Consider the following 71404-nt stretch of genomic DNA (forward strand, 5'->3'; position numbering starts at 1 on the left):
GGAAGGTTGCAATTTTGTAATAAGGGTCTTGCAATGAGTTTAATTCTTTTAATAAGAGATTCTGCTAAACCATTTTGTGTATGGACATATGGGACAGAGTGCTGAACTTGAATTCCTAAAGCCATACAATAATCGTTGAAAGCCTTTGAGGAAAATTCAGCGGCATTGTCCATTCGAATTGATTGTATTTGATGTTCAGGATTTTGTGCTCTAAGTCTAATAACTTGAGTAATGATCTTTGCAAAAGCATGGTTACGTGTGGATAAAAGACACACATGAGACCATCTAGTAGATGCATCTATTAGAACCATGAAGTACCTGAAAGGTCCAGAAGTAGGTTGTATGGGGCCACATATGTCGCCTTGAATACGTTCAAGGAATTTGAGTGGCTCATTTTGAATTTTAACGTATGAAGGACGTAAAATTAATTTCCCTGTAGCACATGAAGTGCACATAAAATCTGATGATTTGGGAAATTTAGCAGTATTTAACTCATGACCATTTGAATTGCTGATAATTTTTCTCATCATCCCTACATCGGGATGACCAAGGCGGTCATGCCAAGTTTTGAATGTGTCAACATTCTGAAAAATTACCTTGTATGCAACATGTGGTACGGGTTTAATGTATGTGTAGTACAATCCGGACGGAAAAGAAGGAATTTGTTCAACAATTTGTTTGCCATATCCGTTATCTTTAGTAATGAGGAGGAATTCCTCATTATTGTCATCACTGGTTTCAATATGAAAACCATTTTGACGGATATCTCTATAACTTAGTAGCGTACGCTTTGAATCGGGATACAAAAGTGCATCCTCAATTGTAATATGGGTACCCATAGGGAGTACGATAGTGGCACGACCAGTGCCAACTATCGTTGCATCGCGTCCAGCGATTGTCAAAACGTTTCCTTGTTTCTTTGTAAGAGTTTGGAAATATTTTGTTTCCCTAAGTATAGAGTTTGTGGTTCCACTATCCACAAGGCATAATTCCTCGTCCATTGGATTGACTCCCGTAGCAAATCTATATATAAATGAAGAATTTAATATGAAATCCTTTGATGATATATAGAATACACACCTGAATTGAATAATAAATGTATACAATACATTTATTTTATATCCAATCCTATGAAAGTGATGACTTTATTTATTTACAACACTTTAAGATATAAATTGTGCTAAATATTACTATTACTAGTAAATAGGACATCAAGGCTTTGGAATCTTTTGGAGATTGGGAGCCTATTCGAGGTCTCCAAATATGTCGTTGGAAGCGTATTCCACGATCATATTCTCTGTAGCAAGATCCTCGCCTCCTGGTATGGGGTTGCTGCTTGGTTCCTCTGGAACTTTTTGCGAACAACTAGCTTCTTCCCTGGTGGTGTCAGGTCGATAGTTGAAGTGGGCTTCATACTTCTGTCCTTGAGTAGCACGTCCACGACCCACGGACTTTAAGTAAAGATCAACAAGATGACTCGGGGTACGACATTTCTTTGTAATATGGCTGTAACAGCCGCACTTTTGGCATACAGGTTTGTCATTCCTGTGTTTGGAAATGTTCTTACCCTTGTTGGAAACACGATTCTGGAATTTCTTGTTGCTTCTGTGGTTTTTCTTACCTTTCTTGGAATTTTCTTGATGATGGTTCTTAGAAGATCCATTGTTAGATTTGGGTTTATTCTTAGAATAAGCATGTACTTCAGGCAATGGAGCTGACCCAATAGGGCGTTGCTGATTATTCCAAACCATAAGTTCGGAATGTTTTTCGGCCTCAAGTAATGTATGTATAAGATCAGAATAAATCTGAAAATTCCTTTCACGGTATTGTTGTTGAAGAATCCTTTCAGAGGGAAGCATAGTAGATAGAGTTTTTTCTATCTTATCCGCATCTGAAGGTGCTTTCTCACAGAATTGCAACTTTGAGCAAATCCGATGAACAGCATGATTATAATCACTTACAGTTTTAAAGTCCTGTAAGCGAAGTTGGGTCCACTCATAATTTGCCGCAGGCAATAAGAGTGCCTTTTGTTGTTCATAGCGTTGCTTAAGAGAATTCCACAGATTTCGTGGGTTTTCTTCCAATAAATATTCAGCCTTAAGATCAGGATGAATATGGCTCCTAATGATATATAGGGCCGAGTATACATGTTGATCATCAAGTGGTGCAACACCCTCTTGGAGTGGTAACACTGCTTGATAAAGTCCTCGGGACGCAAGACTAACTTTTATATCCAAAGCCCATGTTGGATAGTTGTGACCGTCTAGATTTAGTAATTCAAACTCTTTGACAGTCATTGATCCTACACGAGTTAAACCATCAAAACATTTTAAGTTATTAAAATGTTGTGGTGTGTTGTAAGTTTGGGATGCATAATAAAAACAAGATGTTTATGGTGTAAAATCTCACATGCATAATAAGAAAATGTAGTCACCATAAAGGCGTAGACCTCAAAATGGACATAGTCTGTTGTTTAACAGTAAATGCCAAATTATTTATGCGAATTGTATAAACACGTCTAAGGTAGTCATCATAAAGTGATGTAGACCTTAGCTAATTTGCAAACGAATTGGGTACGCACTTTGAGGATAATCACTAAGTGTTTACTTAGTGTAGATCCCACAGTAGCAATTATAGTGCTACCTTGTGTATGGCCAATAGGAATGCAAATTAATGGTAGTCATTTTTTTTTGAGAAAAATGTAGACCAAATGTTCTAAGTGTTAATGTTGGGTACGCACTTTGAGGATTGGTACTAAGTATTTACTTAGTGTAAATCCTGCAGTAGCAATTGTGGTGCTACCTTGTGGAGTGGCCAACAAAACGATTATAGAACATGCGTGTTATACAATTGATTAATGAGAAAAATACACATAACTTGTTGCATCCATTATTTAAGCGCGTAGTGCTTTGAAATTGGAAAAGCGTAAAATTAAGGGTCTTAATTAAAATGATCGATTGCAAAATAAATAAATTAATAAATAAATATGCAAGATCATGGTCGCTAGGGATATTATCTATTGGATTTGTCATACATACCGGGACAAATACTTTGAATAATATCACAAATGGATATTTTACAATGATAAAATATCATAGGTACAAATATATTTAAAGTCAGCGACTAAGCATAAGAGTAATATTTTACAGTACATAATTACTAGAGACTAACAGAGTCTTATGCGAATTATTGCTGAAATTAAATCAACTAAATAATAAAGATAATAGGCCAGCCAGCCATGGGTTGGAAATGAATCCACGTTCATTAGCTTGGCCCATCAAGCGTGCACGGTACGAACAGCAGGAAGGGAGGTCCGAGCGTGGGCCATTTGGGCCATCTTCGCGGCCTATTAGAGGCATCGCTGGCAGGTAGCAGGGTTGTAACCCTACTCCACGCCGCTGGACACCAGAAATAGCCGCCGCCACTTGACCATCCCGCCGCCGCTCATCGCTGCGCTGCCGCTGCGCTCGCCTGATTTAGTTGGAGGAGGACTCCCCCTCATCGGGAGAGTAGAAGCCGTTGCTGTAGGCTCCCATGTTCAGCACCTCCGTGGTTGGGAGGTTGAGAGCCGCCGGGTTCCAGGATCCCCTGCGGATGCCGGGGCGCCGGTCCACCGCTGCTACTCTGCGGCCAAGGAGGCGCCGGAGTGTCGGAGGGGTGGTCGCGGTGCCTTCCTCTGGGAGGGCCTGCGCCTCCATTCGAGCAGCAGCCGCCGCGCGTGTACCAGGTGGAGGCGCCAAGGGGCCGATGCCCGGGGCGGTCACCATCTCGGCGTCCTCAGGCTTCACCGGTTGAGGAAAGGGCAGCGTCGCCGCCGGCGGATGAGCCGAGGGTCCGGCCCTGTCGAGGAAGAAGTACGGGGAGATACCCGTCCTTGCCGCAGTGTTGAATGGGTCGCGGATGCCAAGGCCAGGTACCACATCATCCATTTCTTCTTCCTTCACGGCGTAAAGTGCGGGAGCGGCCTGGGTGGCAAGGAGCCACGGATCGAGCGTGTGCGGGATCTGCGTGAACTCCTTGCAGAAGTCACACCAGAAGCGCGGTGGTGGTGGAGGCAGTGCCGGCGACATTTGCTCCATGGGGACGGCAACCACTTCATCAACGGGCGGCGCCGGTGCTTCGACAATTGGGGGCGCCGGGGCTTCGACCGCTCGGGGCCCAACATTGCTTGGGCCAGCACCGTCCATGCCTCGGCGAGGAGACGGGGGCTGGCTCTGCAGACGTGGTGCGAGCAGAGAAGCCTGGCGGCCGCGACGGATTGGGCTCCAGCGGCGTCCTCGACGAGCATCCTGTCGGAGATTGCGAACAGCAGAAGCAAAGATGCGGCCACATCCACTTTCATTTGCGGCGCTGCGGCGAACATGAGGCCCAAGGCGCTCGAAGACGCTGCAGCGCTATCCATGGTGACGGATGGGGCGATGGCGCATTCCTCTGACGCGGCGAAGTGCGAAGAATAGTGGACGAACAACATGCGAAGGGAGGTTGATGTTGATTCGCTTCATGGTTCTTACCGTGGGGTTCAGAGGGCGTTGTTCTTGTCTCTTGTTCAGAAGAGCAAAGTGCTGATAACGTGTTAAAAGTGAATGCAAATGAACAAAGATTTGGGAACAACTCATTTCATTGATCTTTGTAAGTATTTATACAGGGAGAACCGGAGAGTTGCGTCCGTACGTCGGAGGGGCGCATCCGTACACCAACGGACACACCCGTTGGGTTTAAAAGATTAACTGCTAATCAGTTATTGATCTAATCTAATGGCTAGGATTAGCCCTAACCTATGGATGAGATTATCTCTAATCTTCTGATTTCTAACAAAAAGATAGCCATTGCATTTAGCATTCTCACGACTGAACCAGGCGAGACCATAAGGGTCACCAAAAAACACCGAGTTTGCAGTGACTGCCACACCACCATCAAGCTCGTATCAAAGATAACCAAACGTGAAATTATGTTAGAATGATAAATCAACGCTAAGAACATCTCTCAAGTTAAGCAAGCTTACAACGCAATATAGTTGCTTTTCCATGTTACAAGCTAAGCACAGCAGCCTCATAGGATTTTACGATTGTTCACAAGAGCGCCGTTTTATCCCCCGTTGGATATTAGGACCTTCACGTTTGGTCCGTTGCTGGCCTGCTTTGTAGGTTGAGCTATCAGTCACAAGGGCACCCATTTTACCACCTTAAAATTTTTAAAGCAAATTTAAAACAAGTTCATGCTGCAGCGTTGATGGATCATAAGAGCTAATTACATGAAAAAGAAACTTACCCCTATTCCTGTTGTGGGCTGCTTGGAAGAGACGGGTGACTGGACGATGAGGTAGAGGTGGCTTCAAGGGAGCCGTGATGGGCAGGCATCGACATGTCGACGTGCTAGCATGGGCTGCAGTAGGTGCTGCTTGAGAGAAGAGAGATAAGAGTACAGTGTGATGGCAATACTGCTGTTTAAATATACATACTACCTTACAATCTTAGCAAAAGAAATAATTCTCAAAGTGCTGAATTATGGAAACTGAAAGTTTGGAAACTAATCAAAGGAATCTAAGTCCTAGTCACCAGCGCTGATCCTTTGCAGCTTCCTATCCTTTGTTTTTGCTAGTGTTGCATACCTATGTGAGTAGTAGACATTACCGAAGGCCTGCAACAACCCCCAACTCCAAAAACAAATTGAATAGAATCCTTAGCGGTGCTAACACCTCGCCGCATTACACCCAGTAAGCAAGCCCATGCTGATTGCCAATAAATGCAACACGTTCAGCCAGTGCGTGCGCAGACGAACGGCGACTTAGCCTGTTCACGCGCAGCCATCACCACACAGCGCTTTAGGCCCTGTTCTCTTCAGCTTTCCTTTTTTGCTTTTCTTTTCTTTTCACTTCCTATATGCACCATTGCACTTCCTATAGCTTAGCCCTAAACAACATCGTACACCACGACCATCCCCAAATGCAGTTTTGGGATGCTAGAAAAAAGTTTAGGAAGGGTGGGAGGAAGGTGAAGTGACTCCATTATTGAGCTCTAATGCACCGCACCCTTTACCGGATCTATGCAGCATCAAGTCCAAAACCATGACGTAAAAAAAAACAGCTTTGTCGTAAATTTTCTGGTTGTGGAGTTCAAGATAATCTATACCTTTATGGGTAATCTATATCACATTCCATGCTAACAACACAGCTATAATGTAATCATGCATGCTTATTGTTGAGTAATACTACATGCTTATTATTTATTGATTTCAGCGCTTAATCTAAGTGCACATAAATGCACATATCCATACTCTCTAATGAGCTAACTCTATACGATGGCACATATATAATTAACCCATAACAAAAGCATATTAGATAAAAACTCGGTAGGCACTCGGCACAGCAGCAAGTACCTGTTTTCTGCGCGTTTTCAGCCACTCTCATGCCACTCTCAGCCTACAATGAACAAACACGAGTCAGATGTGAAGCAGTATTTTGGCATGTATTTTGGCAATAGCCTCAACTATTGGATACATTGTCAATATTCTCTTTCTTATAGGGTACACCCCACATGCATGTGCACGCCAAACCCAAGAAACTGTTGACAAACAAACAAAGTTGCTACAGAGGCTAGGATACACAAGATGCACGTGAATCAGCTGGTGTTGAAGATGCATATAGAGAAAAGTACAACCAAACATTTTTTTTAGAAATTTCCAAAGAGAAGGCCTAAAAAAAAGAACATCTAGTAGTATACTACAGTTTTGAAATGATAGAACATTGTAGTATACTGCTGTTATACCACATCATAGAACATGGTAACATTAATATAAAAATAATAATACTGTAATGATTTAAACACAATAGAATGATGTTAGAACTCGTTGATCAACAAAATAGTGAGATGCACATAAGTAAGTAGGTAACAATAGTGATTTCATATAGTGTTGAAATGGGCCAGCATGTGGATCCGGTAAGTAGTAAGCATCAGCGATAGCAATTTGATTGGCCCATGACTAATGCCAGATTAGTGCTGAGCTTATTGAATAATACTATATATGGGTTTCTCATGCTGAGCATACGCCCCATTGTGCCCCATCGGTGGCCCGCCACCGGTGGCACATCATCAAACTGTAGTCCACATACCACTTTAGATCTAATCACATAAAAAACACACCAGTCAGGACCTAGTCATAACAGGATGCCAACTTCATGTGCATGTACCCAAGATGAATTGCATAAGAATAGTTTAATCACAAATAAACTTACATGGTTGTCATCCAATGAGTCATCATCATTCCCAACCTCGTCACCACGAACAATGTGCTTGTCCATTTTACCAACCTCATAAGGAGCCTTTTGCTTGTTTTTTCCTTAAAACAAAAACATGTACATATAGTTCAGCTGGCAGCAAGATTCAAGGGCCAGTAGCATAGATGCTCTAAAGAGTAAACATGCAACAAATAATTGGGGAAATTACATACCCTGGATACAACTGCTGCACGTTGAAAGTCTCTCAGTTTCCTCTTCATCTGAAATGAGGATAAAGTCTGATATTCTCAGATCTGTGAGTTGGCCTCCACTTTGCAAGCTGGGGAATAAGGATACAATGCAAAAGAGCACAGACGCCCCCAAATTGCCCGGCACATTTAATACTAAAAAAAATGAAACAAGATGCATGATGGAGCTAGCATGGGTTGTAACACCATTACACTCTTTCTGCTTCTTTCACCTATGTGGCTGATTGGTTTATCTTTAATTATCAAAGTGATGAAAACTGACATCTTATGGCAGTAGTCAAGGATTGTTAAACCGGTTATCTGTTCATCTAGGGATCAAAAGGAATATACAAGTGATTTTTTATTTATTTATTTAATGGCAATTGTTGTTCCACACGACCTCACATCTCTTTCTTATTCTTGCTAATTGTTTTGATCTCGAATAAACTCATAGCTCGCAGCTACTGCTACTTTATGGCTATTGGCGCCCTATGAAAGCATCCAAAACACTGACAATCTGCTATTCTATTTGAAAGAGGATGGAACGTTGGACATAAGAGTGCCCTTCGAGGGCTGGAGGAACCTGTGAATACTTTTAGAAGCATTCTTGGTGTTCATATAATCCTTTGGATAATTTCATATGTTTCCTGAAGGACAAGGACAAAGTAATCCCAGTGTTCATACAATCACACTAAAAGCTGTTGATGCAGAGAAAATTAGGTTCAGTTTATGTTGCTGGTGTTCTTGCCGTACATATAATTTTGATCCCTGCAGTTTGCTTCTTAGTACGGCTACCCCTTGGACTTGGTAGCCATACTAAGAAGCTATCTTGAAGATGTACATGTTTCTTTGCCAATTATTATATATATGTCAAATATTTACTCATTTTCCTTATCAATATATCAGCAGTCCATGTCTCACTTATTATTTATTTCATTTGAACTAAACTAAATATACTTGATTTGGGTTCATTTGAAACTTTTATGCTTTGCTAAAAAAATTAGATTTCAAAACATATTATAAACTTTTTGTTAAATGTAAGATCAACAAAGTGATTTATGGGGCTTTGATGGCATAGTAACATTCCCAAACGATGTTTATCATTGCTGCATTGTTTCAGCAACATTCTGGTGATTTTACTCTGTGTTCTATAAGTTAGTGGCAGAGAATGAGCTGTATTTCTAGTAGAAAACAATCAACGAGAAAACAAGAACCAACTGAAAATGCCCACCGAACAGCCACGCAATGACCTAGCGCTAGCGCTAGAAAGGTGGTGTGATGCCAACACAACCATCCAAACATCTGCCCCAAGAGGGCGCGTTCAAACAACCATGTGGATGCAGGAAGAGGGGAGCAGAGGTGGGAGGCATGCATGTATTACCACACAAGTTTTTCCGAGCACTTGAGCCTGGCGCAATCTTTTGCAATTTATGCTTGGATGGGCACTCCCGCAGCTGGTGCCAAGCCAAGGCGGAGAATGGAATGTATTCTTGGCAAGCCACGCATTTCACCATGATACCTTGGACGAGGTGGTCGAGCTCACTGCAGCGAACATAGTTGACGATATCCCCACGGTAGCAGGGGCTACAAATGAGAACGTCACCAGAGATATGCTGCAACAAGGGTAGGATAGCATGAAGCCAAAATCAAATCAAACCAAACTGCATCCAAATTAATTCGGTCAGGTCAGAGCTGAGGTCACCCTGAAAATAGGAGGTCGGAGAGGAAGCTCGCATTCAGAGCAGACAAGTAGACTTGTCTTGATGCGGCCGCGCCCGTAAAACGCGAACTCCATTTGCCGTTCCGGAAGCTTGGGATCGACGACGTCGGTGTTGCACCTGTGTTCAAAAAACTTGCCGTAGGGGACGTATTCGCCCCCGGAGTCGCAGAGGATGCATTTGAACTCCATCTGAGCGATGGTGCGGTCCAGCAAATGGCACCTGGAGATACATGCCTTTTCGTGTCGGCGGGTGCAGGCACCACAATAGATGTGGCTGCCAGCGCACTGCAAGGCCCAGAAGTGAAGTTGAGCTAAGGAAAAAAAACGAAAACTTTGCGGGCTTTTCATCTCACCCACCGTGTACGCTTGGGCCCTGATCTGGTCAGGCCGGAGGGGTTGTTGGCAGTATGCGCAATCCAGTACTAGCTGGTTGATCTTGAGTTCAAACACACCCATCTCCTGCGATTGAATCTATCAAATTAAGCGTCGTGGAGAAGCAATAGAGAGAAGAAGTAGGAAGAAGGAGAAGCATCTAATGTAGCATCCTAGAACATGGTAACATTAATATAAAAATAATAATACTGTACTGATTTAAACACAATAGAATGATGTTAGAACTCGTTGATCAACAAAATAGTGAGATGCACATAAGTAAGTAGGTAACAATAGTGATTTCATATAGTGTTGAAATGGGCCAGCATGTAGATCCGGTAAGTAGTAAGCATCAGCGATAGCAATTTGATTGGCCCATGACTAATGCCAGATTAGTGCTGAGCTTATTGAATAATACTATATATGGGTTTCTCATGCTGAGCATACGCCCCATTGTGCCCCATCGGTGGCCCGCCACCGGTGGCACATCATCAAACTGTAGTCCACATACCACTTTAGATCTAATCACATAAAAAACACACCAGTCAGGACCTAGTCATAACAGGATGCCAACTTCATGTGCATGTACCCAAGATGAATTGCATAAGAATAGTTTAATCACAAATAAACTTACATGGTTGTCATCCAATGAGTCATCATCATTCCCAACCTCGTCACCACGAACAATGTGCTTGTCCATTTTACCAACCTCATAAGGAGCCTTTTGCTTGTTTTTTCCTTAAAACAAAAACATGTACATATAGTTCAGCTGGCAGCAAGATTCAAGGGCCAGTAGCATAGATGCTCTAAAGAGTAAACATGCAACAAATAATTGGGGAAATTACATACCCTGGATACAACTGCTGCACGTTGAAAGTCTCTCAGTTTCCTCTTCATCTGAAATGAGGATAAAGTCTGATATTCTCAGATCTGTGAGTTGGCCTCCACTTTGCAAGCTGGGGAATAAGGATACAATGCAAAAGAGCACAGACGCCCCCAAATTGCCCGGCACATTTAATACTAAAAAAAATGAAACAAGATGCATGATGGAGCTAGCATGGGTTGTAACACCATTACACTCTTTCTGCTTCTTTCACCTATGTGGCTGATTGGTTTATCTTTAATTATCAAAGTGATGAAAACTGACATCTTATGGCAGTAGTCAAGGATTGTTAAACCGGTTATCTGTTCATCTAGGGATCAAAAGGAATATACAAGTGATTTTTTATTTATTTATTTAATGGCAATTGTTGTTCCACACGACCTCACATCTCTTTCTTATTCTTGCTAATTGTTTTGATCTCGAATAAACTCATAGCTCGCAGCTACTGCTACTTTATGGCTATTGGCGCCCTATGAAAGCATCCAAAACACTGACAATCTGCTATTCTATTTGAAAGAGGATGGAACGTTGGACATAAGAGTGCCCTTCGAGGGCTGGAGGAACCTGTGAATACTTTTAGAAGCATTCTTGGTGTTCATATAATCCTTTGGATAATTTCATATGTTTCCTGAAGGACAAGGACAAAGTAATCCCAGTGTTCATACAATCACACTAAAAGCTGTTGATGCAGAGAAAATTAGGTTCAGTTTATGTTGCTGGTGTTCTTGCCGTACATATAATTTTGATCCCTGCAGTTTGCTTCTTAGTACGGCTACCCCTTGGACTTGGTAGCCATACTAAGAAGCTATCTTGAAGATGTACATGTTTCTTTGCCAATTATTATATATATGTCAAATATTTACTCATTTTCCTTATCAATATATCAGCAGTCCATGTCTCACTTATTATTTATTTCATTTGAACTAAACTAAATATACTTGATTTGGGTTCATTTGAAACTTTTATGCTTTGCTAAAAAAATTAGATTTCAAAACATATTATAAACTTTTTGTTAAATGTAAGATCAACAAAGTGATTTATGGGGCTTTGATGGCATAGTAACATTCCCAAACGATGTTTATCATTGCTGCATTGTTTCAGCAACATTCTGGTGATTTTACTCTGTGTTCTATAAGTTAGTGGCAGAGAATGAGCTGTATTTCTAGTAGAAAACAATCAACGAGAAAACAAGAACCAACTGAAAATGCCCACCGAACAGCCACGCAATGACCTAGCGCTAGCGCTAGAAAGGTGGTGTGATGCCAACACAACCATCCAAACATCTGCCCCAAGAGGGCGCGTTCAAACAACCATGTGGATGCAGGAAGAGGGGAGCAGAGGTGGGAGGCATGCATGTATTACCACACAAGTTTTTCCGAGCACTTGAGCCTGGCGCAATCTTTTGCAATTTATGCTTGGATGGGCACTCCCGCAGCTGGTGCCAAGCCAAGGCGGAGAATGGAATGTATTCTTGGCAAGCCACGCATTTCACCATGATACCTTGGACGAGGTGGTCGAGCTCACTGCAGCGAACATAGTTGACGATATCCCCACGGTAGCAGGGGCTACAAATGAGAACGTCACCAGAGATATGCTGCAACAAGGGTAGGATAGCATGAAGCCAAAATCAAATCAAACCAAACTGCATCCAAATTAATTCGGTCAGGTCAGAGCTGAGGTCACCCTGAAAATAGGAGGTCGGAGAGGAAGCTCGCATTCAGAGCAGACAAGTAGACTTGTCTTGATGCGGCCGCGCCCGTAAAACGCGAACTCCATTTGCCGTTCCGGAAGCTTGGGATCGACGACGTCGGTGTTGCACCTGTGTTCAAAAAACTTGCCGTAGGGGACGTATTCGCCCCCGGAGTCGCAGAGGATGCATTTGAACTCCATCTGAGCGATGGTGCGGTCCAGCAAATGGCACTTGGAGATACATGCCTTTTCGTGTCGGCGGGTGCAGGCACCACAATAGATGTGGCCGCCAGCGCACTGCAAGGCCCAGAAGTGAAGTTGAGCTAAGGAAAAAAAACGAAAACTTTGCGGGCTTTTCATCTCACCCACCGTGTACGCTTGGGGCCTGATCTGGTCAGGCCGGAGGGGTTGTTGGCAGTATGCGCAATCCAGTACTAGCTGGTTGATCTTGAGTTCAAACACACCCATCTCCTGCGATTGAATCTATTAAATTAAGCGTCGTGGAGAAGCAATAGAGAGAAGAAGTAGGAAGAAGGAGAAGCATCTAATGTAGCATCCTCCATGGTGGCTTACCCGGTTCCTTGGGGGCAGGACCGAGGCTTCCTTGGATCGGTCCTCCTCGGCCTTGTCCTCCTGGGGGCGGAGTCGCTCCTGCGCGGCAACGAACTCCTTCTCCATGAGGAGGTAGTCCTTGACCCGCTCGAGCTTGAGGAGGCGTAGGCGGCACTTGGAGAGCGACGCGACGTTGGGGATCTGGCCGCCGCGAGACTGGTGGTTGTGACGGCCGGGCGGAGGCCCGCGACGGATGGCTGGATCAACGGGTGGGGCGGTGGCCCAGCAGGGAAGGACGAGACCGGCGGTCGGGGGATCCGCGGCGCTGCTGGGCCGCTCGACGGCGAGAGGTTCGGCAGGCGGTGGGAGAGCGGCACGCGCCGCGGGAGGGAGGCGCGGCGAGGGGAGAGGAGAAGAGAGAGTTAAGTGCTGTTCGGATCCATATAGCAAAAGAGCAAAAGGATAAAATTTTTGCTATTTACCAAAAGCGGCAAAAATTTTGCTTTTAGAGATGTTCGGATCCTCCAACAAAAAATTTGCCCTTTTGATGTTTTGCTATATGCATCCCCCGAATCCCCCAATCTCGCAAACCCCAATCTCGCCACCGCCGCCACTGCCGCCGCCGCCGCGATGTCTCGCCGCTATAACAGCCGCACGACGATCTTCTCGCCGGAGGGGCGTCTCTACCAGGTGGAGTACGCGATGGAGGCGATCGCCCTTGGGATCCTGGCGGCCGACGGCGTGGTCCTCGTCGGCGAGAAGAAGGTGACCTCCAAGCTCCTCCAGACCTCCCGATCCGCCGAGAAGATGTACAAGATCGACTCCCACCTCGCCTGCGCCATCGCGGGGATCATGTCGGACGCCAACATCCTCATCAACACCGCCTGCCTCCACGCCCAGCGTGTGACAGTTTGTGTATTTGTAATGCTAGATATATTTTGTTAGTGTGAAATATGTGTTTGTTTGTATAAAGTTTATGTGTGTTTATGTGAAATTTTTGAAAGTTTAAAGTGCAAGTAAAAAGGGTATTTTTGTAATTACAGAAAAACTTAGGGTTGTTTTTGCAAAATGTACCAGGATAAGGGTAATTTCAAAATAGGTGAAATATATTTTTCTTACTTTATGTCTTGTAAAAAAATATATATATTTATTTATCCAAAAGTTTCATTGGAAACGTGTATATTGAAGTGTGTAAAAATTTTGGGTAAAGTGGTGAAAATAAGGGTATTTATGTAATTTTATAAAACTACAAGTCCTTTTATGCAAATATTTGAATTACAAAAGTAACTTTCAAAAATTACTCAGGACTAAAGTATAAAAAGTGCAAGTCATCATGACATGTCTATCCAACCATTATGACGAGTTTATTCCGTCATCATGACGTGTCATAAATGCTTGCATTTAAGTCCTGAATTTTATAAAGTTACGTTCTTCAGGACAAAAGCAATTCAAATCCAATTTTTGTTCAAAAATTCACGTGTAAAAATATAAGTTTTGAGTTTTTGAACTTGAGCCCTAAAGCAATGTTGTAGAGTTTGAAAAACTCTCCAACTTTTGTTTTAGGCATTTCTTCTTTTGGGTTTTTAATCGACGGGAAATTTTGTTTTACAAACAGGTCCCTGCAGTTTTCTATATTTACGCATAGGTCCTTGGGGAAAACTGTTCATCCTTCTCCTCCTCTGTTTCCTTACCCTGGCGTCTGCCTTATCCTGTCCCAACCGGCAGCTCTGTCCAATTCGTTTTTCCCCTCCCTCTCTCCATCGATGTCACATCCCTGAGCACCTCCTCCCCTGCCTTCCTTCCTTTCCTCCACCGGGTGCTCGGCCAGCGTGGGGCGGCGCCCAGGGGCGCTTCTGCCCGGGCGGCGCACAGGCACGAAGACGGCTCGGCGCTGTGGGGCGCTAGCGCGGCGGGCGCCAAGCCGGGCGAGCAGCGGACCGAGGTGCGGGCCGATGCGCGCAGGCAGCGCGGTGGTGTGGCGCGCGGAAGCCAAGCGGCGCGCGCGGCCGGCGGGCCCGGCCCGAGCGGCGGCCGCAGGAGCTGAGCGCGCGAGGGCGGCTCGGCTGGGCCCAGGCGCGGGGCTGAGCGCGTGCGGCAGTGTGCGGGCCGGCGCAACGGCAGGCGAGCCCGAGGCGGCAGCGGCGCACGGTGCGGGGCGCAGGCGAGCCAGTGAGCGGAGCGCGGCGTGGAGTAGGCGCCGGGCTCAGGCGGGCGGCTCCAAGCAGCGGGCGGGAGCCGGTGCGAGCAGGAGAGACGGCCGCGGTTGGAGCTGAGCCAGGCGACGGCGGGCTCGGGCGGTTCGGTTGGGGAGCAGGGCGCTGGCGAGGAAGCAGGCTCTGGTGGCGCAAGCAAGCGCGTGTGCGCGGGCGAGTGGAGGTGCTTTGGCGCGCAGCAAGGAGAAGCGGCTCACAGGAGCAGGTGCGGCACGGGCTCAGGCGCGGGTGAGCCCGAAGAAGAGCGACGCCAGTGCGAGACAGGCGGGGGGAAACCGGCGATGCAGGGCGGCTTGACTGGAGTGCAAACACAGGGAGCCGGCGAGGGTGCGGCAGTGACGCGAACGAGCGCGTGCAGGTGGAGTGGAGGCCGAGCAGGCAAGCGCGCGAGTGGCTCGCGGCGCGGACGTGCAAGCCCATGAGGCGCTGGCTCAGATGGCAGCAGCGAACAAGCGCGGGAGCTGGGCGCAGCGCAGCGGAGGCAGTGTGACGGTTGGAGTGGCAGCAGTAGCGTACAAACGCTGGACGGCCGGAGTAGAAGCGTGGGCGCGCGAGCTTGGCGCGCGTGGTAGGCACTGGAGTGAGTGGCGCAAGCGCGTGGAGGCGTGGCAACACGCGGCGTTGGTAGCGCGGAGATGCGCGGATGGAGCTGAAGCGTGGCGGCTCGGGACAAACCCGCACAGAGGGCGACGAGGTCGCGCACGGCAGTACCTTGGCAAGGACGGCCGCGGAGGGACCTGCGACGCGGCAAGGCCGAGGCGAGTACGGGCTCGACAACAGGAGGAAGAAGAATAACCATGCAGAACGAGCTCGGGCCGCGACCGAGTTGATGTGCAATGCATTGATCGGAGGCCGTCGAGGAGAGGGCAACGGAAGGCACAGCCCTAATACAGGTAGACCACAGTCCTCGCGAAGGCGAAGGTGTGAGTATGGCGTGGCGAATCAGAAAGAGAAGCCGCGGAGCGAAGGCAGTGGTCGGGCGTGACGAACTCAGAAGAGATGCAGTGCAACCAGGCACGACGAGCTCCCTTCATCTATACGGAAGTCGAGGCGAAGGCAACGCAACGCGGGTTTGATGTGCAACGCATGACCGGCGGCGGTGATAGGTCAAACCGGATGGCGTCGCAACAGGTGGAGAGGACGGCGAAGTTACAGGATCCAGAGGTCTGAGCGGGATTGAATCGGAGCGTTCGCAAGTGCGAGCGGAAGTATTATGTTAGTGGCCGGCTCGGCTCGTTTTAGCAGGCGCGTGTGTGAACAAAACAACAGGCCATCTTCCACCCACGTCAACCCCTCCTGGCAAACTTCTTCGTCATCCACGGAGTCTCGTCATCGTCGAGTTTTTCTCTTCACCAATCCTATTCACCACGGGAATTCATTTTCCGTTTGTTCTTCTCCACAACCAAGGTTTGCCCTGATTCTCTGAATCTTCTTAATGCCAGCGATTCCTTTGCCGGGATATCGTTGTTAACTTCCTGTTATCTATTTTCCCGACTAGGGACTTAATTGTTTTGTTTTAGAAAGTTCTAGGATGTTATTTGTAAAATTTCCAAAGCTTTCTTTATTTCAAATCAGTGAACGTTTACAAATTTTATGTTATGCTCTTGAATTGAAGTCTTTGATGTGTAGTCTAGGTCATATAATAGGGAATGAATGTTTAATGGTGCTTTATATCGTATGCTTGTATTATAGCTGAAAAGTAAGCCATTGAATGTATGTCTTAAATAGAAATGTGTGATATCTAGTTAATCCTATCACCCTAACACTCATATCCCTACAATCTAGACATTGTCCTCGTCTTGATTGCTGTTTCTTTAAGTTCCTTGTCGTATAAAGATCCTTGTTAGTTCAGGTGTATTTGCTGCTTAGCTAATACATCTCTGTAGCTAAGCTTTAGCATCAGCTATCAACTCAGTCGCTAAGTATCCATTTCCTTTGAGTTTAGGATGCTTCTGTGTAACAGTTATCAGCCGATGCATTTCTTTTGGTATGCTTCTACCATCGACTAGTTAACTGAAACGGTTGTTATCTTCCTAGTATCGGCTACTGCCGATACAGTTCTTTTGTTCCGTCCTACATCGGCTGCACATAGTCGATGTATCAAAGGTGTACACACAATCTTAGGATTCTTGTTATCAGCCGATCCAAGCCGATTTTGGTTGCTTTTCCATATCGGTCGAACACGGCCGATCGATCCTTAGTTTCCGCTTCCTTATCCACATACTTCTATCAGTTGATTTATCGACTGAAAGATCGGCTTTCTATATCTATCGGTCATATACCCTTAACCACACTCCATTCGACTATACGTCACTCAATTGTTGTGCTGACGTAATCAAGTCGATATAACCACACCTAGTTACCTAGAATAACACTTAAGCACATCTCAGTTAAGACACAACTGCTTTAGGAATCATCCCTCTGCTGAAGTGATCGATGCTTTCATTGATCGTCTAGGAACCCGATGCACTCGTCAATCTGCTAAACCCTCATTGTTTCCAATCGACTCTGTTGTAACCCTCAACGAGTAGCCGATTCTAATTAGCTATCCACCTAAAGCTGTATCTAAGTTTAGTTTAGATCTTTTTGGTTGTCATGTAAATATTATGTTAAATGAGTGTTGAATTGCAACTTTGTTGTGAAGTAAAATAGTTTTGTGTGCACACTTGAATGTAATGTTGCATTACATGTAGATACGATTACTTCAACAACGGTACCTACGAGATCTCCCCGGAGTCTACGGAGGATGTTTCTGAAGACCAAGTGAACGTCACCAAGGAATTAACTGAAGCCCCGAACCAAAGTTCGGAAGATATTGATATTTCTGACTTCAGTCCCACCAGTAAAGGCAAGCCCCGGACATAACCTACTACTTTATTACACTGCAATCTATAACTACTTACATATTCTATGCATTAAGTTCTTAGGAATTGCTTGAAACCCTAGTTGCATTCTCCTAGGAACCAATGTGATGGATACTAGCACTTGAGTCCGACTAGCTGCTATGCTAATAGGGCCGGTAGAAGTCGGGTGATTTCCTGTCACTCGCGCGATATAGGAGTTGTAATGTTTACATTCCTGTTATCACTATAAGGATGATGGACGGGAGTTTTGTGAGGTATCATGATTGAGGTGATACCCCGTCTGTGTTGTTGAATCTGTTAAGGTCGCAGCATGTGGAAGTGCGGGTTAAGTGTTTGAAAGTACTAACCACATGCCGCGAAATATGGTAAGCGGTAAGCCTAGTAACCAATCGGCCCGAGGAGTGGACATATCTCCCACCACTCGTCTTGCTTCTTCTGGTTACTTATGTTCGACGTGTGGGAATACGTGTTGCAAGGGCAACCAGGAGTACGGGTTTTGTAGTCGCGCTACAGACGTACGTCCTGCACTTTGGAAGTGCATATGGTCCTGCAGTCGCTTGTGGTGGATCTGATCCACGAGTCGGAATGAAAGGTAAACGGTTGCTTCGGAACGACCCTGTGGTGTTCCAAGCGTGTGAGTTAGGTTTACCTTGCAAGGTTGAATTTCGATTCAGGAATCGTCCGCCTCTCATGATGCATGAGACTGCTTACCCCCTTTTCCACATTGAGTAATAAGAGAAATCATATGATTATCAAAGGTGATGTTTGACCAAAGATTCTACCTTGATTGAATAGCTATAGGTGCTCATCTAGATTGAATAATCACATAGAATTTGAAAGCTAAAAGTTGACATTAAGGATCTACCTTTATCGCTTTTCAGCCGAAACTAAATCCAGAACCATTTCAAGCTTCCATAAGTCTAGTTATGGGCTAAAGTATACCCAATCCCGGGTAAGCCTTGCTGAGTATTAGTATACTCAGCCTTGCTAGTTTTATATTTTTCAGGTAAACCCTTTGAAGACCCTACTCTTCCCTTGCCTTGGCCCTGTGCTGTCACGACCCAAAATTTAAAAGCACGAGATTAAAAAAAATTAAGCAACATCATCATGAGCATCATCCAAGCATTATGGGGCATCATATGCACTTAATTACATAATGCTCATCCATTTTCTTGTGTGAATTTTGTGCAAGTTGTGAAGTAAGTTTAAATTTTGCTATGTGGCTGTGCCCCCCAAATATTTTAATCAAATACTAGATTTCAAATGATGATTTGTAGATATTTTTGTGCAATTTTTGGATGCCTAACCCGAGCCATAAAATTCTTGGAAAATCTGAAAACTGCAATGTTGTTTGATTTGTTGTGAGCAATCCATATTAGATTTTTATGATCTTGTTGTTGCATTGTGTTCTTGATGATTTAATCTAGCTTCAGTAAAAATTTGGTGATTTTTGGAGCCCGAGAAGTGCACGTTTTTGAATTTGCAAGTTGAACCGTTGCCTTTTCCTTTTTTCCCCTCCTTCCGGCCCCACCTGTCGGCCTCCTCTCTCTCCCGCGCGCCCGGGCCCGCGCGTCAGCCTCCCCCTCCGCGTTCCCCGGCCCTCCGCGCCCGTCCGTTGGACGCCCGCGCGGCGGCGCACGCCGGCGGCCGTTGGCCCGTCCAGCGTGGCGCCGCCCCCTCGTCTCCCGTGCCGCCCGCTCGTCTCCCCGCTCCCCTCTTCAAAGCGCGCTCGTTTCCCTTCCCCGGCCAAAACCGCGCGCCCCTGCCTCTTCCTCTCCCTCCGGTCCGAGCCGCCGCCGCCGCAATCCGCCGCCGCCGCTTCGTCTCCGCCCGATTCCGCGCGGCCACACCACCCCCTCACCCTCCTCGCTCGGTTCCGGCTGCCCGCCGTCTTCCCCGTCGCCCGCAGCACCCTCCCCCGCGACCGCCTCCTCCCGCCGCCGCCGTGCTCCGCCGCACCGCCGCCCGCCGCTCCGTTCCGCTCGGCCGTGCCGCGGGTGAGCCTCGCCGCCTTGCCACGCGGCTGGCGCGCGCGTCGCCCCGCCCCCGTGCGCCCCCTGCCGCTCCTTCGCTTGCCGGCCGCCGCTGCGTCGCGCCGCGCGCGCGCGTTCGCGTGCGGGCTGCGCCGTGGGCGCGCCCCGGCCGCGCCGTGGCGAGTCAAGGCCGCCCCCCTGGCCTTGACTCCGCCTGGGCCGCGCGCTGGCCGCCTGGGCCCACCTGTCGGCGCCGGTTGGGTGCCGGCTCGGGTGGATCTAGCGCTGGCCGCCTCGTTCTCCCTTTTATCATTTCATGTTGATCTTGTTAATTGCGTAGAAATTGTTGTGGATCTCCAAAAATGGTGAAATTTGTTTTGTTTGAATCCTCTGTAACAGATCTGCTTAGATAAATTAAGTTTATGCATGTTAGAGTCCTGTATTTTAAGTTGTAATTTATTCTTGTTAAACCAAGTTAATTGTTAATCTTATTTTATGGAGCTCTAAAAATGTCAAACTAAAGTTTGTTATATTCCCTGTAAAGTGCTTTTCCTCATAGTGCTAGTTGTGTAATCGTTCCAGTACTGTTTGATAGGTTTTTAATGTGTTTTTAGTTTTGCTGGCTGCAACCTTATAAAATGAATATCTTTTGATAGAAAATTGATAAAATGGTAAAACCACTTCTGTTATCCTTGTTATCATGTCTTGTACCTCTGGTAATTTTATTAGGATTTTTGAAAATGTTTTGCATGGTTTGTAAGATTTATCTTGAGTTTAGCTACTGAAAATTGTAAATATCATAAGTAATTCTACAAATATGTTTTTGATGCAAACTCAACTTTCATGAGTTTATTTTGAGATCCTCTGGGTGCAGAAATTAAATCATGATTTATTCTTGCTATTTTGTTGCATGAGCAAGTTTGCCGTCGGGCTTAAAAATTTAATTTAGTAATCGAGCTTGTAGTGCCATGATGGTATTGCTTTCGCGTTGATGTGACTTTTCTCTTCTATTATTATATCATTGCATATCATCTCATTTTCACATCATTGGCATCATCCTAATGCATACATTTCATTCATGCATTTTAGTGACCGAGACGCCGGAGGACGCACCCGTTGAGCCCGCCGAGTTTGTTGAGACCGAGCCGGGAGCCGAGTGTGTGGTTGAGGAAGAAGAGAACCAAGGCAAGCAGCTAAGCATGATTCCTTGACCGATTCAACTTGCTTAAACTTAGTTATTTCACTTGGGTATCTATGCTTATGTTAAATATTTATCTATTGCATTGTTATCCCTATTTTCATGCAATGCCCGCTCTTGATTTGTTTATCCATGCCCTTGGCACACGTAGTCACTTGCAACTCATTTAACTAAATGCTTAGTCGTGCCTAGAGTTGGTAGATATCTTGTAGGAAAAAATTGGAATAGGATCACTTGTTTCACCCACTTTGTGTTATCTTAAACGTGTTGTCCGGTGCGGAATGTTGGGTCGGATCGTCTAGTTGGAAGTGTGGTTTTGGGTTCGGGCGGAAGGTAGGGCCTAGAGAAAGGAGTCTCGGAGGCTTAGTCCGCTCGAACCGATTAAGGACCGTCCGTGGATGACCTTGGAAATTGAGCATTTATCGTACTACCACATATCCATTCATGGGGTGGATAAGCCGAATACCCTCTAGTTCTAATCGTTGATGCACGGTCCTAGATGCGTGGCCGTGGGGCTTTGTAGAGAGGCTTAGGGGTGTCCCCGGTGGACCTAGGTTACTCTCCGCGCAAGTTAGGCGTGATGTTCAACGGTTATAACTCGTCGGGAATGGTTGATGCGAGTACCCCCTCACCCAACGTGATCGGTTGGGCGAGTCGCATGGTCCTTGTGTCGTGTGGGTAAAGTTGTACACCCTTGCAAGGTTAATGAATCAATTCGAATTGCCGCGCTCTCGGTTATGAGCAAGCTCAAGTTTCGACGAATTCTTCGTAGTTGTATCGATCTTGGTCGCATGTGGTTTATGATGCTTATGTCACCTCTTATGGTTGGTCAATGTTTAACTAAAATTTTATGGTGGGTTGGGCAAGAAGATTAAAATGCTAGGATGCTAGAATAGGTTTGGTTAGAAAGTTCATGCTTAGGCTAACAACTTAACCCTAAAGCTTTCTTGTGAGCCCTCATTTGCATACTCCTTGTTTATTTATTCGCGTAAGTCTTGCGAGTACCTTTGTACTCATGTTGCTATATTTCTTAACTAAGTTGCAGGTGAGCCGGAAATTGTTTTTGGCCACTTCTACCCCGCCGATCCCGGTGCGGGCGAGGAGTAGGTCATTGTGGTGTCGACGGCGTCCTTGAGCAAGACTCCGTCTCGTTGCGCGCTTTATTTTTTTTCCGCTGCGTACTCGTCTTTTGGGGATATCATGTCACACTAAACTTCATGAATTAAGTCCCTTTTTAATTTGAATTGTGAGCCCAAGGCTTGTAACTTGTGTTGAACCTTAACTTCGATTTGAGCTTGCTATTTAAAATTGCTCTTTGTGGTACAATGGCAAAATACTAGATTGTGAACGGTATGTGTATATGCATGATCTTGGGCATATGGTGGAGCACATACCGGGACTACCGGATTTAGCCTCATTTTGGGTGAACGTCGTGTTGGTCGTCGCGATTTAGATGTGGGTTAACACGTGGCACGCCGAAGCGCGAGCGCGTGTTAGCTCTCCTCTTAAGTATAACGACCGGCGACTCGTCTAAAATGGTGTTAAATTGGGCGGTTCTCACATGTGCTCTTCCAGAAGATTGGTCCGAGGAATGGGATCCGTCCCCGGCCAATACTGATGATCTCGAGTGATGTCGTGTCAGGGCTTAGCATGACATCCGTCTTGACGACGTGTTGTAATCGTCGCGTATGTTTTCCGCTGCTAAAAATCATAGCTTAAACAGTTTGTATTGTTTTATCTAAGTTTGAAACTTTGTACTACTTTTATAAACTCTTGTAATGTAATTCCCTATTATGTAAATTGTGACGGTGATTGTATCTCTGGACTCACCTTCGTGTGAGGTAACCTTATTTGATCCTGTGTATCGGTGGTTTATCGGGACGTTACCCGACAGGCCAAGGGATTATACCGTTTGAAGCACGTTGGAGCCCTCTGGAGTGGACTCGCGTACTTGAGCCGGTATAATTCAGGTTGGTTCTGCCACACAGCGCTACGCGCTCGCCTACCAGGAGCCCATCCCCGTCGAGCAGCTCGTCCAGTCCCTCTGCGACACCAAGCAGGGATACACACAGTTCGGAGGCCGACGCCCCTTCGGGGTCTCCTTCCTCTTCGCCGGGTGGGACAAGCACCACGGCTTCCAGCTCTACATGAGCGACCCATCTGGCAACTACGGCGGGTGGAAGGCCGCCGCTGTTGGGGCTAACAGCCAGGCCGCGCAGTCCATGCTCAAGCAGGACTACAAGGACGGCTTGACCCGCGAGGAGGCCGTCGGCCTCGCGCTCAAGGTCCTCAGCAAGACCATGGACTCCACCAGCTTGACCGCCGAGAAGCTGGAGCTGGCCGAGGTGTTCCTGCAGCCCGGCACTGGGGAGGTGCAGTACCAGGTGTGCTCCCCTGACGCGCTGGGGAAGCTGCTTGCCAAGTCCGGCCTCACGCAGCCAGCGCCTGAGGCGTAATGTGCTGGTTTGCTGTGGCTTGTGATGCCTACTACTGCTCTTAGATATGGTTTAAGCAGTTATGCTTCTGTTGTCCAAACTAAGATATCCGAGAATTATGTGTTTTAATTTTATGTTCAGCATGCTTGATCCATTAATGCTTCATCTGTAACAGTGGATTGCCTTGAACTTGTTTCAAATTGTTGGTTTCTATCTTCTTAGCTTGATTGTTGCCACGATTAGGGAGTATGGGAGACAAAGGATCAGGGAAATCTAGTATCAGATCTATTCGTATGTCTAGACTATGACAAATATAAGCCATCTGGATGATACTACTTGTACCCATCTGCGCATCAGGAAAAGTTTTAGTTTTAGGGTCCTATTTGTTTAAGATTATCTATGTGCTTCTGCTGTGCTTGGTTGTGTTGCAATTGAGACTAGTGGGAGTTAAGGGAACTTAGAAAGCCAAGTACTATTTATGTGAGCAGACCATGAAAATTTGACCCATCAGGATAATATTAGTGTTTTTTGTCAGCTATGCGTAGAAAATAGGCAAAATTTTTATGGTGTTTCTGTCTAATTCAGATTACATAGATGGTTTTACACCCAGCATCTTTTCTAAGATTCGATAAATTTCTCAGTACATCTGGGCCCAATTTTCAATCCCCTCTTGCAAGTCGGCGTTGCACCTACCCCGGAACTATGCAGTAGATCATTCATATCAACTAGACTAGCACCCTGGGGTCAATATCTTCAGAGCATGTCCATAATATTTCTGCTCGTGCTGATGATGTTTATCTGGGGATTCCTTCTTGTTATCCTTTTTTGGATGATCTTGATCAGGTGTTTTGCACATAAATCAAATTATGTAGTATTTGGTTATATGCCTGCTGAAGCAATATAGCACCTGTATTCCTGTACGTAATGATCATTCTGTATGTCTCTGACTACTTTAAACCTTGGACAACTCAGTACTGTGATTTAAGTACCAAGTTGTTACAGTCTGTAAGTACCAAAGTAGTCTCAAAACTCTTTGATGACAGGAGGGATTGAATCATACTATGTTATTTCAGAACTATTATTTGTACTTAGCTCCCATCTTATAACCTTTGCGACCTAACTTTTCTGTTTAACCCTGAAATTGGTTTTGTGTTGCGACTGTAATGTGTTAATGGTCTCTTACTGGTGACTAACAGTTTTCTCCTTGCCTTGGTTCCTTGGCTAGGTGTGAACTTGAGAATGCAAGTTCAAGAAGATTTTGGCTTGATGCCGCGGAACGATGAGATGATTTAGTATTTGATTGGGTTTTCATCCTTTGTGTTTTCTTAATATCTATGTGCTGACTTGAAACAATGTTCACTCTGCCTATAAATTTGGCATATGCTTATTGTGTTAATCTTTTTGTGTACTAATATGGTTTGTGAGCCAAGAATCCAAGATCCAGAGTGCATGTCTTCCTAAGAATTGAATTGAACAAATCGGAAAAACACTGCAGTGGAATCATGTTTGTGTTGATAGGGTCTAGATTCTGGATCATAATTTTGGATCCTGCCTCAGATTTGGAATTGTGAGGTTAGGTCTGCTTATCAAAATTTCTGGAAGGTGGAGCGCAATATAGAATGAGTCCAGTAATCGCAAACGTACCCTGTCTGGAAAGAAATTACACAATAAGCTTGATCAGCACTCAGCTGGCATCGTAATGAATTTTTATCAGCATACAGACGATCACTAAGCTTTGGGCATGCAGCAATTACATTCATTCTACAAGAATTCAACAATAAGAACAATGATTCTGATCAGACATCAAAGTAAATTTTGTGTAAAATGAACGGTAGAAATTCATGAGACATAGTCCTGGGTTGCAATAGTGAACCAAAACTACAGACTAAGCTTTCATCACAAAGTGAACTGTACAACAATTTGTTTCCTTCTAGTTATGCTCGCAACCAAAACTCAGTACACATGGAACACAAATACACAAGGCTCGACGCATGGAAAAGATACAGGATGAAAATCAGATATATATACACCAAAATTCCTGAATTCCTCATGGCATTGCACGTTTCACACGCGACACCCATTTCCACCAAAGGTAAACCACGGATGAAGATATTACTGCAGCAGCTATACAAAGAGCTGCAATGCCTGCAATAATTCCTCTTCGCTTTTCATCCTGTCGTGAAGAACTAGAATGTGGTACTTGTGGGGAACTGATCTTGGGGTCTTGGAAACGGGTAACTGAGAAAATTAAACATATTTGTCAGTTCATGGTATTTGGCAAGCATCCACAAACAAGACGAGAGATCAACAGACGGCAGCATATGTTCTGCAGCTACCTTTTATTGCTGACACAAGTGGCCCATAAGCTCCTTCATATGGAATGCAGCAGGTGCCTCGTCCGCTCCAATATAGATGCATTACCAGTATGGAGTTGTCAACAATCACTTCATGGGTTATGTTAGTGGGTTTTCTGGAACCTCCTGCTTCCTTAGCAATGTCAAAATCCTTCCTGAGGACCAGAAGGATCACCGGGAGCAACCGAGGTAGGTGCGAACCCACCACCTCGGCTGCGGCTGGATGACAGACCTGGACCGCGTGGTTTGCGAAGGCCAACTGTGCGGATCGGGCCTCCTGTGCCACGGGGCGGTGGAAGGGAACGTAAGGGCCTCTTGCGGCCGTCACATCCGATCCCGCCGTCAGACTGCACCAGGCTTTGGTACCTCGCCCGGTAGGGCCACCCTTCCGGCTGCGAGTTGAGGGCGAGACCTTCCATGCCCAGACGAGAGACCGGCGTCCGGGCCGCGTCGTCAGAGTAGAAATCAAATCCCTCGTCAGGGGAGTACGGTTCGGGCTGGGAGAAGACATCCCGGGTCCCGTCAGCCCCAAATCCGGCCATCTCCGGTCCTGCTTTTGGGGTCGTCGGAGGCAGAGGCCGAGGAGATGCGCCGGTGGCAGTGGACTCGACCAGTGAGGACGTGGGCGCGGTCTCAGATCTGCATAATGAAATAATTAAGATGTCTACCTTCATCTGACAGAATAGGATAACAAAAAATAAAAAATGCAATTGATAAATTCACAAAGGCATGGCAGAAAAGCATGTGGAACAGAAATGTAACAATTCACTACTGCAAGAAAACACAAACAGCCAAACAATGATGAGAAAATAAACTGCATTTTAGTATGCTGACTCCCTTTCTCCTAACATAGAAAAACATATCGGATTCTGGTGCTTGAAATTGACTTTTGCGAATCCAATTGATACTGCTTTGTACCATGAACACACAAGCATGACATCTTAGAATTTATCTCACTTGCTAAGCATTTTGACAGAATCATCCATTCATTTAGCCATCAGAGCTACATTGTCCATCTATTGTTGCTCACCGCTCCCTAGAAAATAAATGTCACTCACATAACAAGACAGAAGAAAGTTGTTAACTCGGTACATGGTCAGATACAGCTAGAAGGATGCATAATTACACAGAAGAAAGTTGTTAACTCGGTACATGGTCAGCGTGCTAGCTATCCATTCTCTGTAAATTGTTCAACAGGCTAAAACACATATCTGTTCACACTTACACTGTAATACCTTGACTTTGCTCAAATATAAAGACAGCTAGGATGTTTGTTTGAGTAGGTTATGACCTTAGAAGCAACAAATTAAAGAGAACAATATCGATGGTGGGTACTAAAAGAGAACCTTCTTTTCGGTTTGCAAATATTCCTCCTCTAGGGATTTCTGTGGACTTGTCTTTTCAGAAATTCCATCATCCGCTCCATGTTCTATTGACTCCTCCCTAAAAGATTTGGTCCAAAACACAAGTGCAATACCATTAGTTCTATTATTCTTGTAAGAAAAGGAAGAGTACATCAAAGACATTACTAAGAAAAATTGAATAACCTTGAATTTAAGACTGCCAAATTATCCACATATGTGCGGATCCGATCAATTGATGGACTAAGAACGTCCTGCCCAAGACAAAAAGTTGCATATGAGAACTGAATCAAATATACTCCAAAACTATAATGTCTTAACTAGAAACTCAAACAAGGGTTTTGAACAGCACATATGCAACCACTGACCTTGAAATTAGAGAGGTGACGTTTCGTCAACTTCAGGAAATTGGTTGTGCATCTCTCCAGCTCATCACTGAACAAAAAGTACAGCTGAATCAAGTAAACTCACAGCGCAAGCTCCGCGTTCTGCCCGTGCCCGAGGACCAGCTCGTGGTTCGCCATCGCCGATCACCGCGCCATCAAACTCACAGCTTTGAGTAATTCCTGACAAAGCATCAACCAAGTCGAATTGAGCGAATCAGTGACGAAGCGCACGGATAGACAATGAATTCCACAGATTGAAACCAAGAACAAGCTCAAATCGAATAGAGCATGGTCAAAGAACAGAGCAAGAACTCACTGTAAATCGCAGCGGCGGCACAATCAGTCCAAGCAGACACAGCGGCGTCGCAATCCGGCCTCCTGCAGCCCCGCCAAGATCCAATTTCCTCTGCCGAAAACCCAATCCAACCTTCACGCAGCCATCACCCCGAGACTAGCCACAGCCATCACCACCCAGCAAGCTGTCGGAATCGCCAGGAGACACCAGGACCTACCGACGAGCCAGGCAGGCCCCTGAGACCGCGAGATCCAGGAAGCGAGACCCACCCACCTAACGGCGCCTCGCTGCGCCGGCGCGGCGAGGCAGGGAGCTGCGCGTGAAGGGGGAGGGCAGGGAAACAGCGGGCGGATTTGAAGGCCGCGCAGGGGCAGGGTGGCAGCAGCGCGGAGGGCAAAGAGAGGAAGATGGGCTGCAAAGAAATTGGGGGAAGGCGAGCCGAGGGGCAATGGTGGAAGACGGGGGCGGCGGGGGGGGGGAAGGGATGAGACGGGAGGGGCGGGGTCGGGCGGCGGGCGGCGGGCGGCGGGGGGGGGGGGGGAGGCCGAGGCGCAGGGTCGGGCGGCGGGGGCGGAGGCGGAGGCGCAGGGTCGGGCGGCGGGGGCGGAGGCCGAGGCGCGGGGTCGGGCGGCGGCGAAGGAATTTGCTATTTTGCTACCTCGTCTCGCTCTTTCCCTTTCAACAGATGGTGTTCGGGTGCAAATGGAAAAAAACAGCAACTACTTTCCCATTTGCCCTTTTGGCGTTGGATCCGAACAGGCCCTTAGGTGCTGTTCGGATCCATATAGCAAAAGAGCAAAAGGGCAAAATTTTTGCTATTTGCCAAAAGTGGCAAAAATTTTGCCCTTAGAGGTGTTCGGATCCTCCAGCAAAAAATTTGCCCTTTTGATGTTTTGCTATATGCATCCCCCGAATCCCCCAATCTCGCAAACCCCAATCTCGCCACCGCCGCCACCGCCGCCGCCGCCGCGATGTCTCGCCGCTATGACAGCCGCACGACGATCTTCTCGCCGGAGGGGCGTCTCTACCAGGTGGAGTACGCGATGGAGGCGATCGCCCTTGGGATCCTGGTGGCCGACGGCGTGGTCCTCGTCGGTGAGAAGAAGGTGACCTCCAAGCTCCTCCAGACCTCCCGATCCGCCGAGAAGATGTACAAGATCGACTCCCACCTCGCCTGCGCCGTCGCGGGGATCATGACGGATGCCAACATCCTCATCAACACCGCCCGCCTCCATGCCCAGCGCTACGCGCTCGCCTACCAGGAGCCCATCCCCGTCGAGCAGCTCGTCCAGTCCCTCTGCGACACCAAGCAGGGATACACACAGTTCGGAGGCCGACGCCCCTTCGGGGTCTCCTTCCTCTTCGCCGGGTGGGACAAGCACTACGGCTTCCAGCTCTACATGAGCGACCCATCTGGCAACTACGGCGGGTGGAAGGCCGCCGCTGTTGGGGCTAACAGCCAGGCCGCGCAGTCCATGCTCAAGCAGGACTACAAGGACGGCTTGACCCGCGAGGAGGCCGTCGGCCTCGCGCTCAAGGTCCTCAGCAAGACCATGGACTCCACCAGCTTGACCGCCGAGAAGCTGGAGCTGGCCGAGGTGTTCCTGCAGCCCGGCACTGGGGAGGTGCAGTACCAGGTGTGCTCCCCTGACGCGCTGGGGAAGCTGCTTGCCAAGTCCGGCCTCACGCAGCCAGCGCCTGAGGCGTAATGTGCTGGTTTGCTGTGGCTTGTGATGCCTACTACTGCTCTTAGATATGGTTTAAGCAGTTATGCTTCTGTTGTCCAAACTAAGATATCCGAGAATTATGTGTTTTAATTTTATGTTCAGCATGCTTGATCCATTAATGCTTCATCTGTAACAGTGGATTGCCTTGAACTTGTTTCAAATTGTTGGTTTCTATCTTCTTAGCTTGATTGTTGCCACGATTAGGGAGTATGGGAGACAAAGGATCAGGGAAATCTAGTATCAGATCTATTCGTATGTCTAGACTATGACAAATATAAGCCATCTGGATGATACTACTTGTACCCATCTGCGCATCAGGAAAAGTTTTAGTTTTAGGGTCCTATTTGTTTAAGATTATCTATGTGCTTCTGCTGTGCTTGGTTGTGTTGCAATTGAGACTAGTGGGAGTTAAGGGAACTTAGAAAGCCAAGTACTATTTATGTGAGCAGACCATGAAAATTTGACCCATCAGGATAATATTAGTGTTTTTTGTCAGCTGTGCGTAGAAAATAGGCAAAATTTTTATGGTGTTTCTGTCTAATTCAGATTACATAGACGGTTTTACACCCAGCATCTTTTCTAAGATTCGATAAATTTCTCAGTAAATCGTGGCCCAATTTTCAATCCCCTCTTGCAAGTCGGCGTTGCACCTACCTCGGAACTATGCAGTAGATCATTCATATCAACTAGACTAGCACCCTGGGGTCAATATCTTCAGAGCATGTCCATAATATTCCTGCTCGTGCTGATGATGTTTATCTGGGGATTCCTTCTTGTTATCCTTTTTTGGATGATCTTGATCAGGTATCACACCCGATTTATAAGAACATAAATCGAGCAATCATATATGCGCCAGGATCGAGTCACGCATATATACAACAGATTATCAAGATATCACAACGCATGTCACGAATAAAAGCGTATAAATTATAAAATGAATGTCTTTATTACAACTGAATCAAGAATCAGTTCAAGGAATGCGGAAGCGTAAAATGAATACATGAAGAGCTGGGCGCCACAGGGACGTCGACTGGGAGACAAACGCCTAGAAGTCGTCGAAGCCGCTGACGTAGTCCTCCACGTTGCCGGGCACTGAGCAGCAGTCGAAGATATCCGAAATAGAACAGAAGAGTAGAGAGGCAAGTGTGAGTACAAACTAGTACTCAACAAGTATAACACGAGTATGAGACTCTAAGGTTAGCTGACTCAACTGCATTAGCTTTTAGTCTTGGCAAATTTTATTAAAGCTAATTACTACAAGTGGATGAATTACCATAACCCAATTACATAAGAAATTAATCAATATTAATTAAAAACTACTGGGAACCATCCAAACCACAACCACCCGGGGAATCTCCCTAATCAAAGGTTGATAACCCCACTAATCAAAAGGAGGATCTGGGCCGCTCATGACTGTGAGCACAGCTGATATATCAGTTTTACACTCTCGAGAGGTTGCACAACTTTACCCACAAGTCGTGAGCTACGCTAGTTGTTCATCACACTTCCTTAGGTGAGATGACTAGCAAGCGCACTACGAGACCGTTACAAAGGATCACGTTGGTAAGGTGTAACCGCTAAGGATTCTGGATCAGCGACGATGGGGCCCACCTCCGGGGGTACAAGACACACAGCACAGACCAAGCCGGAGGAGCAGGGACCATTGAAGCTAGCGCAGCAACCTAGCACAACTAACCAAAATGCAACCCAAAGGATATAGATAAAGGATATAAAGTGGCTAGGAAAGTCCTTATAGGCATACAGTATTAAAATGCAGTATGAAATTGTATTTAAAATTGATAGGAGGTTCATGTTATACTTGCCTTCCTCGTACTCTCCCGGCTGCTGCTCGAACTGCTCGGAAGACGGCTGCTCCTGGTACTGCTCCGGTGGCTCGACGTCTATTCACGATCGTAACAGCAATACATGGGCCACACATGCACACACATGCAAACAATAGCAAAATATAAGAAACAGTACACCAATACAATAGAACAGCACATAAAAATGGCCTAGAACTATTCTACGCGTTACAACGATTGCGTGGATATAAAGAATACCTAAAACGGAGCTAAAACGCGAAAACTATGCTTAAAACAAGATCCAGGGACCTATTTGCGAGAAAAACAGAACTTCCAGGGGGTTCTGTGCGCAAACTGAGGACCTAAACGAAAATAAACCCTAGACACAGGGTCTAGCTGGCTAAAAACCCTAGGCTGGACTGCGGGCACTAAATCCTGGAAGCTCAGGGGTCTAAACGAGTAAAACAGGACTAAAACATAAATACTTTTGAACTAAAGAGTACTGCGGGTTAATTTCCCTAAAGGACAGGGGCTCTTTAGCAAAAACGACGGGCCGAAGGGGTATGCTTTAATCTGGGCCGTTAGATCTAAGGCGGGCGGCTGAGATTAGATCCATTAACCGAAGGGGTACGCGCAAATCTCAGCCCTTGGATCGGGATCTGGCGGTTGGGATCTATTACGATCTAGATCTAATCCCGAGCGCAGGATGCGGATCGGACGGCTCGCGGCGAAGGGGTATGTGGGATCTAATCCTACGCGTTGGAGTCAGATCAGACGGCCGGAATGCCCTGGAGGCTCGGGTGGCGGTGGGGGTCGCCGGAGACGCACTCCCCGCGGCGGCGCTTCGCCGGAGGTGTCCGAACTTGGCCCTCCGGCACCGTTTTTGGGACAATACCAGGCCTGGGAGGTAGTGCGCAACACGGTGAACCCATCTATGCGGTCAAGGAGGCGTTTTAGGGTTTGGGTTGGGGTTCCCCACGGCAGGGGCGGCTCGGGTTCACGATGACAAGCGGAACACGCCCATGCGGAGGGAGAGAGGAAAGGAGAGGAGCTCGGCGCGACCCTTACCACGCCTGGAAGCCGCGACGACTGCTGGCGGTGGAGAAATGGCGGTGCCGGGATGAAATCGTGGCGGCGCAGGGGCGGCACCGTCCTCGGGTCGCACGGCAGCATGGCCGAGCTAGGGCAAAGGGGAAAAATTGGGAAAGCAGAGGCAGCTGAGGAGAGCGCGAGGGAGCGACTGGGCTCAGAAAAAGGGGCGTGACTGCCTCGGCGTGCGGGTCAATCGAGCAACGGAACTCCGCCCTTCCCGGAGTCGTTGCGGCCCGATCTAATCCGAGCGCGGCGCCCTTCTAGAAGAATCTGGGCGCGGGGACCAGGCCAGCGCGTGGCTCAGCTGGGCGTGGCACAGAGGAGAGGCCCAAGGGCGCGGCAGCGCGGCCACGGCCAGCGGCCAAGGGGATGGACCGGTGGGGGAAAACAGAGGAGGCCGTGAGGGAGAAGAAACGCCTGACCGGTGGGGCCGGCCTGGCAGCGGAAGAAAGGAGGGGGAGAGCGGGGAGGGGCGCTGGCTCGGGCTGGGAAAAAGAAATGGGCCGGCTTGGCCCATGCGGGAGAGGAGGAGAGAAGAGAGGAGGCCCGAGGGGAAAGGGAGACTGGGCTGGGCCAAGGCTGCTGGGTTTGGGCTGCCTTCTTTTATCCTTTTTCTTTTTCTTCTTTTGCACTCAAACCATTCAAACAATCTATTTGAATCCAAATAAGTTTGAATTCAAATCCTATAAACTCAACACAAGAAAAATAATGCTCCAGCATGAATGCACAAACAATTTAACCCTATGATAAATTTTAATTACTTGCGTTATAAAATTACTTTAAATGCCACAAAAATTAAAGAAAAGCCTGGAAAATTCATTTAAGCCCAATTAAATTCATGAAAATTAGGAAAAATTACACTAGGGTGTTACAAACCTACCCCCCTTACAGGAATCTCGTCCCGAGATTCGAATAGGCTAGCTAGCGAAGAGATCGGGGTATGTCTTTCTCAGCTCATCTTCTCGCTCCCAGGTAGCCTCATCCTCCGTGTGATGATTCCACTGAACACGGCACATCTTGATCTTCTTGTTTCTGGTAACTCTCTCGGATGTCGCCAGAATCTTCACCGGATGCTCGATATAGGTCAGATCCTCCTGCACATCCAACCCTTCTATCGGCGCTTGCTCTTCTGGCACTCTTAAGCACTTCTTCAGCTGTGACACGTGAAACACATCGTGCACTCCTGAGAGATTGAGAGGCAACTCCAAACGATATGCCACCTCACCTTTCCGTTCCAGCACCTTGAACGGACCAATGTATCGAGGAGCTAGCTTCCCTCGTATGTTGAACCTGCGGATTCTTCTCATTGGCGAGATCTTCAGGTATACATGATCACCCACTGCAAAGGTCAGATCTCGACGACGAACATCCGCATAGCTCTTCTGACGAGTCTGAGCGACCCTCAGATTTTCTCGCACCTGCTGTACCAGCTGTTCTGCCTCTTCGACAATATCCGGGCCAAATACCTGCCTCTCGCCAATCTGATCCCAATACAGGGGAGTCCTGCACTTCCGACCATATAGGGCCTCGAAAGGAGATTTCTTCAGACTGGCCTGATAGCTGTTGTTATACGAGAACTCCGCATAAGGCAGGCATTTATCCCAGCTGGTACCATACTGAATAGCGCAGGCTCGAAGCATATCCTCCAACACTTGGTTGGTCCTTTCTGTCTGCCCATCTATCTGAGGATGATAAGCAGTACTGAAGCGCAGCTTCGTATCCAACGAATCATGCAACTGCTCCCAGAACCGTGAAGTGAACTGAGATCCCCGATCAGATATAATCTTCTTTGGAACTCCATGCAGACAGACAATCCTGGAGATGTACAACTCTGCGAGCCTAGCACCGGAGTAAGTAGTGTTCACCGGAATGAAGTGGGCAACCTTCGTCAACCGATCCACTACTACCCATATGGAGTTGTACCCTTTCTGAGTACGAGGCAAGCCAACAATAAAGTCCATCGTGATCTCCTCCCATTTCCACTCTGGAATCTTCAACGGCTGCAATAACCCCGCTGGCCTCTGATGCTCCGCCTTGACACGCTGACAAGTGTCACAGATAGCCACGTACTCGCAACGGAACGTTTCATTCCATACCACCAGAATCGTTCCTTCAGGTCGTAATACATCTTCGCGCTGCCCGGATGAATGGAATATGCCGTATCATGAGCCTCACTCAGGATCAGCTTCCTGAGATCTCCTATGTCCGGCACACATATACGACCCTTGTACCACAAGGTTCCCTGATCATCCTCTCGGAAATGAGGTGCTTTGCCAATCTTGATCAGGTCACGAATCTCCTGCAGCTTCTTATCTTCCCTCTGATGCTGCCTGATCTCTGCCTCTAGAGTGGGTTCTGCCTCAAATGACGTACCCGAGGTGTGATGCAAGAAACCCAGACTCAACTGCTCAAACTCCTCACATAACTCCTGAGGCATCTGAAAAGCCACGGCCATGTTAACTTAGCTCTTCCTGCTCAGAGCATCTGCTACAACATTGGCCTTGCCCGGATGATAGTGAATCTCCAGGTCATAATCCTTGACCAATTCTAGCCATCTTCGCTGCCGCATGTTCAGCTCACTCTGAGTGAAAATATACTTGAGACTCTTGTGATCGGTGTAAATATCACACCTCTGCCCAAACAAGTAATGCCTCCATATCTTCAGAGCATGCACAACTGCAGCTAACTCCAGATCATGAGTGGGATAATTCAGCTCATGCCGGCGCAACTACTGCGAGGCATAAGCTATCACTCTGCCTTCCTGCATCAGGACGCAACCAAGACCATCCCTCGAAGCATCACAATACACTGTGAACCTCTTGCTCTGGTCTGGCAGAGTAAGGACCGGCGCCGTAGTCAACCTCTTCTTCAGCTCCTCGAAGGCCTTCTGACGCTCATCAGTCCAAAAGAAATCCACCCCCTTCTCTAGCAAGGAAGTCAAAGGCTTCGCAATCCTGGAGAAATTCTCAATGAACCTCCGATAATAACCTGCTAAGCCCAGAAAAGAGCGGACTTCCTTCACTGTCTGCGGTACAACCCAGTCAAGCACATCCTTCACCTTCCCGGGGTCCACAGCAATACCTCCCTTGGAGATAACATGACCGAGGAACGGAACCTCGTCAATCCAGAACTCGCACTTGCTGAGCTTGGCATACAGCTTGTGCTCTCTGAGCCTCTACAACACGAGCCTCAGATGTTTCTCATGCTCTGCTTCTGACTTGGAATATATCAGGATATCATCAATGAATATCACCACGAAGGTGTCCAGATAATCCATGAAACCCTTGTTCATCAGATGCATGAAGAAAGCCGGAGCATTAGTCAAGCCAAAGGACATGACCGTATACTCGTATAGCCCATACTTGCAGGTGAATGCCGTCTTCGGAATATCCTCAGGACGAATCTTCAGCTGATGATAACCCGAACGCAGATCAATCTTCGAGAATACACAGGCACCCTGAAGCTGATCAAAGAGATCCTCAATACGGGGCAATGGATGCTTGTTCTTGATAGTGACTGCATTCAGATCCCGATAATCGACGCACATTCTCTTCGCGCCATCCTTCTTCTCTACCAGCAATACAGGAAAAGCCCAAGGAGAGAAACTGCGATGGATATAACCCTTAGCTAGCAACTCGTCGACAGTCTTCTTAACTTCCTCATGCTCAACAGGTGCCATACGATAGTGTCAGACCCGGGGCCACCGGGCTGGGCACGTTACGAAGTTTAAGAGATTAAGCCCGTCTTGTCTCTTATTTGTTTTGTTTATCTCTTGTTTATCCCGTTTAAATAGGAGATAGAGCTAACCAACACAGAGAGGATCTACTCGAGATCAGTTCGGGTGTGATCCCTCGGAGGGGGTTGGTTAGCATCTTTGTAACTCTGACCTCTCGGATATATAAGGGAGGTCAGGGACCCCCCTCAAAAGGGAGAGATCATTAGGTCATTCTATACAGAAGGCAATACAAACCATACAGGACGTAGGGTGTGACTTATGCCCCGGTTAGACCTCGGTGGTAGGTTGAGTAACCCCTTGGTGGATCCCGTGATGGCTAGTCAGGTCTAGCTAAGGTGGGTAAGGGCTTTGATGGGATCTGCACCGGCACTAAGGTGTTCGTGCTGTGGTACCCCACCTGTGGGTAAAGTTGCACACCTCTGCAGAGTTAAAAATCTATTCGAATAGCCGTGCCCACGGTATTGGGCAAGTTATGGTGTGGTCACATAACTAGTGTTTATCTTGGGAATGATTGGGCTGGTGTGAGTTGTTTGGACAGTGTCCGGCAGTTGTGCCGTGTGCTACGGCGGACGGGGAGTCCGGTAGCAGTTTAAAACCTGGATCCTGTGTGGATCAACACTGTGTGCTCCTTGGTATAAGAAAACCTGTTTTGAAAAGTGCTTTTAAAACGAACTCCTGCATATAACTGTGTTTTCCGCAAATGAACCATAACCTTATCCTTGGATTATCCTGTGCATTAAATTCTCTTATACCCCCTTCCGTGGGTGTGATTGGACTTGCTGAGTACGTTTGTACTCACCCCATTCTTACTTTTACAGTGGAAGACCCAGACTACGTCCCCGAAGACAACGAGTAGGGTTTCGTCCTGCACCCAGTCTTGCCTGTGGTTGAGGCCACCGTTGGATTCCGCATGGCGCAAGACTCTGATGATCCTCTTTTCGTAACTAGTGTAGTGGTGTGGGTTTTAGTTGTAATCCTCGCGATAGTGGCGCTTCACTGCCCATTACCGCGTAGAGTTGTACGGTGATGTATCATCTGATGTAATAAAAGTGTTATCAGCCTCCTGGGACTGATAAATCAACACTTTTAAGTCTTCCCTGATGGGGGGACGCTTCAGGTGGTATCAGAGCCGTAGGCTGGCCGTAGGACGTGACTCTAGGAGCGAGACCCCATTTTAGACCCTAGAACTTGTCCCGGTTTAGAAACTTTCTGCACAAACACTCACCACTGGTCTTTGCCTTGTTCCAGATGGCTGGCAATGGATGGGTTAGCGGAATCTGCCACGCAGAGCCCGGCCTCCCCAAGTTACTATTGCTCAGCCTGGAACGCGTTGGGGTTATGGAACCACCGGAGTATGCCTACCGTGAGTACATCGCCGGAGGCACCCTTCGGTGCGACATGATGGTTTTTGTGGAGAGAAGCACCCGCTACCCTGATGTGGACCCTTGGTTCATCTCCACCGCTGGCTTCCGTTTCCCCGACACTTATCGAAAGGCCGCCCGTAAAGCCCTGCGACGGCTGCGTGTGCTCTACAGGCACCACCTTCAGCGGACCCCTATGGGATTTTTCCCACCCGCTGAGGGAAGAGGACGCACTTGGATTGCCCGGATGAGAGGACTTGGACGAGAAGAAGAAGACCTGGAAGATACGGTCTCCCACCTATCCATCTACCTTACTGGCTTGGATGCACTCTGCCGCGAACAGTCGGCGCAACTGAAGCAGCTAATCCGTGGGATTGAAAGGATAACCCAGGAGCTGGAGGAACAACGGACAAGAGCTGCAAACGCCGAGTATTCCTTAGCCGCCCTCCAAGCCCAGATGCAAGAATATGAGAACCGCAACGGAATAGGTGGATGGATAGAGGAAGAAGAAGAAGAACCTATGGAAACCCATTGGGATAAGGGTACTCAGACCGAAAATGAGATGGATCGGTTCCTTCCAATAAAGAAGCGCTCTATCAGGACCGAGGAAGAATCCCCATGATAGGATTAGCACCCCAAGCTAGAACCCTGCCCTAATGACCACGTATCCATAAGAATTGTACCACCCTTGTTGTAATAATAAATATCATCTACTCCCTTTTACACCTGTACCAGGTTGTTTACCCTATTTCTGTTTCAGATGGCTGAGGAAGGATGGACCCAGGGCGATTGCCAAGCTGCACCTGGATTCCCCAGCCTCTTAATCAACACCCTGGAGGACCTTGGCGTTACGGAACGCCCAAGGTACTACAGCCGAGAGTACGAGCACCATGGTACCCTCCGCTGCAGGGTGATCCTGGTCATCGCCAGGAGCAACCGCTACCCCGACATCCAGCCTTGGCGAGCGACCGCCACAGGGTTTAGACACCAGGACACCTATCCTTTGGCCATCAGAAAAACACTCCGTTATTTGTGCCGGATTTTTGAAGAACACCTCGCCCCCACGCCAGCGAAGTTCTTCCCACCGGCCATCAGGACCCCAGTCTGGGAGGCGCGCATGAGAAACCTGGAGCGACGTCGCCACGAAGAAGGCCCCCTGTACCAAGTAGCTACTTACCTAGCCGCCCTGGACCAACTCTTTGACGAGCAAGCCAACCTTCTGAGGGAGCAGACTCACCGAGCCGAGCAAGCAGAGCTCGCGGTGAGGATACAGCAATCCGAGCCGCCCACGCCGAGGCAAGAGCCGCAGCCGCGGTCAGTAACGAAGCAATCGCCCAAGAAAGCCTCAGGCAAGCCCGAGACCGGCGCATGCAAGATTGGACCCGGAGTGGGACACCAGTCCCGGCAATTGGGGAGGACCATGTTTTACTCGGGACGCCCATCATAGGATGGGGACCCCTTTTTGGAAACACACAAGCCCCACCCGGAAACCCTGAAAGCTCTGCTGCCGCCGTCGAAAGGAATGCTCAAGCGCAACCCCTGGCCGGTGGAAACCCAGAGGACGGCGAGCAAGGATCACTCGCGCTCTCCGCCCCAGAAGAAGGCCTGCCCCGCGAGTGAAATGACCGGCGCCACCCTAGTAATGTGTCCCCAGCCACTTTTGTTGTGGTACCTGATCCCAGACGAGTAGTACGATACCTAGCCTTACCCTAAGTTGTAACCCCCTTGCAGTAATAAAATGGTTTGTGCTTGTTGTTTGTGATGTTGTGTGCTGGTTTGTTGTGTGCTGACTATTTATATGAGTACCGGCAGGAGGTAGATTCTGCCTTATATATATACGAATTAAACAACTTAAACATCACATAATCGTAACCCCAGGTGACCCCCCGGAACGTTGCGAGGGCCTCGCGTGGCCGGAACCCCGTAGCCGCTAGTGTCGGAGCACATCCCGTTGAACAAGATCTTCCCCAAGGAGAGCAAGAAGTAAGCCAGAACCGAGGGGGAAGTCAAGAAGGAGAACAACTACCACCACCCCCACCCCTCGGAGACCTGGCGCAGATCATCCATAACCAGACCCTCATACTGGAGACTCTGGCGAATGCCCTCATTAACCGGCAGCCACGAGGGCAGAATATGAACGACAAGCTGACGGCCTTTCTAAGGACCAAGCCACCAACCTTCGCCGGATCCTGCAACCCGTTGGATGCTGATGACTGGTTGCGAGTAATTCAGAGGAAGCTCGAACCATTCGAATGCCAGGACCGGGATAAAGTCCTTCTGGCAGCCCACCAGCTCACCGGAACGGCATTATCCTGGTGGGAAAACTATTGTGCTGCAGCCGAAGATGCCTCTACCATCACCTGGGGAGAATTTGTAAGGGAGTTCCGCCGCTACCACATCCCTTCGGCCACTATGAAGCGCAAGGCGGATGAATTCCGCGCACTACAACAAGGGAATATGACGGTGGAGGAATACACCCACCGATTCATAGAATTGGCCCGATATGCGCCGGAAGAGGTGAACGACGACGATAAAAAGCAAGACATGTTCAAGAAAGGATTAAGCCCAGAGCTCCGGACCTTGCTTACTCCCCAGATTTATCCGGACTTCAACACCCTGATGAACAAAGCTATCCTCACGGAAATGGCCAAAGCCGAAGAGCGGAAGGACAGCAAGCGGAAATTCCTGGAGAGCAAGGCCCGCCAACAAGACCGCTACCAGAAGCCGAGGAACTCCAACTACACTGCACCAGGATCTCAGGCCCCGATGCAGTATAGAACTCAGTCGCAAGTGACAGGACCACAGGCCCCGCCCAGGAGCCAGAATACCACGAGGGCTCCGCAGAGCAATACAAGCCAGGTCGCCCCCGACAACAACAATGTTAGGGCCTGTTTCAACTGCCGTGAAATAGGGCATTACATCGCCAATTGCCCATATGCCAAGAACAAGCCGGCCACATCAGCCTTCTCCAACTCGGTGAATGGGCCCAAACCAGCCCTGACCGGTGCCAACCGAGTGCTCATCCGCAACAATGACGGCAGCCAGCAGGTGAAGCAACAATCATTTGGACGAGCCCGCGTCAACCACATCGACGCGCAGGAGGCTCAAGAAGCTCAGGGCGTAGTGCTCGGTGAGTACTTAGTCAACTCAGCTCTGGCAACAGTACTATTTGATTCTGGAGCATCACACTCGTTTATATCCTCAAGCTATGTGGAGAAACACAAAATACCTACAGTACTACTAGCTACACCCCTATTAACCCGGACGCCTGGAGGCGACATCAATTGTCAATTAGGTTGTCCACGGGTAAGGATCAATTTAAGTGGGGTAGACTTTCTAGCAGATTTGGTAGTACTTAAGTCAGGAGGAATAGACGTAATCCTTGGAATGGACTGGTTAAGCCGACACAATGGTCTCATAGGCTGCACTGATAAAGTGGTGCACCTAACAAACCCCAAAGGAATACAAGTGATCTGCCATACCCGGGATAGTAAGTTTGACCCAATGATGTTTAGCATGGAAGCCAAGCCCTTAGAAGGAGTCCCGGTAGTAAACGAATACCCAGACGTGTTCCCCGAAGAGCTTCCCGGTATGCCGCCAGATAGGGATATAGAGTTCGTCATAGACCTTATCCCCGGAACATCCCCTATAGCCAAGAGACCCTATAGGATGGCGGCCTCAGAATTGACAGAATTGAAGAAGCAACTAGAAGAGCTGCAACGAATTGGCTTTATTAGACCAAGCTCGTCGCCGTGGGGAGCCCCAGTGCTGTTTGTCAAAAAAAAAGATGGGAGTATGAGGTTGTGTGTGGACTACCGAGCACTGAATGAAGTTACCATTAAGAATAAGTACCCCCTCCCCAGGATTGATGACCTGTTCGATCAGCTTAAAGGAGCCAAGTACTTTTCCAAGATCGATTTAAGGTCAGGGTACTTCCAACTCAAGATTAGAGAAAGTGACATCCCTAAGACAGCTTTTGTCACCCGCTACGGGCAGTTTGAGTTCACCGTAATGTCCTTCGGACTAACCAATGCCCCTGCCTATTTTATGAACCTCATGAACAAAGTATTTATGGACGAGCTGGATAAGTTTGTCGTAGTCTTTATCGACGACATACTTATCTACTCCAAGAGTATTCAGGAACATGAGCAACATCTGCGGGTAGTATTGGAAAAGCTGAGAACACATAGGTTATATGCCAAGTTCAGCAAGTGCGAATTCTGGCTAGAGAAGGTAGCTTTCCTCGGTCACATCCTGACTGCGGAAGGCGTGGCAGTGGACCCAGAGAAGGTTGAAGCCGTATCCAATTGGCAGCAACCGACTAACGTAAGTGAAATCAGAAGTTTCCTTGGATTAGCCGGATACTATCGGAGATTTATTGAGGGATTCTCCAAGATAGCCCGACCCATGACGGAACTTCTTAAGAAGGAGAAGAAGTTCACCTGGACAGAAAGTTGTGAAAGAAGTTTCCAAGAGTTGAAACAAAGGTTGACAACCGCCCCAGTGCTGACCCTACCAGACATTCATCGGGATTTTGTCATTTATTGTGACGCATCCCGACAAGGATTAGGGTGTGTTCTGATGCAGGACGGGAAAGTCGTTGCATATGCTTCCCGCCAACTCAGGACTCATGAGCAGAACTATCCGACCCACGACTTGGAGCTTGCAGCCGTAGTGCATGCCCTTAAGATTTGGAGACATTATTTGATTGGAAATAAGTGTGAAATTTACACCGACCATAAGAGTTTGAAATATATCTTCACCCAACCGGATTTGAACCTAAGGCAGAGGAGATGGCTGGAGTTGGTTAAGGACTACAATTTAGAAATCCATTACCACCCCGGAAAGGCTAATGTGGTAGCCGACGCCTTAAGCCGGAAATCCTATGGACCCAAGGATGACAATCTACGCGAGGAGATGGCACGATTAAATGTGCACATTGTTCCTCGAGGTTCCAGCCATGTGCTAAGCGTCCAATCAACACTAGAGGATAGAATTAGAGAAGCCCAGAGCTCGGATCAGGAGTTAATGAAGATCCGCAAACAAACTGGAGAAAACAAAGCACCAGGATTCCGAGTAGACGATAAGGGAACGTTGTGGTTTGAGAATAGGATTTGTGTACCCCAGGAAGGAGATTTCCGGCAGATAATCATGGATGAAGCCCATAACTCGGCTTACTCCATCCACCCCGGATCCACCAAAATGTATATGGACATAAGGCAAAAATACTGGTGGAATGGAATGAAAGCGGATATTGCACGATTTGTGGCACATTGTGATACCTGCCAAAGGATCAAGGCCGAACATCAAAAGCCGGCAGGATTATTGCAACCCTTGCCTATCCCGGTTTGGAAATGGGATGAAATAGGAATGGACTTTGTAGTGGGACTGCCCAGAACACAGAAAGGACACGATTCCATATGGGTAATAGTGGATCGACTCACTAAAGCGGCTCATTTTATACCTGTACGAACCACTTATGGCGGAGAAAAGCTGGCAAAGCTTTATGTAGAAAACATAGTAAAACTACATGGGGTGCCTAGCAGAATTGTCTCAGACAGAGGAACCCAATTCACCTCTAGATTCTGGAAGAGTTTGCATAAAGCCATGGGCACTAAGTTAGATTTTAGCTCCGCATACCACCCACAGACGGATGGTCAAACCGAGAGGGTGAATCAGATTATGGAGGATATGCTGAGAGGCATGTGTCCTAACCTACGGAAAGGATTGGGAGCAGAGTCTGCCTTATGCAGAATTTTCGTACAATAATAGTTACCAAGCCAGCTTGGGCATGTCGCCATTCGAAGCCCTCTATGGGAGAAAGTGTAAAACTCCCTTGATGTGGTCGGAAGTTGGAGAACGTGCGCTAGTAGGGCCCGTGCTAATAAAGGAAGCAGAAGAAAAAGTAGCGGAAATCCGCGAGAAGTTGAAAGCGGCTCAGTCCCGACAAAAGAGTTACGCAGACAAAAAGAGGCGGGAAATAAGTTTCAACCCAGGAGATTCTGTTTATCTCAAGGTCTCGCCTATCCGAGGAACGCGGAGATTTCAGGTACAGGGAAAATTGGCCCCTCGGTACATTGGACCGTATCGAGTTCTGAAGAAAACCGGAGCAGTGGCATACCAACTAGAGTTACCAGAAGAAATGTCAGATATACACCCAGTATTTCATGTTTCGCAATTGAGAAGATGTCTGAGAGTGCCCGAGGGAGAACATGTGCCAGTGGAAACCATAGACTTGCAGCCGGATTTGCGATATCAGGAAGTACCGGTCAAAATTCTAGACATTGTCACTAGGCGGACAAGGAACTCCGAAGTACGGATATGCAGAGTTCAATGGAGCAGACACGGAGTAGAAGAGGCAACCTGGGAACGCGAGGAGGCTCTAAAGAAGGAATTTCCCCATCTATTTAGGAGCCAGCCGAATCTCGAGGACGAGATTCATTTAAGTGGGGTAGGTTTGTAACGCCCTGAAAAATTCACCCAAAATAATCACGCGCTAGAGTGCTCCGTTTAAAAGTCATCCGTCACCGAAACCCTAACCCTAGCCCGTTTCGACTGACGGCAGGCTCGACCGCCGCCCCATCCTGCACCGCTCACGCGCGACCACTGCCCGCGATTAGCGCCGGCGCTCCTCGTGCGACGCGCGAATCTCGCGCGCGCATGGCCGACCGGCCGGCACGGCCGGCGCCGACGCGCCTCTCCCTCCCCTCTCTCCTTCTCTCCTTTTTCTTTCCCCTTCTCCATTTCTTTTCTTTTCTCTCTTTTTCTTTCCTCTTTCCCTCCCTTTTTCTTCTTTTCCTCCCTTCTTTTCCCTCTCCTTCCTTCTCTCTTTTCCTCCTTTTTCCTCTGCCGCGTGCCCGGACGCCGCCCCCCCCCGCTCGGCCTCCGTACGCGCGCCCCTGCCTCCCTCGCACCCCGTCGCCCTGCGCTCGGCCGCCCTCGCTCGCGCGCGCGCTTCCAGCGCGTGCATCGCGTGGCCGCGCCGCCCGCCGTGCCGTGCGCGCACGCGCGCGCTCGGTCCCGCGCGTGCCGCGCCGCCCGCCGCTAGCACCCCGCGCCGCCCGCCGCGCGCGCGCCTGTGCCCGCACAGCATTCCCCCCCACGTGCCCTCGGCGCCTGCGCCCCGCCGCCATGCCGCGTCGCGACGGCCGCGTGCGGCCGGAGCGCCATTAATGGCGCCCGCACCGCCTGCCGGCCGCCCCATCTCAATCCCCTCCGCCCCGCCGCCTCCTTCCCCTATAAATGGGCTTCCCGCGCGGCTCACCCACCCCACGACCCACTCCACCACCCGGCCCCTCGCCTCCCCCAGCCCGGCGCCGCCTCCACCGAGCCGCCTAGCGCCGCCGCCCTTGCCCCGTGGGCACGCCCCCCCTCGCCCGCCTCAGCCCAAGGTGAGCCCGGGAGAGGGCTCCCCGTGCGCCCCTCTCCCTCCTCTCCCTTGCCCCGGGCGGCCCTTGGCCCCGGCCGGCCGGCGAGGCCGCCGCCGCCGGCGCCCTGTTCCTCCCCCTCCTCTGTTTCAACCGGCAAGAGGAGGAAGAACAGGGCAAAATGCCCAATAACCCCCCCCACCTTGCTCTCATTTCTAAATAAGGACCCCCCCCCTCTAATAGCTCCCTTTCGCAAAAGGAACCCTGCCCATTCCATTAATTCAAATTGAATCCCTCCGTTACATAAGAACCCAACTATGCCCGACACCCTTTAGCATGCCCCGATTAATCCTAGGGTTCGCAAATAAGCCCCGGCCCTCTTTAGATAATTACGAACAAGTCCCTGGACCCCGTTTAAACCCTGAAACCACCTTTAGCGCGTCATTTTATGTGCGAAACGACCTCCGATTGACCCGAAACTTTACCACGCCCTTTCTAGTATAGTTTTAGCCGTGCCATTAAGAAACCACCCAAAGATATCGCCCCTAACTCCGTAACTAAATTATTTCCGATTCAAACCCAACGATGAAAACTTTTAGTTCTTTCGCTTGATTGTGTGCCTGTTTGTTTGCGTCGTAGGACACGGAGTGAACGACGAGGTTCCCGACCGCGACCAAGCAACTGAGGACCAGTACTGCAACCCCAAACCCGAAGGACAGCGCTTCGATCAGGACTTCTCGCAAGGGTTTGACGATGGCAAGTTCAATTCCGCCCTTTGATGCATATTTTTGTCCTAGTTTTTATAAACACAACCTACCTTTCTTCAAGCTCCTAAAACGCCAAGACAGATTCCAATGGACGGAGGAGGCCGAGCGGGCCCTACAAGACCTGAAAATTCATCTCCAGTCGCCTCTGATCCTCACCGCTCCGCTACCAGAAGAGGACCTACTACTCTACATTGCGGCAACAACCCATGTTGTCAGCAGCGCTATTGTAGTCGAGCGAGGCGAAGAAGGCCATGCGTTTGGAGTGCAGAGGCCCGTCTACTTCGTCAGCGAGGTCCTCTCCGAGTCAAAGGTACGGTACCCAGCAGTTCAAAAGCTCTTATATGCAATTTTAATCACATCAAGGAAGTTGCGCCATTACTTCGACGACTACAAGATCACTGTGGTTACGGATTTCCCGCTGGCGGATATTCTTCAGAATCAAGATGCCACGGGACGCATATCTAAGTGGGCAGTGGAACTGGGGGCTCTGTCAATCGACTTCAAGCCACACACTGCAATCAAGTCACAGGCTCTAGTCGACTTCATGGCTGAATGGAGGGAGAATCAAGTCCCAACCCCAGTGGACAAGCCAGAGCACTGGACCATGTACTTTGATGGATCCCTCAAGCTCGACGGCGGGGGTGCTGGTGTCTTGCTTATCTCCCCACGAGGTGAGCAGTTGAAATACGTCCTTCAGATCCTGTGGGCGGTATCCAACAATGAAGCCGAGTATGAAGCCTTGCTTCACGGGCTTCGTTTGGCGATATCACTAGGGATCAAGCGACTACTTGTATATGGCGACTCTCTTCTTGTCGTTCAGCAGGTCAATAAGGAATGGGATTGCAACAAGGAGACGATGGAGGCTTACGTTCAGGAAGTGCGCAAGCTGGAAAGCAAGTTCTCCGGCTTGGAGGTCCACCATGTGCTACGAGAACACAACGTTGGTGCAGATATCCTGTCCAAACTGGGGTCAACACGCGCTCAAGTCCCACTGGGAGTCTTCGTCCAGGAGCTCGCTCAGCCATCCATCAAGCCTTCTCCGCCGGTAACCATCGACTCGGGTCCCCAACGACCCGACTGAGAGGTTCTGATGCTGGGGGAGGATTGGCGAGCGGCCTTTATCGACTTCATTCAAGACCAACGGCTACCGGCGGGAATCGACGCCAAGAGCGCAGAAGCGGCACGCATCTCGCGAAGGAGCAAGGGCTTCACCCTGGTCAAAGGCAAGCTCTACAGGCGTGGCGCTCGGTCAGGAGTTCTCATGAAGTGCGTCACGAAGGAGGACGGTCATGACATACTGCGGGAGATTCACGAAGGTGTCTGCGGCAACCATGCGGCATCAAGAACGCTGGTTGGGAAAGCGTACAGGGCTGGTTTCTGGTGGCCCACCGCAGTCACCGACGCGGAGGATCTCATGCGCAGGTGCCAAAATTGTCAATTCTTCGGCAAACAGACACATGTTCCGGCCCATAGCCTCATCACTATACCGCCATCTTGGCCGTTCGCTTGTTGGAGTCTCGACATGATCGGGCCCTTCATGACGGCGCCAGGCGGTTTTACCCATGTGCTGGTGGCTATCGACAAGTTTACGAAGTGGATCGAGTACAAGCCAATCGCCAAGCTCACGCCAGATCGGGTTGTTGATTTCATCTCAGATATCTTGTACCGTTTTGGTTTCCCCAACACCATCATCACGGACTTGGGGTCAAATTTCACGGCCAACCAGTTCTGGGAATTCTGCGAGAATGCCTGCATCGAAGTTAAGTATGTCTCAGTTGCCCACCCGCGGGCCAATGGACAAGTCGAGCGGGCGAACGGCTTGATAATCGACGGCCTCAAGAAGCGGCTATATGACGAGAACAGCAAGAAGGGAGGAAAATGGGTACACGAGCTGCCGCATGTAGTCTGGGGTCTTCGGACTCAGCCGTCCAAAGCCACAGGCCAAACACCTTTCTTCCTCGTATATGGATCCGAAGCCATTTTACCAGCCGATATCATGTGGAAGTCCCCGAGGGTCGAAATGTACAATGAAGGCGAGGCGGACGAGGCGCGGCAGTTAGAGCTCGACTCTGTAGAGGAAGCTCATTGCACCGCTCTTGTCCAGTCAGCCCGGTACCTACAGGGGATCCGCCGATACCATGATCGCAACGTCAAGGAGCGGTCATTCAGTGTTGGCGACTTGGTCTTGCGTCGTATCCAGGACGAATCTGGCCTACACAAGCTCAACTCAAGGTGGGAGGGCCCGTTCGTCGTCAAGCAGGTCACACGGCCAGGGTCGTATCGACTACAGTGCCCCGAAGGCCAGGACATCCCAAATTCCTGGAACGTCCAACACCTGCGTAAGTTCTACCCGTAAGCAAATGCCCGGTGATATCCGAATTCCCCGGGGGCTTGAAGCTCTCCTTTCCTCGATTCATATTGGAGGCTTCGAGCCACAATATTCGGGTTGAACACTCCTTCTCCGGCGACAACAGCCACGGCCACGGGCGAAACTCTCGTGTAAGCTGGCTACTCGTCGTGAATAAAGTTATGACTACATTCACAACTTATCGACTTCATTTTTTGTCGAACCATCCGCTCCGGCTAAAACTCCTCGATATATCGAGTTCCGCCACGACCTTAGGTGGTCGCACGCGACTGAAGTCGCACCTTGTCCAACTCAGTTGATCCGCTCGACTGGCTAAAAAACAGCGCGTTGGAAAGGCTCGCATAAAGAGCCACCTCGACTACATCATGAGTGGCTGCACTCAGAACAGTCATGTTTTTGCCAAAAGAATGGCCAAAACGCGGCAACGACCGCACCTGCTCCTAACAAGCTCGATCCGTCCGCCCGGGTCTCACCCAGCTTACGGAGCACGCTCATAAGCACGAGCGTTTTCGACTACAATCAGAGTCACCGCACTCGAGCTAGTCCTAACTTTTCGCCCTACGCACGGCACCCCCGCGACGATGCTCGCGTTCTTCCCTAACAGGTCTAGACCCGCTCGATCGAGTTGTGGCTACTCTGTTAGACGAATTCTAGCTGCCCTTCGGGTCGTTGCACCCAAGGACGCGTCTCTACTTGAGTCTCGTAAGCCTGGATCCCAATTCAGCTAAGACATGCAAACAAGTAGAGATGTCAAGGGAAGCATTTACATAAGAGAATGATTAAGTGTCTCATACACCCTAATCCTGCAGTACATTGTGTACAATCTGTTCTGCTACAGGTTGGGCCTCTCGCAGGTACTCCTCGAACCGCTCGTTCGAGCAGTCCGCCGCCATCCCTTGCGCGAAGATGCTCAGCTGCGCGGTCGGCACGAAGGACTTGACGTATGCAAGGGCGTTGCTTACGCAAGCGACTGGAGCTTCGGATAAGAACTTGAGCATCTTTTTCGGGGCTTCACGGAGCCGTCCCAGCAGGGGCCGCGGGCCGGCCTCGCCTTCTTCAGGCGGGTCCACCATGTCCACCAGTTCCTGGGCGGCTCCCTGGAGGTCCTCCAGCTCCTTGCGCCGCTGCTCGTCCCTCTCGCCCAGCGCTTTGACTTGCTGAAGGCAGTCGACGAACTGACGTTCAGTGTCGTCGATCACCTTCTGCAGCCTTTCGACTTCATCTGTACGACGATACAGCATATTCTTCACGTCAGTAAGCAGCTCCTCTTTGTGTTTTATTACTTTCCTAAGCTCTGTGGTAAAGATGTCAAGAAATGATAACGATATTGATATGATTGCCATGCTCAAGAATCTAGATAAAAATGCCATTGCTAAGTTTAACAAACTCATGGAAGAGTTAAATGAGAAGAATGACCTCCTTGAGAAACAAGAGGACCCTCAGTTTCGCTCGGGCCCGCCTATATTCGAGTCCACGAAGTTGTGCGAGCAAGACCGCTGGTGGAGGGTCCTCTTGTTAAACTTAGCTGTTCCAGGGTGCCTCCAGTGCCTCCATCTAGCAAAATATCGCATCAGATGAAAAACTTTGAAGTTCACCATCGTTGAAACAACACATGCAATGCTGCTTTATCATTTTTTTATTATCCTTTCATTATTTTTCAGTACAAAGGATCCCAAAAAGCATCACCCTGATTCTGTAACCATCTGTTCCAATTCTAGACAGTTACCATATTGTGTGCATTGTCATGACTTGTTTACCAGATTGTCAGAGTAGCAAATAGTAATCTGATCAAGCATCTAAGTTACAGTTATTCCACATCACAACCTGGGAACAGCAATAAGACTACGAGACCCCGGATGGGCCACTGTAACAACAATTTGCCTCAGAAGGCAATAAGGCATGGTCACAACTGTAACTTAGAGGGTGTACATGTCATGCACACGTCATTCCTGACACACGATGCAGATACAAAGCCCTAGGACACCCTCTCTTTTTCTTTCTTCTTTTTTTGAACTAAACCACCCTCTCGCTCTTCACATGTACGGCACCCTAGGACGCTGACATGCGGGCACCGTTGCAGGGGAGGGCACCACCCCTCGAGAAGAGAGGTTGAGTCCTCGGATTGTGCCCCCGCCCCGACCGCTTTTGAACAGGTGAACGTCACGGCACCATGTAGTCCTTTGCGGTGGAATTGTTGTCCCTGACGCCAGAAAATTACAGCTGACTATCCCCAGCAGCACCCCGTATCTTCACGGCCACGGACTTCTTCGTCATGCTCCCCGTGATGCAGGTGCACAACTTGCTTATACTCACTAGTCAATGTCGACGGCATGGTGGCGGCACCGACCAACTCGCGCTGATTCCACCAGCCATGAGCTCGCAGCGGTGGCGAAGGATACGCTCGTGGCGCTGATTCCACCAGCCATGAGCTTACGGAGCACACCCACTCTGGTGGGATTTTTTTTTCTTTCTTCCAATTATAGCAATTCCGGCGAAAGATGATGGAGAACAATGAATACTTCAGATGACAAAAGGAGAAAAGGACGCAAGGAGAAACTGATGCTTACAGTTCCATGTTCCCACCAGAGTGGGTGTGCTTGAGAGCGGTCTTGCTATAATTGGTTAACGGTGACCAATGCACTCCGTGCTAGGCGATATAATTGGGAATTATATCCGCTGAGCTATATTCCAGCGGTCTCCTAACAAAGCCTGTTTGGTCACCGTTAATAAGTGCAGGGATGCAAGGCTGGAGACGATTAGTAAGAACTTAGCTTTCTGATCGGCGGGAGAGAGAGGCTCCCCGGATCACACATGTACTGTATGGAACACTTAGGAGTTTAAAAGTACTTGAGATATTACAAATTATTTTAAGAACATCAACTATAGTAATTTATCAGCTTCCCCGTCGTTGGATCTTTTTTGGCGACGCTTGTATGGACATCGCCATAAAATTCGCCCTTAGGATTTATGACTTCATCGAGCAGGAATCCGCATATAGCTTCTTGAATTGCCTTGATCCTTGCCATTTCAATGAGTTCTTCTTTCATCCGCCAATGCTGTCACATTTTTCGATAAAAACATGAGAATAAAAGATAATGAATTAAAATGATGAGCAGATGTGATTGTGCTCACATACATTGAATGCCTCCACTGTCATTTGCCCTTTTTCACTTGCAAAAGTATTGATCCACTCGCATACGTAGTATCCACATAAGTTGTTTCCTTGTTCCTATCTCCAACACTATGGACAAATGTGGGTTAAGGTATAGAATTTTTCTGATGTTTATTGCGAATGACATTAGTAGCGAGAGTATATTCATACCGGAAAATCAGTCACCCAACAAAGAGGCTCGATTTCACCTATGGGCAAGCCTATGTGTTTGCGGAGGTAGCGACGCCATGCAGTATTTACCACCTCGATGAGATCTTGGTACTTTGATTTATCTTGCCTTAACGAGTCGTACACCAAGACCTTGTGCTCGTCAATCCTAATACAAAGCAATATCCAATGAAAGCTGTGCATATACATACGCATAACCAATTAATGTTGATTAAAATAGTTATTAAATAGTATTATTAATACGATGATATCAACTGAAACCAACACATTAAACCCCACGTACCCATATTGACATTTGAATTATAGAAATGGTGTTCTAACATGGATTAGCATTGAGCATTACACGTACATCAAGCATTGACCACACACAATATGTCATACAACTCATAGATCAGACATAAATTTTATTTGAGTGGTCTACTGCTAATAAACAAGTAAATCTCAAATATAGGAAATCTAGACTACATTAACAAATGTCTTTGACTCCTGCCTCCTGGGATATACTGTGTTTGTGTTTAGCTCCATATCAGTCAAGAAGATGGCTTCTGTTACTGCAGAAATCTTTGTAATTGGATACTAAAACAGGCAAGCAGCTAGGGCAAGAAGCTAAAGAAAATACAATCAGAGATCAGAAATAAGCATCCATCAGCCCATCACAAAGCTTATTCAAGCACAAATAGATATATCCATGTTTAAAAAGCACTTGTTCATAGGCCATTAGAAAACTAACACAATATAGAAGTTCCCTTACTGAAAAACAAGATTCTATCCAGCACTGGTCATATGTTTATGAAATTCACGTGCAAGTAGCTGGTTAATACATGCAGTTTGTTTGACATAATTTGCAATTTTGTATCAGAATAAGAATATGATAGCTGCAAAATGAAAACCACCATATATCTGCAATTCTTTCTTAGCAGACCAAACAGGCACGCCAGATTATGCAGATTATGCAGCAAACTAACAAATTTGATGATCACAAGCACGTCAGATTATGCAGCAAACTAACAACATATATGAGCAAGCTACTTCTGTTCATGCTCGATCTATCAGCCATCACTGTTTGACTTCTCTGAAGCTAAAAATATTAGTTGAGGTATAATTTAATCTTATATATTGCATTATACAAATGCATCTCAACCGCTCTAAGCAGAAATTCAAGCACGTGTAGTTTGTAAACACCTTCTGAAAATTAAAAACGATGCCAATTTATCTAGTGCATATATATATATATATATATATATATATATATATATATATATCTGAAAACTAAACATATCAAACTATTTCTGAACTCTAGACGACAAAGTATGTAACTGATTGTACTTGTTTAAACATTGATGGTCCTTCACATCTAAAGTTAGAATAAATTTGGTATACTAATAATGATTACTGTTCTTATTCCCAGGAAGGCAAAGCACATAAGTTTATAATCATCGATGGGATCCAGATGGGCTGAATAATTAGTGATCATGAATTCATGATATGCTTAATTTGAGAAGTTAAATGACAACAAATATTGAGATAGTAAAACTATTGAAAAAGTGGAGATCTTGTTTATGTGCATGGTGAATCACGATGATAATGACATGTGGCAGTGCAGACTTGGCAGCAACAATCCAATTACCAAAAATATAACTAATGATCCAAGTTGAGAAGATCAAGCAAATGCAGATATAAACCTTCTTCTCAAAAAGCCAGGGATTCAGCAGATTCTTCGGAGGGCGAGGAGGAGGTTCGGAGGGAGGGGTCGACAGTGGGAGCCGGAGCTTCGGACGCCGCAGCAATGGCGTGAGGACGCCGAGCAGTGGCGCGAGGACCTCGAGGCGGCAGGGGCAGCCGGGCGGCCGGGCTGCGCGGAACGGGCCGCGCGCGAGGACGACGAGGTGCGCCGCGGCCGGAGCTTCGGGCGGCGGCAGCAATGGCGCGAGGACGCGGAGCAGTGGCGCGAAGACCCCGAGGCGGCAGGGGCAGCCGGGCGGCCGGGCTGCGCGGAACTAGCAGTCACCAGCCAGTGTGAATCCATCGAAACACAAAACTCCATAAAGTATGTTACAACTTAGAAACAAACTAACTACCAAACTTCACCAGCCAGTGCTTTCTGCTGTCAGGACTCAACAGACAAGACATGGAGCAGCAAAGACTGTTGAGATCAGACAAACTACATCTTCCAACTTGTTACTACTCATAAGTTGAACCATATCATGTCTTAGAGCAATGAGCATACACAGAGATGGTTCATGTGAATAAGAAACCAAGAAGGCATCGAGTTTTGACACTTAGCATGGGATGCATTGAATATCCTGCCTACTGTTTAGACCAGTTTCCTCTCTTCTTAAAAGTAGAGTTCAGTGATAATGAGGCTTAATTATTTTTCAACTGTTCAAATTGGACAGTGAATCCGGTACAAGAAAATCTCAGAAAACCATAAATTCATTCTGGTCAGAAATATATGTGATATAAATTTAATCTAAGAAGTTTCCATGCCGACGCTACATTATTTAAGACCACTAATATGTGCAGGTAGTGCTTATGGTCCCAGAAACATCAAAACAAGCTCTAGTGCCTTTGGCTACCTAATGAAACAAAGAGGTTTCTTATAGTGTCAGGGATATTGCTGCCCATCAGGCACATATTCACAATCAATTAAAATTTGCAAGACAATATTTGCTTCCAAATTCCAAATTAAATCATGGATGTGCAGACCAATTCTGTTGATGACTTCATCTGCAATCTTTCTTACTAATCAAACCATGAATTGTAGGTATTAACTGGTTAGTCAGGGCAAGACTAAGAAGCAGGGTATCACATAACTCAAAACATTGTTGATGTGCAATTAACCAGATGCTTTTGCAAGTTGCAAGCTTTTTAATTCAATAGCACTGATTGCCAAATAAAGAGGCAACCATAAAGGTCAGGGAAAACCTACCTCAGAGGACTTCTCCTTTGTTGTTTCAGCGGATGATCTAGATACCTAAAATTTGCAAACTGATTAGAAATAGCAATTCACTAAATCATCAAATGAGAACCCTGAGAAGGCTGACAAGAAATCTAGATGAAACAAAAAATTGAGATAGATCAACGTCTTACAGTTTGTGACAATCGAGGTGATGCATCTATGGAAACTTGAAAAATGTCCCGTAGAGGATAAGGTGCTCACCTCGAATCCGTTTTTGCGATCGGAGGGCGAGGAGGAGGTCCGGAGGGAGGGGTCGACGGTGGGGGCCGGAGCTTCGGGTGCCGCAGCAATGGCGCGAGGACGCCGAGCAGTGGCGCGAGGACCTCGAGGCGGCAGGGGCAGCCGGGCGGCCGGGCTGCGCGGAACGGGCCGCGCGCGAGGACGACGAGGTGCGCCGCGGCCGGAGCTTCGGGCGGCGGCAGCAATGGCGTGAGGACGACGAGGTGCGCGGCGGCCGGAGCTTCGGGCGGCGGCAGCAATGGCGCGAGGGTCGGGGCGGCGGGTAAGTTGGGGGCGACGTCGATCTGAATGGGCGAAGGGGCTAATTTGTTAGGGGGATGGCGCGGTTAGTGCCGGCTGACATTACCAGCCGGATGGACAAGTTAGTGCCGGCTGGTATTACTAGCCGGCACTAACGTGCTCAAGTTAGTGCCGGCTGGTAACACCAGCCGGCACTAACACGCCCACGTGACGTCAGATGGACAAGTTAGTGCCGGCTCGTGTTACCAGCCGGCACAAACATGTACCATCCGCGCAGGAATCGACGCGCGGGAATTGGCCACGCTAGTCCCCATTTACACTAAATTTGTAGTATTCATAAATTTATTCATAATAGGCTTAATAATTAGAATAATATAAAAAAATTTATATCTTATTTTTAGCTACACAATAATTATAGTAATTATATGTACACAATAATAATAGTAATTGAAGTAAATTAACGAATATGCAACCATTATCAATTATGTGTAGCGTAAAGGGTTTATATGTGTATATGTTTCTGTTATTCATAATAAATCGAAAACATTTCATTTTGATCCATGCAAAATTCTTCAAAAAACTTTTCAATAGTAGCCTATACAATGATGTAATCAATTCGCATATTACTTGATTATTTGTTTGTAATTTAATGTTTCAATGCTTCTAGTAATTCAAAATTAGTGAATGTAAATAATATTTATACCATGTAAAAATATAATATCATCTGAAGATGATATTATGTCATAATTGGAGAAATAGTATCAAGAATTGAGATAAATACGATGCGGTGCGTTACATTACATCACTGATTGAGAGAATTCAATACATAATTTATATAAAACTACTACTCATTATCATTATGTACTGGAACATTGATAATCTTCCTTTTGACGAAAGTGCCTTGAGCGTGATCACAGCGTAAGTAAGGTGTGTCCTCTTTGGATAAGAGGATGCTAGGGTCAACGTCAACTGAGAATGGAGGAAGGTCATCAATCTGGTCATAATCTTCCGAATTGTCCGAAATATCCTCAACTCCAACAACTTTTCTTTTTCTTGGAAGAACTATGTGCCGTTTCGGCTCATTTCCAGCCTTGTCTGCTTCAGGCGTCTTATCTGACTTCTTCTTCGGTTTTCTCGACATGTCCTTCACATAGAACACTTGTGTCACATCCTTGGCTAGAACAAATGGTTCATCTTTATATCCAATCTTTTTAAAGTCAACTATGGTCATCCCATACCGGTCCTTCGTTACGCCTCCTCCAGCCACCCATTCGCAACGAAATAAAGGGACAACTATGGGTCCATATTCAAGTTCCCATATCTCCTCTATGACACCATAGTAGTTGTTCTTTTCTCCATTACTGTTTACTATACACATACGGACACCACTGTTTTGGTTGGTGCTTTTTTTGTCTTGAGCTCTCGTATAAAATGTATACCCATTGATTTCGTACCCTTGGTATTGCTGGACAGTGATTGATGGTCCCCTAGCCAGCCATTGAAGTTCTTGATCAACTGTGTTGTTGCCCAATAATTTTCGTCTGAACCAGCCGTCAAAAGTTTTTATATGTTGGCGTGTAATCCAAGCAAGATTCTTTTGTGGATTTTCAGACTGTATAATATTCATGTGCTCATCAATATATGGAGCCACCTTGGATGAATTCTGAAGAACCGTGAAGTTTGCTTGGCTGAATTCACTACAAGGGATGTGCATATTACATTTCTTTCCTAGTGTGCCTTTTCCCTTTAGTCGCCCCTCATGGTGTGACACGGGGAGCCCAATCGGATTGAGATCAGGAAGATAGTCAACGCAAAACTCAATGACCTCCTCGGTTCCATAGCCCTTAGCAATGCATCCTTCTGGGCGAGAACGTTTACGCACGTACTTCTTCAATACTGCCATGAACCTCTCGAAAGGGAACATATTGTGTAGAAAAACAGGACCCAGAATAGTTATTTCAGTCACAATATGAACTAGAAGGTGTGTCATAATATTGAAGAAGGAAGGTGGGAAGACCATCTCAAAGCTGACAAGACATTCGACAACGTCTTTCTGCAGCTTTATTAGATTATTTGGATTAATTGCTTTCTGTGAAATTTCATTCATGAATGCACAAAGCTTTACAACTGCCAATCTCACATTTTCCGGTAGAGCACCCCTCAGTATAACCGGAAGTAATTGTGTGTCACACCCGATTTATAAAGGACATAAATCGAGCAATCATATGTGCGCCAGGATCAAGTCACGCATATATACAACAGAATCATCAAGATATCACAACACATATCACGAATAACATTAATATAAATCGTAAATGAATTATTTTATTAAAACCGAATCAACAATCGGTTCAAGAGTTGCGGAAGCGGAAAATGAAATACATGAAGAGTAGGGCGCCACAGGGATGTCGACTGGGAGACAAACGCCTAGAAGTCGTCGAAGCTGCTGACGTAGTCCTCCACGTTGCTAGGCACTGAGCAGCAGTCGAAGATATCCAAAATAGAACAGAAGAGTAGAGAGGCAAGTGTGAGTACAAACTAGTACTCAACAAGTATAACACAAACTATGAGGCTCTAGGTTGGCTGACTCAACTGCATTAGCTTTTAGTATTGGCAAATTTTATTAAAACTATTTACTATAAGTGGATGAATTACCATAACCCAAATTGCATAAGAAATTAATCAGTATTAATTAAGAACTACTGAGAACCATCCAAACCAAAACCACCCGGGGAAACCTCCCTAATCAAAGGTTGATAACCCCACTAATCAGACGGAGGATCTTGGCCGCTCATGACTGTGAGCACAGCTGATATATCAGTTTTACACTCTCGAGAGGTTGCACAACTTTACCCACAAGTCGTGAGCTACGCTAGTTGTTCATCACACTTCCTTAGGTGAGATGGCTAGCAAGCACACTACGAGACCGTTACAAAGGACACGTTGGTAAGGTGTAACCGCTAAGGATTCTGGATCAGCGACGATGGGGCCCACCTCCGGGGGTACAAGCACACAGCACAGACCAAGCCGGAGGAGCAGGGACAATTGAAGCCTACCACCCCTCTTGCCCACGCAGGTAAGTTACTCCCGAACCAACACGACCTAATTAGTAAGTCAAGACCGTCCCATTCCAGTCTTGTGGTTGCGCGGTTGTCCTAGGTTGTCGCTCTATGAACCGGTCCTTATGGAGAGTGGCCAACCAAGCACTAAGCATCGTGCTGGCCCCCTAAACCATGTTTCTACAAAAACATATTTTTAAGGACGCACAAACTACTCAAGCACACAGCACAGAGGGTCGGCTCCAGAATTAAGTTGCATAAGATCATTAACAAATTAATTAAAAAGGACCAAGTGTGTTATAGCGCAGCAACCTAGCACAACTAACCAAAATGCAACCCAAAGGATATATATATATATATATATATATATATATATATATATATATATAAAGGATATAAAGGTGGCTAGGAAATCCTTATAAGCATACAGAATTAAAATGCAGTATGAAATTGTATTAAAAAGTGATAGGAGGTTCATATTATACTTGCCTTCCTCGAAACTCTCCTGCTGCTGCTCAAACTGCTCAGAAGATGGCGGCTCCTGGTACTGGTCCAAAGGCTCCGCGTCTACTCACGATCATCAAGCATGGTCCAGACATACACAAACAATAGCAAACTATAAGAAAACAGTACACCAATACAATAGAACAGCACACAAAACTATGCTAGAGATATTCTACGCATTACAACGATCGCGTGAGCGCAAGAATCACCTAAAACGGAGCTAAGACGCGAAATCTAGGGCTAAAACAAGGTCCAGGGGCTTTTCTGCGAGAAAAATAGGGCTTCCAGGGGGTTCTGGGCAAAAACTAGGGACCTCAACGTAATTAAAGGCTAGATGTAGGGGCTAACTCGTGAAAACCCAGGGCTTGGACGGCGGGTACTAAAACTGGAAAGCTCAGGGGTCTAAACGAGTAAAACAGGACCTATCTGCGAATAGTTTTGAACTAAGGGTGGACCGCGGGTTGATTTCCCGAAAGGGCAGGGACTCTTTAGCAAAACATCAAGGCCGAACCGGTACCTTCTATTCTCGACGCTCGGATCTGGATCGGGCGGCTGAGATTAGACTCACTAAGCGAAGGGGTACGCACGAATAACGACCCTCAGATCTGGATCCAACGGACGGCATCCAGACTTAAACAAATCTAATACCGCGCGCCGGATCTAAGATGGACGGCTCAGATTTAAAACAAGGGTGAATCGGTACGCGCTGTTTGGATCCCTTGGATCTCGATCTCACGGCTCAGATCTACCCCGGCTCGATCTAATCGTGGGCGTTGGCTCTAGATCGGACGGCTGGGATCTCTCGGGCGCTCGGGGCGGCGGCGCTGGTCGCCGGTGACCAGTTCCGCGGCGGCGCGCGGCTCGGGCTCGCCGGAGCTCGGCGTTCCTGCCGCTCCGGGGGTCAAATCGACCCGGGCTTGGGTCGGGCATGATCCGCGTGACACGCGCGAGCTACCTAGGGCCAAAGCGGGGCACGGGAGGGGCTCTAGCGACGAGCACGACGGCGGGGGCAGGTCGGCGCGGCGGCGCAACGACGACGCGCGCGTTCCGGCCTCGGGTGTGGTCAAAGCTATACGGCATCCGTCGCAACATGACCAGGGGAACGTGTGGTGCTCACCGAGGGGTTGTGGAGGCAGGAGCTGCGGCGGAAGGAGGACGACGATGACGACCGGCGGCGGAGGGGGTCGGGCTCTCGCGGAGGGAGGTGATGCAGAGGTGGCCGGGGTCCTTGGCTTGCGTAGATCGGCTTCGGGGACTCCTGTGGAGGTGGTCAGGGGGTTAAGACGGATCGGGATGCAACGACGGCGAGGAATTCCGACGGCGGAGCGGCTCACCGGAGAAGGTTTCCTCGGGAAATTCGGTCGATGCCGAGGCGTAGGGCTTCGATGCTGAGCTCGTGGAGCTTCGGGATGGCGATGGGAAGCTTTTGCGGGGGATGTGGTGGTCCGGGGCGCGGCGGAGCGGCCTGACCACGATGAGGCCGAGGAGGTTGGCGCGGCGGAGCGAGGAAACGGCGGCGCTAGGGTTTTGGTGTCGGCGGGGTAAGGCAGAGGGTGTGAGGGGGTCTGCGGGGCCAATTAAGGGCGGGGGGGTCGAGGCCTCGGCGTGCGGGCCCAGAGGAGGGGAGGTCGCCGGGGATCCCGGGGGGGAGTTGAGCGCCGGAGAAGAAAGAGGAAGGGGAGAGGACGGCGCTGACAGGAGGGCCCGGCGGTCAGAGAGAGGAAGGAGGGAGCGGCGCGCGAGCGGGGAGGGCGAGCTGGCTGGCTGCTGGGCCGAGCTGAGTTCGGGCGTGGGAAGGGAATGGGCCGGCGCGGCCCACGCGGGAAGAGGGAGGGAAAAGGGAGAGCTGGGCCGGGCTAGGAGGAGGTTTGGGCTGCCTTCTCTTATTCCTTCTCCTTTCCTTTTCCTTTTCTATACTCAATCTATTCAAACAACTCTATTTGAATTCAAATAAATTTGAATTCAAACCTTATAAACTCAACACAAGGAAAACAATGCTCCAGCATGAATGCACAAACATGTTGACCTTACAATAAATTTATTTTCTTGCATTTTAAATTACTTTAAATGCCACAAAATTAAAGAAAACCCCGGAAAATTTATTTAAGCTCAAATAAATTCCTTAAAATTTAGGAAAATTACATTAGGGTGTTACAAACCTACCCCCCTTACAGGAATCTCGTCCCGAGATTCGGACAGGCTAGCTAGCAAAAAGATCGGGATATGTCTTTCTCAATTCATCTTCTCGCTCCCAAGTGGCCTCGTCTTCCGTATGATGACTCCACTGAACACGACACATCTTGATCTTCTTGTTTCTGGTAACTCTCTCAGACGTCTCCAGAATTTTCACCGGATGCTCGATGTAAGTCAGATCTTCCTGTACATCCAACCCTTCTAACGGTGCTTGCTCCTCTGGCACCCTCAAGCACTTCTTCAGCTGAGACACGTGGAACACATCGTGCACTCCTGAGAGATTGAGAGGCAACTCCAAACGATATGCCACCTCACCTTTCGGTTCCAGCACCTTGAACGGACCGATGTATCGAGGGGCTAGCTTCCCTCTCACATTAAATGTAACACCCTAAGGTAATTTCTTTAAATTTTAATGAAATTATTTGGGCTCAAATAAAATTTCTAGCGTTTTTCCTAATTTATCTTGCATTTAAAGTAATTTTATAACGCAAGTAATTAAAATTTATTATAGGATCAACTTGCTTGTGCATTCATGCTGGAGCATTGTTTTGTTTGTGTGGAGTTTGTTAGTTTTGAATTCAAATTTATTTGAATTCAAATGGATTTGTTTGAGTGGTTTTGGAGTAGAAAAGAAAAAGGAAAGAAGAAAAGAAAAGAAAGGGGAACAGCGGGCCCAGCCCAAAACCCCTCTCCCTTTCTCTCTCTCGGGCCTCCCTTCCCCTCCTCTCCCCGCGTGGGCCGCGCCCCAGCCCAGATTTCCCTCAACCCCGCGTCTCTCTCTTCTCTCTCTTTTCCCGCGGCCCAGCACGCGCCCGGCCGTCTCCCTCTCCTCTCCTCCCTTTCTTCCCCCGCGTGGGCCGTGCCAGCCCAGCGCACGCACCCGCTCCGGCCCAGCGCACGCACCGCTCCCTCGCTCAGCCCGCGAGCGCAGCGCTCCTTCCTCTCTCTGACGAACCGAGCCCGCCTGTCATCCCCATCCTCCCGGACTCCGTCCCCGCAACGGCCGCGCCGCGGCACGGCCGAGATCCCCGGCTCCTCCCCGCCGCAACCGCACCCGAGATCTCTGGCCCTGCTCTTCTTATCCCCCTGCGCCCTCCCTTGAACCCATTCCCACCAGCGCCGCCTCCAACAAACCCTAATCGCACCGCCGCCTTGCCTCCGCTCGGGGCAGAGCTCCGCCGCCGCGGGTACGCCGCTCCCCTGCGCTCTAGCTCCGACCGGACCCCGCAGGAGTTTCACCCGAGCACCAGGAACCTCTCCGCGGCCGCCTTCTTCGACTTCGGCCCACGTAGCGGTCGGATTTCTACGGAGCTCTCGCCGCCGGTCCTGTTTTCGCCGCGCGTCCGGTCAGTTCCGGCCTCGGTGAGCTACCTCCCTGCCCTTCCTCTCCGTTGCCCTGGTTGTCCCGACCCGTTGCACGCCCGTGGACCTGGAGCGCAGCCCAGCCGGCACTCCGCCGCCGCGCACGCCGTGGATTTGCCGCGGTAGTGCCTCTGTAGCACGGCAAGTTTTTCCCTCCCGCGAGTTAGAACTGGCTCGGCCTCACGCTGCACAGGTGCACGCGACCCCTTTTGCAATCGCCTGCGAGCCGCTCAGTCCTGGATCGCTCGATCCGTAACGAGTGAATGGGATTAGATCGAGCTGAGAGTGGTTAAGAACCGCAGGATCCAGATCCAACCGTCCTAATCAGAAGATACCGGTTCGGCCTTGCCTATTTGCTAAAGAACCCTCAGGTTTTGCTGAAAACAACCCGCGCTCCTGGGTAGTTCAAAAGAAATTGCAGATAAGCCCTGTTTTATTCGTTTAGACCCCTGAGCTTTCCAGTTTTCATGCCCGCAGTCCGGCCCTAGGGTTTTTAGCCATCTAGCCCCTGTGTCTACCCTTTAATCACGTTTAGGTCCCCGGTTTTTGTCCAGAACCCCTTGGAAGTTATGTTTTTCTCGCAAACAGGTCCCTGGATCTTGTTTCGAGCGTAGTTTTCGCGTCTTAGCTCCGTTTTAGGTGTTCTTTATATCCACGCGATCGTTGTAACGCGTAGAATAGTTCTAGCATAGTTTTGTGTGCTATTTCTATGTAGTGTTGTACTGTTTCTTATATTTTGTCCTTGTTTGCATGTATGTGTATGTGCTGGACTATGTTTTGGCGTTGCGATCGTGAGTAGACGCGGAGCCTTTGGATCAGTACCAGGAGCCGCCATCTTCCGAGCAGTTCGAGCAGCAGCCGGGAGAGTACGAGGAAGGCAAGTATAACATGAACCTCCTATCACTTTTAAATACAATTTCATACTGCATTTTAATTCTGTATGCCTATAAGGACTTTCCTAGCCACTTATTTACCCTTTATATATCCTTTGGGTTGCATTTATGGTTAGTTGTGCTAGGTTGCTGCGCTATAACATATCTTGGTCCTTTTTTTAATTAATTTGATTAATGGTCTTATGCAATTTAATCCTGAGAGTGGCCCTCTGTGCTGTGTGCTTGAGTGGCTCACGTCTCCTTAAAAGATGTTTTGTTAGAAACATGGTTTAGGGGGCCAGCACGGTGCTTAGTGCTTGGTTGGCCACTCTCCATAAGGACCGGTTCATAGAGCGACAACCTGGGACAACTGCGCAACCACAAGACTGGAATGGGACAGTCTTGACTTACTAATTAGGTCGTGTTGGTTCGGGAGTAACTTACCTGCGTGGGCAAGAGGGGTGGTAAGCGTCAATGGTCCCTGCTCCTCCGGCTTGGTCTGTGCTGTGTGTCTTGTACCCCCGAAGGTGGGCCCCATCGTTGCTGATCCAGAATCCTTAGCGGTTACACCTTACCAACGTGATCCTTTGTAACGGTCTCGTAGTGCGCTTGCTAGCCATCTCACCTAAGGAAGTGTGATGAACAACTAGCGTAGCTCACGACTTGTGGGTAAAGTTGTGCAACCTCTCGAGAGTGTAAAACTGATATATCAGCTGTGCTCACAGTCATGAGCGGCCCAGATCCTCCGTCTGATTAGTGGGGTTATCAACCTTTGATTAGGGAGATTTCCCGGGTGGTTTTGGTTTGGACGGTTCTCAGTAGTTCTTAATCAATATTGATTAATTTCTTATGCAATTTGGGTTTATGGTAATCCATCCACTTATAGTAAATAGTTTTAATAAAATTTGCCAAGACTAAAAGCTAATGCAGTTGAGTCAGCTAGCCTAGAGCCTCATAGTTTGTGTTATACTTGTTGAGTACTAGTTTGTACTCACACTTGCCTCTCTACTCTTCTGTTCTACTTCGGATATCTTCGACTACTGCTCAGTGCCTGGCGATGTGGAGGACTACGTCAGCGGCTTCGACGACTTCTAGGCGTTTGTCTTCCAGTCGACGTCCCTGTGGCGCCCAGCTCTACATGTATCTCTTTTACGCTTCCGCAACTCTTGAACCGATTCTTGATTCGGTTGTAATAAAATTATTCATTTACGATTTATACTAATGTTATTCGTGATATGTGTTGTGATATCTTGATGAATCTGTTGTATATATGCGTGACTTGATCCGGGCGCATATATGATTGCTCGATTTATGTTCTTTATAAATCGGGTGTGACATTAAACCTGCGGATTCCTCTCATCGGCGAGACCTTCAGGTACACATGGTCACCCACTGCAAAGGTCAAATCCCGACGACGAACATCCGCGTAGCTCTTCTGACGAGTCTGTGCGATCCTCAGATTCTCTCGCACCTGCTGTACCAACTGCTCTGCCTCTTCAACAATATCTGGACCAAATACCTGCCTCTCGCCAATCTGATCCCAGTACAGCGGAGTCCTGCACTTACGACCATACAGGGCCTCGAAAGGAGATTTCTTCAGACTGGCCTGATAGCTGTTGTTATACGAAAACTCTGCATACGGCAGACATTTATCCCAGCTGGTATCATACTGAATAGCGCAGGCTCGAAGCATATCCTCCAACACTTGGTTGGTCCTTTCTGTCTGTCCATCTGTCTGAGGATGATAAGCGGTACTGAAGCGCAGCTTTGTATCCAACGAATCATGCAGCTGCTCCCAGAACCGTGAAGTGAACTGAGATCCTCGATCAGATATGATCTTCTTAGGAACACCATGCAGACATACAATCCTGGAGATGTACAACTCTGTGAGTCTAGCGCCGGAGTAAGTAGTGTTCACCGGAATGAAGTGGGCAACCTTCGTCAACCGATCCACTACTACCCATATGGAGTTGTACCCTTTCTGAGTACGAGGCAGACCAACGATGAAATCCATAGTGATCTCCTCCCATTTCCACTCTGGAATCTTCAACGGCTGCAATAGACCTGCTGGTCTCTGATGCTCTGCCTTGACACGCTGACAAGTGTCACAGATAGCCACATACTCCGCAACGGAACGCTTCATTCCGTACCACCAGAATCGTTCCTTCAGGTCATAATACATCTTTGTGCTGCCAGGATGAATAGAATATGCGGTATCATGAGCCTCACTCAGAATCAACTTCCTAAGATCTGCTACATCCGGCACACATATACGACCCTTGTACCACAAGATACCCTGATCATCCTCCCTAAAATGAGGTGCTTTGCCAATCTTGAGCAATTCACGGATCTCCTGCAACTTCTTATCATCTTTTTGATGCTGCCTGATCTCCGCCTCTAACGTGGGTTCTGCCTCGAATGATGCACTCGAGTTGTGATGCAAGAAACCCAGACTCAGCTGCTCAAACTCCTCGCATAACTCCTGAGGCATCTGAAAAGCCACGACCATGTTAACATAGCTCTTCCTACTCAGAGCATCTGCTACAACATTAGCCTTGCCCGGATGATAGTGAATTTCCAGGTCATAATCCTTGACCAACTCTAGCCATCTTCTCTGCCGCATATTCAGCTCACTCTGAGTGAAAATATACTTGAGGCTCTTGTGATCGGTGTAAATATCACACCTTTGCCTAAACAAGTAATGCCTCCATATCTTCAGAGCATGCACAACTGCGGCTAATTCCAGATCATGAGTGGGATAATTTAGCTCGTGCCGGCGCAACTGCCGCGAAGCATAAGCTATCACTCTGCCTTCCTGCATTAGGACGCAACCAAGACCATCCCTCGAAGCATCACAATACACTGTGAACCTCTTGCTCTGGTCTGGCAGAGTAAGGACTGGCGCCGTAGTTAACCTCTTCTTCAGCTCCTCGAAGGCCTTCTGACGCTCATCAGTCCAAGAGAAATCCACACCCTTCTCCAGTAAGGAAGTCAAAGGCTTCACAATCTTGGAGAAATTCTCAATGAACCTCCGATAATAACCTGCTAAGCCCAGAAAAGAGCGGACTTCCTTCACTATCTGCGGTACAACCCAGTCAAGCACATCTTTCACCTTCCCGGGGTCCACAGCAATACCTCCCTTGGAGATCACATGACCGAGGAATGGAACCTCGTCAATCCAGAATTCGCACTTGCTAAGCTTGGCATACAGCTTGTGCTCTCTGAGCCTCTGCAACACAAGCCTCAGATGCTTCTCATGCTCTGCTTCTGACTTGGAATATATCAGGATATCATCAATGAATATCACCACAAAGGTGTCCAGATAATCCATGAAAACCTTGTTCATCAGATGCATGAAGAAAGCCGGAGCATTGGTCAAGCCAAAGGACATGACCGTATACTCGTATAGCCCATACTTACAGGTGAATGCCATCTTCGGGATATCCTCAGAACGAATCTTCAGCTGGTGATAACCCGAACGCAGATCAATCTTAGAGAATACACAGGCACCCTGAAGCTGATCAAAGAGATCCTCAAAACGAGGCAATGGATGCTTGTTTTTGATGGTGACTGCATTCAGATCCCGATAATCAACGCACATTCTCTTCGCGCCATGCTTCTTCTCTACAAGCAATACAGGAAAAGCCCAAGGAGAGAAAGTACGACGGATATAGCCCTTGGCTAGCAACTCGTCAATGGTCTTCTTAACTTCCTCGTGCTCAACGGGTGCCATACGATAGGGCCGCTTAGCAATAGGAGCTGTGCCAGGCAAGAGATCAATAGAAAACTCAATGTCGCGATCAGGCGGCATACCTGGCAAATCATCCGGAAAGACATCCGGGAATTCAGACACCATGCGAATACCATCCGTGGGTCTAGCCTCCATCTGATGAAGAAATCCAGAAGGCTCTGTAGCACCGACAGTGACCTCCTGACCATCCGGTGCTGATAGAAGAACAGTCCTCTTAGCACAATCTATCCGGACTCCCCACTTAGCAAGAGTCTCCATCCCGAGGATCACATCGATGCCCTTGGTGTCTAGCACCATCAGATTTGCACTGAAATCTACCCCCCTTATGGCCACACTGACTCTGGGACAGAAGACATGAGACCTCAACTGCCCTCCCGGTGAAGATACTAACATGCACCTCTTTAATGTGCTAGTAGAAATGCCATGATGCTCAACAAAAGACTGGGTGATGAAAGAATGCGTAGCACCAGTATCAAAAAGCACTGTAGCAGAATGGGTGTTGACCATAAACGTACCAATGACCACGTTAGGAGCCTCGGCCGCTGACTCGGCCGTCACGTGGTTCACCCTGCCCTGAGCTGGGGCCTTGGGCGGTGCTGCACGCCCCTGCTGTCCTGCCTGCGCCTTCCGAGGGCAGACGTTGGCGTAGTGCCCCGGCTCGCCGCAGTGGAAGCACACTCGCGGAAGTGCTGAAGCCTGCTGCCCGGCAGGAGGAGTGGGCACTCCCTGCCTCGGAGTCGGTGGAGCCGGAGGCGCTGGAAGCCTTTGACCCTGTCCTGCCTGCTGCTGAGGACGGGGAGGAAACTGCTGCCGCTGCTGGTACTGCTGGGGCGGCCTCTGCTGCTGCTGCTGTGGATGCTGATATCGGGGACGAGTGTTGCTGCCCGACGAAGATGGAGCCATCTTCCTCTTCTTATCCTCAATCTCCCGGCGCTTACGCTCGGTGTTGAGGGCAGCATCAACCAGATGGTTGAAACTGTCGAAGCGGTGGTTCAGCAACGCATACTGGATGTGATCATCCAGTCCCTCCTTGAAATACTCCTGCTTGTCGCTATCACGGGCGATGTCAGCAGGGGCATAGCGTGCCAGCTGAAGGAAACGGTCACGGTACTCCGTCACCGTCATCGATCCCTGAAATAACAACACAGATAACAAGGGTAGAAATTGATCCATATGTCAGGCTTACGAAAGAGATCAAGGATAGATCGAAGCTCAAAAGAAGTTGCAGAGAATTCCATCCAAATTTACCTGCTTAAGGGCACGGAACTCCTTCTGCTTCATCTTCATAATGCCCTCAGGAATATGGTGGCTCCTGAAGTGCTCACGGAACTGGACCCAGGTGAGAGCATCACGGTCCTAAGCCGGGTAGGACTCCCACCAGTCAAGAGCGGAGCCTCGCAGCTGCCCTGCTGCGTAAAGGACTCGCTCCCGGTCGTCGCACTGCGCAACAACCAACTGGCGCTCCACTGAGCGAAGCCAGTTGTCTGCCTGGAGTGGATCCGTGGCGTGAGAGAAGGTCGGAGGGTGACCTCTCAGGAAATCCGTACGCCTGTCACGGGGCTGAGGCGGTGGTGGAGGCGGTGGCTGAGCGTGAATCTGTTGCAGAGCCTGAACGGTATTGTTCAGGGTAGCCATCATCTGCATCTGGAGCTGGAAGAACTGCTCCGGGGTCAGTGGTGGCGGCATCGGCAACGGCTGACCAGTACTCTGGTTGTTCTGCTCCTGCTGGTCAGAACCGGAACCGGTGCGCCTAGTGTTCACCATCTGATTGCAACAAACGAAATTTTATGAGACGAGATATTGTACAGCTGCGGAAATGAAACTTAGGAAGGATATGACAGAGAGAAAGGAATATAGGTTTTACCCCCAACGTTCTAACTCAATTTTATCATTTAGTTCAAGTTGTGTTAGGGTCGATTTGCATGAACAAGTTCAACTACTAGACTATGCAATCAACCAAAAATCCAAATCAAACATTTGCACAATAACAATCATTCAATATCCACAACTTAGTCGAGTTTATCACACCACTCGACTGACACACTCGTGCTAGCGTATTTTCATCGGGACAGCCTAAACTTATGAATTACAAAATTAGACGACTTAGGCCAACGTCTATAGAAAACTCAAGTTGTATCTCAGAAAAGACAGGGGAGAGATAGCAAATCAAGGGCTTAAGACTCAGGAAATAGAAGCAGAAAATGATGGTTGAAGATTTGCGGAAGCAAGGCAAGAAAAAAGAAGTCCTATACTCGTCCAGATCTATCTAGGCTTCGTCCTACAGTTGATATGACTCTGATACCAATTCTGTCACACCCGATTTATAAAGGACATAAATCGAGCAATCATATATGCGCCAGGATCAAGTCACGCATATATACAACAGAATCATCAAGATATCACAACACATATCACGAATAACATTAATATAAATCGTAAATGAATTATTTTATTACAACCGAATCAACAATCGGTTCAAGAGTTGCGGAAGCGGAAAATGAAATACATGAAGAGTAGGGTGCCACAGGGACGTCGACTGGAAGACAAACGCCTAGAAGTCGTCGAAGCCGCTGACGTAGTCCTCCACGTTGCCAGGCACTGAGCAGCAGTCGAAGATATCCAAAATAGAACACAAGAGTAGAGAGGCAAGTGTGAGTACAAACTAGTACTCAACAAGTATAACACAAACTATGAGGCTCTAGGTTGGCTGATTCAACTGCATTAGCTTTTAGTCTTGGCAAATTTTATTAAAACTATTTACTATAAGTGCATGAATTACCATAACCCAAATTGCATAAGAAATTAATCAGTATTAATTAAGAACTACTGAGAACCATCCAAACCAAAACCACCCGGGGAAACCTCTCTAATCAAAGGTTGATAACCCCACTAATCAGACGGAGGATCTGGGCTGCTCATGACTATGAGCACAGCTGATATATCAGTTTTACACTCTCGAGAGGTTGCACAACTTTACCCACAAGTCGTGAGCTACGCTAGTTGTTCATCACACTTCCTTAGGTGAGATGGCTAGCAAGCACACTACGAGACCGTTACAAAGGTGTAACCGCTAAGGATTCTGGATCAGCGATGATTGGGCCCACCTCCGGGGGTACAAGCACACAGCACAGACCAAGCCGGAGGAGCAGGGACCATTGAAGCCTACCACCCCTCTTGCCCACGCAGGTAAGTTACTCCCGAACCAACACGACCTAATTAGTAAGTCAAGACCGTCCCATTCCAGTCTTGTGGTTGCGCGGTTGTCCCAGGTTGTCGCTCTATGAACCGGTCCTTATGGAGAGTGGCCAACCAAGCACTAAGCACCGTGCTAGCCCCCTAAACCATGTTTCTACAAAAACATATTTTTAAGGACGCACAAACCACTCAAGCACACAGCACAGAGGTCGGCTCCAGAATTAAGTTGCATAAGATCATTAACAAATTAATTAAAAAGGACCAAGTGTGCTATAGCGCAGCAACCTAGCACAACTAACCAAAATGCAACCCAAAGGATATATATAAAGGATATAAAGGTGGCTAGAAAATCTTTATAGGCATACAGTATTAAAATGCAGTATGAAATTGTATTAAAAAGTGATAGGAGGTTCATGTTATACTTGCCTTCCTCGAAACTCTCCTGCTGCTGCTCAAACTGCTTAGAAGATGGCGGCTCCTGGTACTGGTCCAAAGGCTCCGCGTCTACTCACGATCATCAAACATGGTCCAAACATACACACATGCACAAACTATAGCAAACTATAAGAAAACAGTACACCAATACAATAGAACAGCACACAAAACTATGCTAGAGCTATTCTACGTGTTACAACGATCGCGTGAGCGCAAGAATCACCTAAAACGGAGCTAAGACGTGAAATCTAGGGCTAAAACAAGGTCCAGGGGCTTTTCTGCGAGAAAAACAAGGCTTCCAGGGGGTTCTGGGCAAAAACCAGGGACCTCAACGTAATTAAAGGCTAGACGCAGGGGCTAACTTGTGAAAACCTGGGGCTTGGACGGCGGGCACTAAAACTGGAAAGCTCAGGGGTCTAAACGAGTAAAACAGGACCTATCTTACATCATCATAAAATACGAACTTTCCAACGCGTTTGAGGCTTCGAGCCAATAATATTTTCAAAAATCAATTTGGCCATCTGTGGCATGATGCAAAAAGAAAACATAATATTGGGAAAACAATCATTTGTCTCATCTTTTAAATAGTCCAAGATTGCATAATCGAAAAGGAGAAAATAAAAATGGTGGTGCAAAGTTATATTTTTTTAAAAAAATATTTTACGGAGGGTACCATATTTAAGTTCCATTTTTTGCGTTTATATTTTTTTTTTTTGTAGAGGAACCTATGTTGAATGCTTTCTTTAGTAGATTTCAAGGGTCCATGAACCTTTGATTGATCTCCTATTCGGCTATTCCTCCCTTGCAAGATGAGTGACATTTTAGAGTTGTGTCTTAATTTGACTGTTTCTATTTTTAATCACAAATCACATTTTGTGTTGAGTTTGTATATCTGAGTATGATGCGAGCAGATCTATCTTGAAGGCTTTGAACCGACGTTTTCCAAATTATAAGTAGTCTAGAAACAATCATGTGATAGGTGCAGTGTCCGCACTAAAATATATACTCCCTCCATTTCAAAATGTAGGTTGTTTTGAATTTTTTAGATTCATAACTTTTGCTATGTATCTAGAAAAATATTATATCTAGATGCATAGAAAAAATTATGAATCTAGAAAAGTCAAAACGACCTAGATTTTGGAAAAGAGGGAGTAACTACATGAAATAATGGTCTCCATTTTCAAGAAATAAATACAAAAATACAGATCAGCTTTAGTTTTATTTTAGCATAATTTTTGATGTACCAATAAAAAGTTTACGATTAAGAACATACAGTTC

The 71404-nt window shown here is 47.9% G+C and overlaps 3 protein-coding genes and 1 long non-coding RNA gene across 5 annotated transcripts; 2 read left to right on the forward strand and 2 right to left on the reverse strand.

Annotated features, from left to right (window-relative positions):
* Window positions 1-4922: 4922 nt before the first annotated feature.
* On the reverse strand, window positions 4923-13093 carry LOC112885023. The gene is made up of 14 exons (XM_025950689.1): window positions 12699-13093; window positions 12495-12596; window positions 12120-12422; window positions 11799-12030; window positions 10403-10468; window positions 10188-10291; window positions 9539-9640; window positions 9164-9466; window positions 8843-9074; window positions 7447-7494; window positions 7232-7335; window positions 6376-6418; window positions 5269-5394; window positions 4923-5181 (listed from the first exon to the last, which is right to left on the reverse strand). Exons 1-14 carry the CDS (start codon window positions 12801-12803, stop codon window positions 5060-5062), a joined length of 1992 nt encoding a protein of 663 aa, XP_025806474.1. The 5' UTR covers window positions 12804-13093; the 3' UTR covers window positions 4923-5059.
* Window positions 13094-13307: 214 nt separating this feature from the next.
* Window positions 13308-23581, forward strand: LOC112886645 (proteasome subunit alpha type-4-2-like). The gene is made up of 2 exons (XM_025952603.1): window positions 13308-13578; window positions 23041-23581. Exons 1-2 carry the CDS (start codon window positions 13308-13310, stop codon window positions 23379-23381), a joined length of 612 nt encoding a protein of 203 aa, XP_025808388.1. The 3' UTR covers window positions 23382-23581.
* A 3300-nt stretch (window positions 23582-26881) lies between these two features.
* LOC112884249 lies at window positions 26882-27515 on the reverse strand. Its single transcript, XR_003227066.1, has 3 exons — window positions 27444-27515; window positions 27262-27329; window positions 26882-27157 (listed from the first exon to the last, which is right to left on the reverse strand). It is a non-coding gene; the product is annotated as an uncharacterized LOC112884249 (long non-coding RNA).
* A 1151-nt stretch (window positions 27516-28666) lies between these two features.
* On the forward strand, window positions 28667-29665 carry LOC112886815 (proteasome subunit alpha type-4-2-like). 2 transcript variants are annotated; one of them, XM_025952812.1, is made up of 2 exons: window positions 28667-28998; window positions 29125-29665. In XM_025952812.1, exons 1-2 carry the CDS (start codon window positions 28728-28730, stop codon window positions 29463-29465), a joined length of 612 nt encoding a protein of 203 aa, XP_025808597.1. In that variant the 5' UTR covers window positions 28667-28727; the 3' UTR covers window positions 29466-29665. The 2 variants fall into 2 exon arrangements, with proteins under 2 accessions (XP_025808597.1, XP_025808596.1); XM_025952811.1 differs by having other exon boundaries at window positions 28667-29665.
* The last annotated feature ends 41739 nt before the right edge of the window (window positions 29666-71404 follow it).

This window comes from Panicum hallii, chromosome 3, assembly GCF_002211085.1.
Source record: "Panicum hallii strain FIL2 chromosome 3, PHallii_v3.1, whole genome shotgun sequence".
Taxonomy (NCBI): Eukaryota; Viridiplantae; Streptophyta; class Magnoliopsida; order Poales; family Poaceae; genus Panicum; species Panicum hallii.

Bases quoted from the DNA above. Each gene is read 5' to 3' on its own strand.
- LOC112885023 (XM_025950689.1), bottom strand. From the start codon at position 12,803: ATGGAGAAGGAGTTCGTTGCCGCGCAGGAGCGACTCCGCCCCCAGGAG. The intron at 12,031-12,119 runs GTGACCTCAGCT...CCCTTGTTGCAG, and splicing joins TCCGACCTCCTATTTTCAGG to CATATCTCTGGTGACGTTCT. The intron at 9,641-10,187 runs GTAAGTTTATTT...ATTCAATCGCAG, and splicing joins ACTCATTGGATGACAACCAT to GAGATGGGTGTGTTTGAACT.
- LOC112886645 (XM_025952603.1), top strand. From the start codon at position 13,308: ATGTCTCGCCGCTATAACAGCCGCACGACGATCTTCTCGCCGGAGGGG. The intron at 13,579-23,040 runs GTGTGACAGTTT...TCCTCTTCGCCG, and splicing joins CGCCTGCCTCCACGCCCAGC to GGTGGGACAAGCACCACGGC.
- LOC112886815 (XM_025952811.1), top strand. From the start codon at position 28,728: ATGTCTCGCCGCTATGACAGCCGCACGACGATCTTCTCGCCGGAGGGG.